Source organism: Boleophthalmus pectinirostris, unplaced genomic scaffold (assembly GCF_026225935.1).
Source record: "Boleophthalmus pectinirostris isolate CB_2022bp ecotype Guang Dong unplaced genomic scaffold, ASM2622593v1 HiC_scaffold_17, whole genome shotgun sequence".
NCBI classification, from domain to species: domain Eukaryota; kingdom Metazoa; phylum Chordata; class Actinopteri; order Gobiiformes; family Gobiidae; genus Boleophthalmus; species Boleophthalmus pectinirostris.
Window position 1 is genome coordinate 36,269,542 of NW_026571115.1, and position 72,089 is coordinate 36,341,630.

Sequence of the window (72,089 nt, forward strand, 5' to 3'; positions counted from 1 at the left end):
TGTGACTCACACGAGTCACAGTGACACTGGCTCCTACAGATGTGACTCACACGAGTCACAGTGACACTGGCTCCTACAGATGTGACTCACACGAGCCACAGTGACACTGGCTCCTACAGATGTGACTCACACGAGTCACAGTGACACTGGCTCCTACAGATGTGACTCACACGAGTCACAGTGACACTGGCTCCTACAGATGTGACTCACACGAGCCACAGTGACACTGGCTCCTACAGATGTGACTCACACGAGTCACAGTGACACTGGCTCCTACAGATGTGACTCACACGAGTCACAGTGACACTGGCTCCTACAGATGTGACTCACACGAGTCACAGTGACACTGGCTCCTACAGATGTGACTCACACACGAGTCACAGTGACACTGGCTCCTACAGATGTGACTCACACACACGAGTCACAGTGACACTGGCTCCTACAGATGTGACCACACACGAGTCACAGTGACACTGGCTCCTACAGATGTGACTCACACTCACACGAGTCACAGTGACACTGGCTCCTACAGATGTGACTCACACGAGCCACAGTGACACTGGCTCCTACAGATGTGACTCACACGAGCCACAGTGACACTGGCTCCTACAGATGTGACTCACACGAGTCACAGCGACAGGCTCACTACAGATGTGACTCACACGAGTCACAGTGACACTGGCTCCTACAGATGTGACTCACACGAGCCACAGTGACACTGGCTCCTACAGATGTGTCACACAGTCACAGTGACACTCCTACAGATGTGACTCACAGTGACACTGGCTCCTACAGATGTGACTCACAGTGACACTGGCTCCTACAGTGCCACAGTGACACACGATGGCTCCTACAGATGTGACTCACACGAGTGACACTGGCTCCTACAGATGTGACTCACACGAGCCACAGTGACACTGGCTCCTACAGATGTGACTCACACGAGTCACAGTGACACTGGCTCCTACAGATGTGACTCACACGAGTCACAGTGACACTGGCTCCTACAGATGTGACTCACACGAGTCACAGTGACACTGGCTCCTACAGATGTGACTCACACGAGCCACAGTGACACTGGCTCCTACAGATGTGACTCACACGAGTCACAGTGACACTGGCTCCTACAGATGTGACTCACACGAGTCACAGTGTGGGAGGATTCTCTGGTCTGTGTCTGTGTGATGGATTCATACGTTTATAAATCTGATTTGTGATCAAATATAAACCCTAAGTTTTCTTTTCTAAAAAGAGTTTTTTACATTTTGTTCACAAATTTTTCAAACGTTCTGAATTGTTTTGTGTATGTTTTAAATACTTTTGTAAAGTGCTCAAAATGTTTGTCAGATTTATAAAAGTTTTCAGAAAAATTGGCAAAGTGACTGAACAAAACCTGAGTCACAGAGTCTGAGCTGCGGTCATGAGCAGATGAAACATCAGTGAGTGGGAGACTGCCCTCTGCTGGACACTCAGTGGAACTACAGGATGTGGACTCTTGGGAGTCGCTCTCTGAAGAACGAAAGAGCACAAAAAACACACGACCAAAGTCTGAGAGTCTGGATGAAAAAACTGCCTTTTACTGAAATGAAATTTAGCTTTGAAATTTTTTTTATAATTCTGTGTTTTACAAATTATTTCAATTTTCTAAAGCGAAATGCGTCTTTGCCTGGAATGTTCCACAGCATGGCATTAAATGTACATCTCCATGGAGACGAGCAGGTAGTGAACCGGAAAAGCTCCATAAAGCAGCTTCAGGACCTGGAGCTGTCCGTGGTGCTGAAACCTCATCGGACTGAAACTGAAGAAAGGACGTTACTTCAAAACAATATTACACAGGCAGAAGTACAAAGTATGAGTAAGAGTATTTAAGGAAAGTACTTACACTTAAGTAAAAGTAACTTCAAGAGTAACTGTGTGGACAAAACATCTGTTACTGTGAAACATACAAAAACATGAAATAAACTCACACCAATCCAGTCCAACTTTATTTGTACAGCACATTTTATAAACAAAACAGTTTCCAAAGTGCTTCTCATAGCACCGGAAAACATTTTACTAAAAAAAAAAAAATAATCCACAGAATTGTTTCAACCACAAAGAAACTAATATAAATAAATTAAACATTAATAATAAAATCAACGAACAAAAATAATAAGATCAATACATAAAAGCAGTCTAAATAAATAAATAAATGAAAATTTAATTAAATTTAAAAATAAAAAAAATTAAATTAAATTTTATCAAATAAAAAAAGTTTTTTTTTATTTTTTATTAAATAAATAAAATAAAATAAGACACAGAGGACTACACAACTCACGCGGTATTAAAAGTCAGAATATTAACTCACTCACCGAGGGAAGAGGAACCACAACTTTTACTCAAGTAAGAGTACTGTTACAGTGTACAATACAGTACTCAAGTAAAAGTACAGCCAGAGCTACTCACACTCCTGAGGACCTTCTTACAGGAGACAGGAGGTTGTTCTCTGGACACTGGACGGTGTGGAGGACGTGGGGTGAAAACAACAACAGGTTTTCACTCTGCAAATTCAGTACAAAAATACAGGAAGTAAGAGAATCCCTCTGCGTCTGTCATCAACACGGAAAACATGTTTTAGTTTAATCCAAACTATTGTGCAGATTTTTACTGTACAGTTTGTAGGTAACAGTTCAGGAATTACCTTTGTCAAAACTTACACTGAACTAAACTTAAGCCAATTCTGTGCTGTGCTTTTATGCACTTTGAAAACATTTTTATTTCCACATTATTCAAGCTTTAAACAGTAAAAATGAAAGCGCTTGTGTGTGTTTGTGTTGGAGGAGCAGCTCCATCTAGTGGCCAAACAGGAAAAGTCACACCAAGTATCACCAAAGAAACTGATGAGATTTGGATTTCTGTGAACCACCAGATCTAAAAAAGGTCCGTAACAGGACTAATCCAGGTCTAAAAATTGACTACATGTCCCTCAAAGTAAGAAACGATCTAAAGGACAAAAAGTGGAGAACATTAATTCCCACTGAAGAAACTCACGTAAAACACTTTGAGAAACAGACGAATTTTACTGTAACCTGCACGTCATTTCAAATCTGTGACCAAATATAAGTAAAAAATATGTTTAAATCAAACCTGTAGTGCTTGTGTGTAGCTGTTGTATGTATGTTGCACAGTATTCTTCTAAAGCAACTTAAGAAACGAGTGCTCTGACTTCTGTTTTAGAAAACTGTGGTGCCCAGTACGAGCCGACGTCACCGTAAAACGTCCTCACAGCGAGCAGCCCAATCCTACGTGGGTCAGTCCATATCAAATCAGCAGTTTTCAATGAATCTCCCCTATGAGACATATCAGATTTGGCTGAAAAAATTTTGAAAAATTTCAAAAAATCACAAAATGAAAGAATCTCAAGTTTCAGCTCCATCCCTTGAGTCGTTCCTGAGTTTTGGCCTGTTGAAATTTTGGGGCCATGTTCACTTTTTCAGAAGCCTTAAATTATAAACATGTTTGAGAGACCAGAACTTCATCAAAAATAGAGCGAGGAAGATGAACATTTGTGTTATTGTAGATTCTTGGTCATAGATTCTGAATCTGTTGTCAAATATTGTGTATCTTTATTAAGTATCTTTATCACATTTGGTTGCCACTCAATTTTTTTTTTTTCAGTTTTTGAGGTCCAAGATCCATTTACTCCAAGCAGATATTTACAAACTAACTGTTGGACCTGAATATTTGAGAGAACGACCGTTTCTGACACAAATCTCACACTTTTCTGAGTTTTCATGTGGACGGTGTCGAGTCTCAAATATGTTCACAGACCAAATGTGATCTTTTTGGCCCCTTCTTTGGAGACTCTGTTCTCCATGTGTCAGGGTTAGATGTTGATCAAATTTTTAACAGACTTTGACAGATTCTAATTAGTTTAAAGTAATAAAAACATCTATTAACTTCATTTCAAACGGAATTTTTGAAAATGAGTCTCACGGGTCATTTTTGGTGGAGCTTTGGTACTTTTCCACCTGCAGAAAGGTTCAGTTACCTTTAGTAGACTTAAACACTAATTGCAAGATTCAGAATCTATGACCAAGAATCTACAATTATACAAATTTTCATTTTCCTCGCTCTATTTTTGATGAAGTTCTGGTCTCTCAAACATTATTATAAATTAAGGCTTCAGAAAAAGTGAACATGAACCAAAATTTCAACGAGCCAAAACTCAGGAACGACTCAGGGGATTGAGCTAAAACTTGAGATTCTTTAATTTTGTGATTTCATATGGACTGACCCACGTGCATCACAAATAAAATAAAAAAAAAATTAGAAAACGAGGTGAGTAGAGAGCGGTGTGTGCAGCGGTGAAAACGAATCACTCCAAGTACATCTTCACAGGGTCAAGAAGCTCTTTTCCTGCACTTTTTTTAACGTTATGTTGTATAAGTGAGTGACAAAGACGACGGCCTTTGTCGCCATTTTTTCACTTTTCATTTCCTTTACATCCATCTCAAGTCAATTAAACAGCTAAATAACACTATCCCGGGTTTGTTTTATTTAGTCTTGTTTGGTTAATTTAATCACTATTCACACATTTACTTTAAATTCATTTTATTTGGTTACATCTATTAATTTAGTTTTATAACTCACCACCTGGTCTGGAGACAAACGACACACACATAAGTCCTGGTCTCAGGTCTCTGCTCTGGCTCCTGTGGCTCAGAGACTTTAAAGCAGCTCTGTTTGTACAAGTGTCTCCATGGCCGAGCACCAAAGTCCATCTGTGACATGTTAGTGTCATATGAACATCTCACACTCTGAGGAGCTCAGGGACCAACTCCTGCTGGTGCCCAGAGTCACGACTAAACAAGGGGAGTCAGAGTTTCAGGTTCATGCAGCTAAAACCTGGAACAGTCTGAACATGTGAGACAGACTCTTCTGTGACGCTGTTTAAATCCAGACTCAAAACATTTCTGTTTAACTGTGCAAATAACTGAAAGGTTTTCATTCCGCACTCTTCTCTCCAATTTATGTCTCTCTTTTTTAAAATGTTAATCTTCATGATTATTTATGTTTTGATTTGTTTTTATTATGATTTTAATGTATTTCTTATTCTGTAAAGCACTTTGAATTACTTTGTGTATGAATTGTGCTGTACAAATAAACTTGCCTTACAAAGAGGGGGCGTGACCATTGTCAGTCATATTTAAAGGCTCTGGGGCAGGTTTTGGGCCAGACCATGTGGAGGGAAAACTCACATTCACTTCTTTTTGTGTTATGGATTTGTTTTGTAGGATTTTGTTTCAGTGTTTCTAGTTTATTTGGAGCACTGTTTAATTTAAAGGGGAATTTGGCCCTCAGACAAGAATATAATATAGCACAACTAAAAACAGGAAAGTTAAGTCCAACTAACCTGTGAGTTGGTGCCAACCCAGGGGGAAGTACTTCCTGTCTGGGTGGTATAAAAGTGGGAGCAGTTTAGATCATCAGTGCAGCTGTGTGCACGTGGGGTATTTTTGTTTGTCTTGTTATTCATTTCTATTGCTTTTGCTTTATTTAAGCACAGTTTTTGTTTTTTTGTTTTGTTTTTTTGTAAGTATGTGTTTTCATTTTGCCCACAACTTGATGAAGGATGAAATAAATTTGGTAAAGGGACATTTTTTTTGTCTACCACTTTGGCCAGCTTCCCCACAGTGAGACATTAAAATAAATAAATTGTTAAATAAATAATAAGAGGAAACTAAAACTTGATTAAAAGTTCTGAAAAATCCATTGGAGAACGAGCGTAAGAAACACCAGAACGATCCAGAAGGTTGTACAGACTTTATTGCTTTACAAACACATCATCATGCAGTTTTACATCGTCACAGAAACGCTCGTACAAATCCTTGCATTGTCGTGTAAACAGGCCACAGGCTCAGTCGTCGGTCGAGAAGAATCATTTTCATATTAAATAAAATCTAAAACCTAAATCTAAAAAAAGGTCTGCGGAGCTGGAGGTTCGGTTTCCGCGAAGGCACGAGACGAGCGGTTTCAAAATATATCAAATATTTCTTTTAAAGGTGATGGTTTATCTGTGGATTTTTAGACATTTCAGTATCGGCTCCACAACGAAAAGTTCATCTGTAAACGTCATTATAATTTAAAGGTCCCACGTTACGTTATTTTCTGATCTCTGCTGTATTTTTGTCGTTTCCTCGTCACAAACAGACCTGGAGTTTTATGTTTTGTCTCATTCGCATGTTTAAACACACAAACCCTGAAGATTTAGGCTGAGTTCTTCTCTCAAACTAAAAAAAAAACAAAAAAAAGTCATGCGGTGATACAGGAAGTGCTCCACTACGTTTTGACATCGTGTTTGGTCAAAAATGAGTTGTGTCACGGTGTTTGTACTTTGGAGCTCTGCAAACTGTTTTACAATCAACTCGTTCTGTTTTTCACCGTTTTAAAGACAAAATAAAGGTACGGCGTCTTCTTTAAATCCGCATTTTTTCATTTTTCAGTTCCGTTTTGACCTAAATTCAATCGTAAATAATGACTTTTCATGTAGTTTTCCTCACACAAAAACCGAAAGAATCAACTGAACACAGCTCGGAACAGGGGAGTCCAGTTACACGAGCAAACTGGAATTAGATTTTTAAATAAATGTCATATAAATGTCATATAAATTTCATATAAAATATAGCCCCGCCCCCCCAAAAAAACTAAACTAAACTAAACAAAAAACTTTCTCAATACTATGCCCAGAAATCACAGTTTTAAATTTGGATTTGGATCGATGTTTCGCACGTTACATTTCAGATTTTTTTTTTAAACAATAATGACACTGACATTCTTATGACAAAGTTTTAGGCTGTGCTTCGTACCTGAGAGACTGGTCAAGTGTCCCGCAAGTCCCTCCTCCCTGAGCCCTACTCCCTAACTCCTAACCCCTAACTCCTAACCCCTCCTCCTTCCCTTTAATCCCTCCTCCCTGAGCCCTACTCCCTAACTCCTAACCCCTAACTCCTTCCCTTTAATCCCTCCTCCCTGAGCCCTACTCCCTAACTCCTAACCCCTAACTCCTTCCCTTTTATCCCTCCCCTCCTACTCCTAACCCCTTATCTCCTCCTCCCTAATCACAGACCCGGTGTTTTGTTGAAATGAGCTCCCGCAGCTTAAATCGACAGTGACGTCTATCGATTCACGCTGCTCCGTCGAAATAAGTTACGTTACTTCACTTACGTTTTTCCATTTACAGTTGAATACACAGTGTTGGGGAGTAACAGATTACATGTACCGGAGTTAAGTAATCAGAGTACAAATGATGAGTAACTGTATTCAGTTACAGTTACTGTTTCAGTGAGTGGTAATTGGATTACAGTTACTTTGTTGAAATAAATGGATTACACAGAGATATGGTTCTGTTTTCACATTTTGGGCCATATCCATTTTTTGTTTTTGGTAATTCCACTCATTGCAGGACACTAAACCAGGTCTAAAACCAGGTCTAAACCAGGTCTAAACCAGGTCTAAACCAGGTCTAAAACAAACCAGGTCTAAACCAGGTCCAAACCAAGTCTAAAAACCAGGACTAAAACCAGGTCTAAAACCTAGGTCCAAACCTAAACCAGGTCTAAAACCAGGTCTAAACCAGGTCTAAACCAGGTCTAAAACCAGGTCTAAACTAGGACTAAACAGTCTAAACCAGGTCTAAAACCAGGTCTAAAACCAGGTCTAAACCCAGGTAACCAGGTCAAACCTAAACCAGTCTAAAACCAGGTCTAAACTAGGACTAAACCAGGTCTAAAACCAGGTGTCTAAACCAGGTCTAAACCATCCAGGATCTAAACCTAAACCAGGTCTAAAAAAACCAGGTCTAAACCAGGTCTAAAAACCAGGTCTAAACTAAGACTAAACCAGGACTAAACCAAAACAGGTCTAAACCAGGTCTAAACTAGGACTAAACCAGGTCTAAAACAGGTCTAAAACCAGGTCTAAAACAACAGGATTTAACAGGACTAAATCCTGCTGTGTGGACGTGTTTCTTCTTCTTCTATCAATAATATTTTTAATTTGGTTCAGTAAAATCTGGACTTTTTATTTTCTTTTATCAGACAAAACTTCTTATGTGAAGATTTCCTCGTCTTTGCTTCTTAACGGCAAATCAAGTAATCCAAAGTATTCAGATTACATTACTCACTTTAAGTAATTTAATGGATTATGTTACAAACTACATTTTGGTGAATGTAATCTGTAATCTGTAGGGGATTACATTTTAAAAGTAAACTTCCCAACACTGTGTATAGATCCAATAAAACCAAACCTCTCCAGTTTTACAAAGTATTTGTTTGGATGAGAGACGCAGGTTTGATGCTGTTTGCACACGATGATCAGACTTTATACTTTAGTTATGTCAAATTTCAACTCATTTATTTGAATCTGTGCAGTTCATTTGGACAATCGACAAAGCCACAGGACAATTAATTCGTCGAATAATGTCCCATTGCAGAATCAACATTATTCACTCATTTAGATGAATTTGCGTAGAGGTAGCTCATTTAGACAGGACGATATCTTCTGTCAAATAAAGCTCCCACTATAGAAAAGAACAGGAAACACTCAAATCTTTATATTAAATAAATATCATCAGCTACAGTGTGAATTTCCTGTTATAATATAGTGATATTTTATTTATACTGCGACTTTTTAAACGAAGTTACAACCTTTTCTACACACATCCATCCATCCATCCATCCTTTTCTTCAGCTTATCCAGGGTCGGGTCGTGGGGGCATCAGTCTGAGCAGGGACTCCCAGACGTCCCTCTCCACACACACGTCCTCCAGCTCCTCCAGGGGGACCCCGAGGTGTTCCCAGGCCAGTCCAGAGACTCAGGCTACGTTCAGACTGCAGGGCTTAACGCTCAATTCCGATTTTTTGTGAAATCCGATGTTTTTTCAGGGTCGTTCACATTTCCAGTTAAATGTGACTTGTGTGTGACTCCAGTGTGAACATTAAACGGCCCAAAAGTGTCCCACATGTGACACTGGAGACACGACGACGTCAACCGCAGCGAGCGTCTCTGTGTTTACAGAAGTTGTCCAAACATGGACGCAGCATCGAGCACCTGGAGATTTTAAAGTTCCTCTCGTACCGGAGCCACAACATGAACAACTGACTTGTTTTAAGGAGGAGATTGAGAAGGAGAAGGACGAGGTTTTTGGCCGTGGTGTTTTGTGGTGAGTGGAGATGTGCTTCACTTCAGTGACACAGAGTTCATTAACAATTTTCTCCTACTTCAGTGCAGAATAGTGACGTTTGTGTCTTGTTGATAACGTGTAGGTGGATGAATGCACTTTGACCGTTCAGACTGAAGTCACATGTTAAAGATCAGATATGTATCAGTTTCAGGAGCACAGATCCAAGTGTCCTGCGTCACATTTGAAAAAAATCGGATCTGTGCTGTTCAGATTGTCAATAAAAGATCAGATACAGGAACATAGAGACAAAAAATCGGATTTGGGTCACTTCAGGTGCAGACTGAACGCAGCCATAGTCCCTCCAGCGTGTCCTGGGTCTTCCCCGGGACAGAACAGATGCTCCTCACCACGTGGAGGAGCAGCGGCTCTACTCTGAGCTCCTCCCTTGTGACTGAGCTCCTCACTCTATCTGTAAGACAGACCCAGACACCCTGCGGAGGAAACTCGTTTGTGCCGCTCGTATCGTCGATCTCGTTCTTTCGGTCACTACCCAGAGCTCATGACCAGAGGTGAGTGGAGGAACGGAGACTGACGGTAAATCGCTCCCTCTTTCCCATTTTCTACACACGGAAACAAAATAAAACACGATGTAATGAAAATGATCAGGATAAAATCAAATCTTAAATCCAAACTGTTCAATCATCTAACGCGCCGCAAAACTAACACGCACATGTCGATGTTTAACTGAACCAAACAGACAATAAAACCCTAAAATACACTTTCAAAATGTGACTTGTTCCTCCACGTCTGCGTCGGGAGCTCAGATCGACGGCGTTTAAACAGTAACAGCGCTTGGGGGTCGTGCACATGTGCAGCAGAGCCCTGGAGCTCAAATCAGAAAATATCACTGTATTATAAAAGGAAATTCACACTGTAGCCGAAGATATTTATTTAATATAAAGATTTCAGTGTTTCCCGTTCTTTTCTATAGTGGGAGTTTGATTTGATAGAAGATATCGGCCTGTGGAAATGAACTCTACCTAGATTCATATAAATGAGTAAATATACCGAATGCAGTATTAGTCGCTCTGGATTATAAGACGCACTGTCATTAAATGGTCTATTTTCAAACTTTTTTCACAAATAAACCGCGTGGGACTTTAAAGGAAACACAACAGTGCGATGGGTGAGTGGTTTTGTTTGTTTGTTCGTTCGCGGTGACTCGGTTGTTCAGTCGTGTCTAGAAGCGGCACGTCGCGCTCGTCGCTTTTTCGGTTCGTTCCTCCGTTCCGTTCCTCGTCGGCGTGGAGTGACGATCGTGTCTGCGGGTGTTTTTCGCCGTGCGGTCGCTGTCTGCTCCGTGTGTGTTTGCGTGCGCTGCGGCTTTGTAGTTTGGGACACCTGAGTGGATTCGTGTATGGGGCGCTCTGGATTGTGGCGCGCGGTCGTTTTTTGATGGGGTCGGAGGCTTAAGAGCGCGTCCTGTGGTGCGGAAAATACAGTAATTCTACAGCGGGACCTTATTCGATGGTTAAATTGTCCTGTGGATTTGTGCTCCCTTTAGTCGGAGTCTATTTGAGCAGAATATGACTGACCAAATGAACTACTACGCAGATTCAGATAAATGAATTGAAACTTGAAAGAACTAAGATCTAAACTAAGAACTAAGATCCTGTAGAGGTTTGGTTTTATTGGATCTATACAACTGTACACGGAAAAGGTCTCTTATTTCGACGGGGTTGCGTGAATCGAAAACAACGTCACCGTCGATTTAGGCGGCTGGGAGCTCATTTCGACAGAACACTCAGTACGGAGCCCCACTCACACACACGTGCCCCGGGTCAGTGGTGGTTCAGGTCCGTTCACACCTAACGCTCTGCTGCGTCATTTAAACTGAATTAGAACAGAACCGAACCTCGCTGAGTGACCAGGAAACTCACAGAAATCACCGAAGCGACGCTGAAGCCTCGTCAGACTCGACTTGAGCGACAGAAACTGACGCGGTCCTAAAACGGCCTTTACTTTACGTCTTTGTGGTCATTTTATTTCTATAAACAACAAAGCAGGAAAAATGGATAATCCTTTCACAAATAAAGTTCAGCGACAGAGCGAGGAGTCTGGAAACGTAAATGCGACTGTTAAATATGGAAGATAATTTGTTCCATTAGATTTAGAATTTTAAATCCTGTCGAATTTCTCACTTAGAATTTTTTCACACTGAAAAAACATGTTTGAATTATTTTTATTCTGAATGTCAGTTGAAATTTTAAGTGGAAATTTGGTGTCTGAAGCGTTTGAAATTCAATTAAAACTGTAAAAAATAAAAATAAGTCACCTTTTAAATATTCAGCACAACTATTGTCAAGTCCTCAGATTCAACAGTCAAAATTCAAAGGGAGAAATTCAATGGTATTTAAAATTCTAAATGTAATGGAGCAAATTATCTTTCATAGTTAAAACACAGTCACAACGTTTATATTGGTGATAAAAGTTTTTAAGTGACCGTAACTATCATGATTTCAGTCTTCGTCATTCATAAATTAATCGATAAAAAACAAAAATGAAAAGTGCAGTAAACGTTAATGGCCACTTGAGGGAGCACTGCAGCTGCTTTATGTATTTAATACAGTGAAACTTAATGCTCTAAAAACTTATTCCTTAACTTAAAAAATCCAAACCAACTCGATTCAATTAAAGATAAACATAAAGTCTGTACATACAAAATCTAAAATCTGCGGAAAAGTCAAATCTGAGCGTCTGAACGGGCTCCTCAGTCTCAGAACACTGACGCCGCTTCTGTGACTAAACAACAAACCAAGCGGTGATACTGGCATTTTGTTCACACAGACACACAATCCCTGCATGTTTCTCATAATTTACCGGAAATGTTTTTGCTCAAGGGCGTCGGTTTGCACAGGGACGGTGGGGAAGATATTTGGGGAAGACAAAATAGTCCCTACTGATATTTGCCGTTTTAATTTAATAAACAAAAATATAGATTTATTCCGATATTTTTCCAACCTGAACCTGTTTTAGTTCACATTTTGTTTATTAGACGTTCGGAGATGTATTCACCCTGCATTCGATTTTCCCTCCGAATCGGTTTTCCGAGGAAGTTGCCGAGCGACACGTGTGACACGCTCCTTTTCCTGGGACCTCGGTGGCGGAAAAACTAGACCGAGCAAGATTCAGAGTCAGAATCTGAGATGTCTCCGCCGACTATGACGTGTAAATATGAAGTGTTTTCATTACGTTTGGACATTTTGGTGTTTAAATGACTCGTATCACTGCAGAACTTTACTGCATCTGTATCACTGCAGTACTTTTACCGCGTCCGTATCACTGCCTGTAGGTTTGGGAGTCGGTGTGTTTAACGGGCATCGCTCTCCTCGGGGTCACATAGACCTGAAGAAAAATCTTTTTTCCTTCCCGCTCTCTTATTTTTACATAAATTCTTGCCAGGTGAGAAAATACATTTTTGGGTCTGATTGACCCGCCCCAAGAGAGCGGGAAGGAAAACTATTTTTTCTTTGGGTCAAGGAGAGCGTGAGGGTTAACGTCCCTAAAGTTGTAACAGAAGATAAATCAAAGTCAAGGTCAAAATGAACTTTCATCAGTGCTTCCATGATGGAGGCATCAACAAACTGAAACCCTCTGGACTTCTCACTGTTCCTTCACCTCAGATCTGAACCACGTGGATGTTTTGCTCAGATATGTTTCACTTAATAGAACGAAGCGCAAAATTTCAAAAATGTAATGAATTAAAGTGGCAGCGTTTTCATAAGACGAGGGGACGGTCATGATCTTAATCCACGTGTCCGACACGCCAAACAGAATAATACGCTTCAAGCTCGGACGTGACGTCAAATCCGAGGTCCAGGTCGGAGTCGGAAGATAATCGAACGCAGAGTCAGTGATATGACGACAGGGTTACGCCTGCCGCTATTTCACTGCAACAGAGTGACGTCAGGAGCCTAAACGGGGGGAAGCGGCAGGACAGTGCAGCGCCTGAAGATGTTCTCCGCTAAACAATCATCTTAGAAGGACAACGGACACAAACTGAAACCACCTCTCACTTATTTTGGAAAGAATTCATAAACACATGGCGGGTGGAGGGGTGAGCTGAGAATGTCCCCACCAGAGCTGAGACCAAACCTACGCCCTTGTTTCTCCTACTAATTACCGGATCAAAAATGCAGGGAAATCAGTTCTGCTTCGTTCACACGTGACCCTGATGAGGCAAAGTGCAGGTCCGTTCGGTCTGTGTGTGTGACCGGGGCTCAGGTCGACGCTCTGAGAACACGCGGAACGTCTCGCTCCGCTATTCCACATGATTTAAAAGAACTGTTCATCCATCTTTACAAAAACTTTCACTGAGTACAGTCACAGTCCCCCCCCCCCATGTTTCTCCAAACCGGACACAGACACAGTACACGGAGCATTATCGCTGGTTGGTGAGACGTGAGAAAACATGATATTAAGAAAATAGATATGTAGAAAAAGTAGAAAAAGTTCAAGTTTTGGATTTGTGCTGAGTCAGATCGTCTGAGGTGAGGGTCAGAGGTCAGGGTCGGAGGTCAGGGTCAGAGACTGCATATATAAGTGGACACAGCGAACCGTCCAGCTGCCTCTTTCTGAGCAGGAAGTGAACACGGGCATCACGTTTCTATCAGACTCATCATTTTTGTCGTAAAACGTTCAGTTGAACCCGTTCTACGTGGTCCGGGTGTTTTCATTCTGCTGCCCTCACTCCTGATTGGCTCTTTGGTTGCTATGATACACGCACTCGGGATCTGGCTCCAAACAAACTGCGCCAAACAGCCGGGCCTCAATGAGCTTCGTTTGACTGGAGCCAAATGCCGTGGGTGACGCGAGGCTCCGCTTTTATACGCAGGCCGCGGTGAGGGAGGGGCGGGGTGTGTGACTCTCTGACTGAGGGTCTCTGGGGTTGGGTCAGTGGGCGAGGGTCTCTGGTTTTGGTCAGTGGGTCTGGGTCAGTGGGTGAGGGTCTCTGGGGTTGGGTCAGTGGGTGAGGGTCTGGGTCAGTGGGTGAGGGTCTCTGGTTTTGGGTCAGTGGGTGAGGGTCTCTGGAATTGGGTCAGTGGGTGAGGGTCTCTGGAATTGGGTCAGTGGGTGAGGGTCTGGGTCAGTGGGTGAGGGGTTGGGTCAGTGGGGTGAGGGTCTGGGTCAGTGGGTGAGGGTCTCTGGTTTGGGTCGGTGGGTGAGGGTCTCTGGTTTTGGGTCAGTGGGTCTGGGTCAGTGGGTGAGGGTCTGGGTCAGTGGGTGAGGGTCTCTGGTTTTGGGTCAGTGGGTGAGGGTCTCTGGGGTTGGGTCAGTGGGCGAGGGTCTGGGTCAGTGGGTGAGGGTCTCTGGTTTTGGGTCGGTGGGTGGGGGTCACTGGTGATGCATGAGTCTGAGTGTGACCAAACTGCCGAGGGCCAGTCCTGCCACAAAGATGAGCAGGACGCCGTAGATCTGGTACCCGCTGACTGTGCGCATGGAGGCGGCCGCCAACTCCGAGAAACTGCTGATCTACGCACACAAACACACACACACACAAATACACACACAAACACACACAAATACACACACAAACACACACAAATACACACAAACACAGAGTAAAACAAATGTAGGCATGAGTTCCAAAGCCCTGTGACATTTATACTCACAAAACTGTTTGTAAATGAAACTCTGAACCACGTGTGAGGAGATACAGACCCATCCTCCGTGCTCCCGGATCCAGCCCAGCAGGTTGGTCCTGAAGAAGTCCACGGTCCACTGCACCACCTCCCGCACCGACTGAGGGAGATGAGCCTCCACCAGCTGCACACACACACCAGCAGAACCGTCTAACTAAACCTACAACTAAAAACTCATGATTTTTTTATCTGAACTTTAAACCAGTAATAAAGGATTCACGTCGTGGGACCTGATCACCCGGGCATCGACACACACACTGTCTTAAAACAAAATTCCACAACAAATGGTTCTACAAATCAGAGACTTGCACAAGGCCGGGTGCAGATAGGTGCTAAAACGGGCGGGTTTTAACATTCTGGAATTTTACAGGCAGGGATGTGGGAGGGTAGTGATTACACACGGGCAGGTCAGGACTAAATCAGGACTAAACCAGGATTACGCCAGGACTAAACGAGGTTTAAGGGCCTGTTTACATGAGAACACCTGCAGGTAAAACCGAAAAAAATATTTGATCAGATGTGTCTTTTGTTTAGACGGTGACGGCGTTTTTGGGACTTAAAAATGCAAAACTCTGAAACCACCGTCCAGAGTGGAAAAGTTGAATATGCTCCACCGTAGGGTTCCGTCTACAGTGCCCAAGACGTAAAACTCTGGTAAGATTTACGTCACATACATCACCACCTCGCCGCTTGGCATGCATACACAATCAATTTCCACACACGTTTGTCTCACCGTATGCACGTAGATTTCCTCCTGACAACGCTCGTCTAAACGCAGAATAAAAAGTGAAGACGCAATGCCATTTTTGTGTCTTCTGTTTAGACCATCATCATCTAAACCAGGTCTAGACCAGGGCTAACCTTGGACTTGAGAGAGAGAACCCCAAGCCTGTGGAGCAGGGTGTCCTCAAAGTGCGATGGGACGATGGCTGGGCGCAGCTCCGTGGGGCGCAGAGCTCTGCACTGGTCCTTTCGCCCAAGGTCACCCGACAGTCTACGTGGGCGAACCTCCAGGCCCGTCCCGACACTCAGTCCTGGTTCAGTTATAGTTTAGTCCTGGATTAATATTGTTTTAGTCCTAGTTCAGTCCTGGTTCAGTGCTGGTTCAGTCCATGGTGTATGCCACTCAAAAGTCCGGCATCTCAACAGATGTTTCACATGTTCAATAAATAATGTCTGTGAAGTGATGACGTATTTTTGACAGTCGAGTCGCGTCTGTGACTCATGTTCATGTTCGTGCTGAAGAAAGTGAAACCGTTTCATTTCGTGATTGTAATTCTTGAAGTCGTAACTTTTCAATTCGTATTCTGATGGATGCTTCACTCAGAATGATTTTAATTTGTGTGTTATTGTATCACAGGCACGTACGGGTAACGGGTGGAATGTTAACGGGTCCGGGCGGGTGCAGATTTAACTTAGATATAATGTGCGTTTGCGGTGCTGGACTGTGAAGGTTGGGCGGGTGCGGGTCTGCAAAAATGGACCCGTGCAGGACTCTGGATTCAGGTGCTGGGGTTCAGAGCGTGAGGATTCAGGTCAGGGAGAGGCATTTTAGGTCTAAACCAACTGGACGGGACCCAAATGAGAGACTCGCGTGGGGCTCATTCTGCTTTCTGACTGGACGATCATCTTGAATTAACAACTTCAATATCGTGTCCAATGTTTTTGTAGTTCAGAATAAATCAGCATTAAAATGACAAACACTCAGAATCGTATATTTAGTTTTTTTGTATGTGTGTGTCATAGAATCCTTATTTGATGCATGTTTCTACAGTTTGAGACCTCAGAGTCAGACTGACCTTGACCGCGAGGCGTCCGGCCACGTAGAAGAGCACGGCGATCCTCTCCCACGTGATGCCCTGCGCGAACACTTTGTCTGCCACCTGTTTGAAGAGGTCCCACTTTGAGCCCGGGGCCCGCCGTATCCCGTCGATGGCACTGCACAAGGACACACAACACAGGAGGAGTTACACCACATTTAGACCGATCCACAGGAGAGGCCCACAGCACCAACTGGACACCACAATAATAACACAGAAGGTCAACCTGGGAACTAAGGCTACGCTCACACTGCAGCCTGAAGTGACCCACATCTGATTTTTTGGCCCCTATGCTCCTGTATTTTAATGACAGTCTGAACCACACAGATCAGATTTTTTCAAGTGCGACCCAGGACACTTGGGCTACGTTCAGACTGCAGGGTTTAACGCTCAAATTGACGAGAACAAACATGAATTTTCAGGATGTGGTTGGTACATCCATGTAATTTTAAAAAGCACGACAATATCAAGTAATCCAAAGTATTCAGATTACGTTACTCACTTAAAGTAATTTAATGGATTATGTTACAAACTACATTTTGGGGTATGTAATCTGTAATCTGTAGGGGATTACATTTTAAAAGTCACCTTCCCAACACTGTTCATTGTTCACTCGCTCCACATTCAGAGTGTCAGTGTCATAACTGTTTTTACTAACGTACATTCCCCATTCTCACCTGCTCGGAGGGAAAATAACGTGAATAGTTTCTGTGACCTGCACGTAGATAAGACATCAGCAGTCGTATTTAATTTGGTTGCTAAACATTTGCATATGTGCAAAACAAACAGCGCGCGCTCGTCGTTACTGTCGCACTTCAAATAATACACGAGTCGAGTTTGTCCCGACTGCTCGGCTCATCAGACCGACCCGAGCGCGGCGCACACTGGGTCTGTGGGGCGGAGAGGAGTTTGTGCCTCATCACACACTCAGCTCTTTAAATAAACCTGTAGATCTGTGTGTGTGACCTGAAAAAGTTTAACATGAACCATCTCCAACGTGACACACCCACACAGAACAGACTCACCATCAGCAGAACACCCCTCTGTCACAGAAAGAACACTCACATTACACTGAGTCGTGCCCTTCAGACCCTGTTTACACTAAAACGAATCTTGATAATTAATGCTTTGGTCTCAGGGTGGATCTTAGGCATGTTGTCAGAGGTCAAGTTGCAGTTGATGTGAAGGTCTGGTGTGCTGGGGTTCTTTTTATACACACCCACTAATTGATTGATCAGTAACTGATCACAGGTGAGGCTGTAATCTAGGATTGGGTGCATCATATGACAAGGCCACAAAACTTTTGTCTTGCCAAAATCTGACCTTTCTGTGTTCATGAAATGATCAATCTTTCTTCAGTGAAGCAAATTTATTTTAGTATATTGAGCATAATTTGGGAGGGTTTTAGCTTCATATGAGACATTTCTAAAACCAATCGATTAATTTAAAGTCGGTTATAAGCTTTTGTTTCTACAAAATGCATAAGCGACAAGACTTTTGTCAGGGACTGTATGTTGATGCTCGTCAATAGGGAGTTTAATGGTGGGGGGGTGGGGGGGTTTAAAAGGGAGAAAAATGCAACGCTAACTGGAATATGTATAACTGCAAATAATAACACTTGAATAAAAATTTGATCACAATAAACATGTATTCCTTGTTGCTTGCCAAAAAACTGGAAAATAAATCTTGGAAAATCATCTCTGGTCATGGACATTGATTTGTACTGTGTAAACCACATGCCCAAAGGTGATTATTTGAGTTATGTTTAGTTCTGAGTTTGCTCACCGCTTTTGTTTGTTACTTTTCTTTGACAAATCGTCACTTCACCGATGGAATGATGTCGCTCAAATGTTGCACCACAATAATAATACATAAAAACTCATGTTGCCTGCTTTGCTTATGTGTCGATTCAAACAAAGACTCAGTTCTTTTTTTAAATGAGATCCAGTGCCAGTTGTTCATGCAGGAGCTGTTTAAAAGAGCCGTCACATCATCAGTATTCACACTGTTCACTCTGAGCTGTTTCCAGTAGTGAACGATGTGCAACACGTCCACAAACTGCACCTGTTTTCAGTTTGCACACGCAGTTTTGCACCTGGACTGATCTGGATCTGGATCTGGATCTGAAATGGAAGTGACTGTAACGCGGCGGTCAGACTCACTCCTCCAGCAGCTGGTTGTTCTTCACGTTGTCCCCGATGATGCGGATCATTTTGGCCAGCTCCGTCACCACCTTCTGCTCCTGCTGCGACTGCACCTGATTGGTCAGCAGCGGCGTGAGGGGCGGGACGGCCTCTGCGGGCACCTCCTCCCTCAGCTCCTCCTCGATCACCCTGCACGAGGCACAAACCAACAAACGCCGTCAGGACTGGAGTGGGTTTATGGAAGAACATTTGGTTCATCAGATTTTGACTTCTAAATCCTGTTAAATTTTTTAACCCTGAAAAAACATGAGTGAATTATTTTTATTCTGCCTGACAGCACCAGTCACAGAGAGAGGGGCCACGTTTTTTCTATAGAAAGTGAACTGGTGCCAGAGTCGATGGAGCCAGAAGGGCGCTCATTAGGGATATAGGCGGTATCTCGATATTTTAAATATATCAAGATATTTTTTAAACAGGAAATGGATTCTGACATCATATATATCAATATATCGATATTAGGGATGGGCATGATTAGTTGATTAATCGATAATTGATCATTAAGAATTTCATCGGATTACGTTAATTTTAATCGACAAACCGAATGTAGGTTTCTGTGTGTGTCGTGACCAAACAGGTGTGTACATGTGTCTCTGCATCAGAAGGAGCGAGACACAAACAGTGGGTCAGTCTGTAACGAACCGAAGCACAAATGTGGATTTAACCAGGATTTGTACAAGAAATTCCACACTTTCCGTTGCGTTGGGACAAGTGTGAGTCCATGTGCACAGTGGATAAAGCAGCACATATGTTTCTGTGTCCAGTGGGAAAAAGTTTTTACAGGTGAGAGTCGCTCAATGTGGATGACGAGGCCCCGCCCCCCTCCCCCCGTACGCTGTCCTGGTTTTGACAAACGCAAATCTGGTCACACTGACCTGTATTCACCTGAGTCATGTCTTTTAATCTGACACAAGTTGAACCACATCCTTCTTCCTTAGTTTATGCAAATTAGTGATGTGGTTTTAAGTTTTGTTTCTGTGAGATTTGAACAAAACTGAATTAAACACATTATAATGTCAAACAGCTGATGTGGCTCTAGAGTCGTTATGTTTATATGTCGTAAAGTTGAATTTATTTATGCAGATTAGTGCAGATAGTAATAATAATGATGATAATTTTAATATAAAAACGTTAATGAATAATCGATCGTTAATTCTTCCGACGATCGATTAAGAAAATTTCATCGAATGCCCGTCCCTAATCGATATAATGTTTATATATGCGCTCGTTCACCCTGTGCGCCCCCATCCCCTCGAGTTTGTGATCCGTCCCCTCGCGTGTCTCATTTACTCCTCACTCCCGCCGCGAATGCCCAAAGTCAGGACATTCAACAACCACACAAAATGACGATGTCCGAATCCCAAAACTAAAATATGACAATATCAGAACCAGAAACAAAAGCGATACGGTTCAAAAGACTTGAAAAGATCGACTTTGACAATAGACGCGTCCCACTGGGAAAACAAACATGACGGTTTGATGCTCACTTTTTCAGAAAATCCATCCCAGTATGAATTGCGCAATGACAGGAAGTCCGAAATTCGTGATGCGTGCGTAGCTCTGGTCTAAATGCGCTGATGTAGGATTTAATCGACGCTGATGTTTTGGGCTGGACTCCGTTCAAAAAGAGCAGTAGTAATAGTAGTAATCTCAGTGCGACTTCCTTAAATAAAAACTTGACTTAAACACGACTTATTTTGTTTGGCCACATTAAAGTTTATGGGTAAATCGTTTTATTGTGTAATTGCCTGAGTCATCATGGGCATGACGCAGATCAGGCGGTGCGTCACGTCTGCTTTACGATGCCTCATTTACTGGAAAAGCTTTGTCTGTTTTACAATAGAAAATGAAAGTGAAACCGAAGCTTGTTTATGGTGTAAATGACAATACAGATTCTCTTTGTCGCAATACTGAAATTAAACTCAATTTTGATATGAAAGAATAAATCTGACACTGGCTCTGACACGACAATGATAATTAAAAACACTATTAATAGATTGTGATTTTAACATTAAATGGTAGTTCTTTCTTTTACATTAGTTTCTAGTTTCAGTATAATTTTAGTATTGATTAGTGGTTGATTTTACTTTGTTTTTTAATGTTTTAATCAAATAATATTACTAGGCTATAGATTTTACTACAACCTGTTACTATAATTTTTATTTTTTATTTTTTTTTATTTATAATTTGTCAAGTTTGAGGGATTGGATACCCAGCACATCCACAACAAGACAGACTTAACTAAATATAAAATGAACACGAATACAAAAAAAATAAATAAATAAATAAATAATAATAATAATATAAAAAAAATAATAAGAAATATAATAAATAAAATAAAAATAAATAAATTAAATAAAATAAATAAAATAATAATAATAATAATAATAATAATAATAAACTATACTATAATTTACTTACTTACTCTAATTTAATTTGCCTACCTACAGTGGGTGCAAGAAGGCAATACTTAAGTTAAAAAAAAATAAATATCCTCCTGGGACCCAAAGGAAAAAAGTGTATTGCAATATATATTTTTTTTGTGATTTTTCTATCTATTTGGAGGTAAATTAACACCTTATTTACATTTTGTTAATTGTATTTTTGTTTCTAATTTTGTAGCATGTCCTCAGTAATGGACGCCGGGGACGTTTTGGTCTTAAATCCAACTTAACAAAACAAACTTATTGATGAGAAACACCTCTGACAACTTCTACAGTCACCTCAGAACATTTTTAGACTCCCTTTTAATTTATTTTTTTTAACCATAGTGAAGCCACAAACTTTTTTTTTATTTTAATTTTTTATCCTAGACATGATAGTACCTATAATCCCCCAACCCTATTTAGGCAGAGGAACCCAGTCCCCCCATTAAGAGTCCGTCTCAAAACACTTAGAATATAAACTGGTTTAACTCAACGTCCACTCTGATGGACACAAATGAATGGACCGGGTCACAGGAGGAGGATATATAAAATGCAGATTGATCACACTGAATCTATGTTTTTTAAGGCCTGGTTGGTTATACAAGTACGTTTCTCAATAGTTAAGTAGAATTTTAAAAGTTAGAGTCATTTAAATTTAAAAGTTACTAAGTCATAAAAGTTAGTAAGTCATAAAAACGTTGTATCTACAAGTAAAACATTTGAACTCATTACAATGAGTTCAAAAATGTTTAATCAAATAATATTATTAGACTATATATTTTACTACAACATGTTACTATAATTTTATTACTATACTTTAACCTACAGTGTGTACAAGTAGTCTATACTTAAGTAAAAAAAAATATATATATATATATATATATATATATATATATATAAAATGCAGTTTGATAGAAGGACAGATAATACTCCCTACAACTGTACAACAACTCACCCTTATGTAACAGATAATACTCCCTACAACTGTACAACAACTCGCCCTTATGTAACAGATAATACTCCCTACAACTGTACAACAACTCGCCCTTATGTAACAGATAATACTCCCTACAACTGTAAAACAACTCGCCCTTATGTAACAGATAATACTCCCTATTTTATTACTTGTCTATTTTATTTTTATTTTTACTTGTACATTTACATTTAAATAGTTATGTCTCTTTCTATCTTTTTTTTTTTTTTGCTACTTATTTAGAATTTTATTTAACCTTTTATATATATTTTTTCTCTTTGATATTATATTATGTTAATAAATTAATAAATTTGTGGATCAATAAAGTTTGTCTACGTCTAAGTCTATACGAGTACGTTTTTCAGTAGTAAATTAGACACGTAATAAGTCATAAAAAGTTGTACGTGCAAGGAAAAACATTTGAACTCGTTAAAATATTTACTTGAGTACTTAATACGCAATAAACAACAGCGTAATAAAGTGGTACTTACTCTTTAATCAGCGCCTCTCCAATTCTCTCATCTGTGCAAACACAACGCAGACATCGTAACAACGTAAAAAATAAATAAATAAATAAAGTATTATTGTAAGTTTATGATTAAAACAAACCTGACATCCCGTTACCCTCACACGCCATGGCTCAGGGAAAAAAAAAAAAGTGCACTTATAGAAAACGCGATGTTCTTATTGTTAAAACATCCGTCCACAAAATCCCTCCACGAACTTATCTTTACGACGACAATCCGCGTTACGTGCACTTACGTCCCATTCAAAGTAAAAAACATCCACGCCTCGGTCAAAAGTGAGAAAAGTTCGTCAGGAAACACCGCATAGTACGGTACGGTAAAGGAGGAGCGCTCGAAAGCATGCACGGTACGGTTTGGAGGGGCGGGTTTCGCTACTATAAACACCGCACTGTAAACCCCCGCCTTTGCAAAACCGTAAAACCGAACGTACCAACCCGCGGACGTGGATGATGAATTGAATCGTCGCCGGTCGATGACGTTCGTGAGTTGTTGAAGTTACGTTAGCGAAATGCGAGCGTTTGAAGAGCACGTTTCGGGTTTTAAAATGATAAAAAACAGACTAAACTCGACTGAACAGCTTCGCGTGTGGCTCGAAGACGCTTGTTTGGAACTTTTTTTCTTGTGTCCTCCGTGAGTCAAATGCGGCAGCGCAGATCGGGCAGAGACACGCGCAGCTCAGCCAATGAGAGTCGAGCTACAGAGCAGGGGGCGGGGCTTGCGTATGACAGCGATCAGAATGTTTTAAATGCCCTACGTAATCAGTGTTGGGGAGTAACAGATTACATGTACCGGGATTACGTAATCAGAGTACAAATTATAAGTATCTGTATTCAGTTACAGTTACTGTTTCAGTCAGTGGTAATTGGATTACAGTTACTTTGTTGAAATAAATGGATTACAGGGTGGGATTTTCCTGTTTTCACATTTTGGGCTAAACCAGGACTAAACCAGGACTAAACCAGGATTAAACCAGGTCTAAAAACAGGACTAAACTAGGACTAAAACCAGATCTAAAAGCAGGACTAAACCAAGTCTAAAACCAGGACTAAACCAAGAGTAAACCAGGATTAAACCAGGTCTAAAACCAGGACTAAACCAGGACTATTCCAGGATTAAACCAGGTCTAAAAACAGGACTAAACGAGGACTAAAACCAGGTCTAAAAGCAGGACTAAAGCAGGACTAAACTAAGACTAAACTAGGACTAAAACCAGGTCTAAAAGCAGGACTAAACCAGGATTAAACCAGGTCTAAAAACAGGACTAAACTAGGACTAAAACCAGGTCTAAAAACAGGACTAAACTAGGACTAAAACCAGGTCTAAAAGCAGGACTAAAGCAGGACTAAACTAAGATTAACTAGGACTAAAACCAGGACTAAACCAAGTCTAAAACCAGGACTAAACCAAGACTAAACCAGGACTAAACCAAGTCTAAAACCAGGACTAAACCAAGACTAAACCAGGATTAAACCAGGTCTAAAACCAGGACTAAACCAAGACTAAAACCAGGACTAAACCAGGACTAAACCAGGTCTAACACTAATGACACTTAACAGTGGTGTGGACATAATTGAAGGCAGCAGTGTCTCATATAAAAATCATTTCTCTATCAGGATGTGGTCGCTACATTCATGTCGTTTTAAAAAGCATGACAATAATATCAAGTAATCCAAAGTATTCAGATTACATTACTCACTTTAAGTAATTTAATGGATTACGTTACAAACTACAGTCTGGTGTATGTAATCTGTAATCTGTAGGGGATTACATTTTAAAAGTCACCTTCCCAACACTGCACATAATAGAACAATTTTCGAACTTGGGTCAAATTTAGAAACGCTTATCCACAAAAAAAAAAAAAAAAAAAACTTGGACTGTTCAAGTAAAATAACCCATTTCCATCGTATTTAGTAAACGTCTTCATTCTGTTGGGAAAATTTCACATCCATAAATCCAAATTCTCCAATTAATCTTCATTATACTCGACATGAAGAATGATCTTCAAACACTGAAAACGATTTCTAACATTAAAATCTATTAATACACAAACAAAACAAGAATTTGAATTTTATTTTTAACCACTTCCTCAATTTCTTGTATCGATTTTTATTTTATTTTATTTTATTTTTTGGACGCATTATCTGCCTCAGTTTAAGTTTACATGTATATCAACTTTGTTTTTTATTTGTTTTGGATTAAAATTATGTATGTGTAACATAGTTAATATGAACGCTGTTAAATCCTGCTAAATTGTGAACTAGCGCCATCTCCTGGTGCCCGTCGCACCTGCACTTACTAAACTCGTGCAGACTCTGAGTTCTCCTCGTTGTTCTGGAGAACTCGAGACGAGGTCACGTGACTGTGAAATTGTGTGGACAAAAATGATTGATTCACTCATGTGTAGATATTTTATTGTTCATCTGACAGTTGTGTGTTGTACTGGACGTGTTTTATGTTTGTTTGGCCACAATCTGCTGAAGTTTATTTACAGTATATTTGATTTGACCCTGTTTTTCTTAGTTTTACTAGAGGATAATAAATGTCTGTTTTCTACAGATGAAACATGATGAATGTTCACTACAAATCAACTCACAACAACTGTTTTCTTTGTTCTGTGCAGGTACGTGAGGTACACATGTTTGATGTTAATGTACATCTGGTTATATTCTAAGTGCGTTGCACATTACAGATAAAAATTAGAAAAACGTAACAGACAGGCAAAATACATTTAAAAGTACCAATATATATTGCCCATTGAAAAAAAATGTGCATTTTATTTTATATTATTGTCTTATGGAAATCCACTATACGGCCACAGGAACTATTATTACTATTACTATACAGAGTATTGAGTAATGCTGCTGTTCTATTTTTGTTATTACAATATTGTAAGAGACTTAAATGTTGTAATAACCTGAATATTATTACATTTACTACTCGTTGTTCTGGAGAACTCGAGACGAGATGAAACATGATGAATGTTCACTACAAATCAACTCACAGCAACTGTTTTCTATGTTCTGTGCAGAATAAACTTCTGTCACACCAAACTGCAGCAGCTTCTGTGAGTCATTGAAATAAAAAGAGACACACCGGTCACACATGTATGTGCCATAACTGTGAACTGGACTTTGCACTGATGCAACAATAATCCTGTCTGCACTTTATACTTTAGCTGTTTTGTCTTGTTCTTAAAAAAATAAAATAAAAAAAAACGAGGGCAATCCGTGTATCATTCAATGTTTTTTTCAATATAAAACAAAAAATAAGAAATTGAAAACTATTTTCTTCATTATTTGTCTCCAAAACCAAAATGAAAAAAAAAAAAAATAATAATTCGTTTGTTTCACTTCGATTTTGTGTTTAAATGAAAAATGGAAAAACGGAGTAACTGTTATTTTAATAAATCTGTTAGTGTAACGTAGTTAAAATGAGCGTTGTTAAATCCTGCTAAATTGTGAACTAGCGCCATCTTCTGGTGCCCGCCTGTTAAATCCTGTTTTAGTCCTGGTTTAGACCTGGTTTAGTCCTGGTTTAGTCCTGGTTTAGTCCTGGTTTAGCCCAAAATGTGAAAACAGTAAAATCCCACTGTGTAATCCATTTATTTCAACAAAGTAACTGTAATCCAATTACCACTCACTGAAACAGTAACTGTAACTGAATACAGTTACTCATAATTTGTACTCTGATTACATAACTCCGGTACATGTAATCTGTTACTCCCCAACACTGGGAGGAGGATCAACGATCTCTCTCCGTCTTCTTGGTTGAACAGTTTGGACGAGCACAAGGCCCTGACCTGAGAAAAGACACAGAATGAGTAGAAAAGTACAATAGACCTGGAGCAGAGGTGCTCAATACGTCGATCCCGATCTACCAGTCGATCACCAAGGTCGTGTGGGTAGATCGCCGTGTCTCGTCTCGGACTCGTGTTTGGACTCGGTCTTGTCTCTCACTCGAGGTCTGACACTCAACAAGTGTGATCATATTTCATTCCGGCCGCTGCTGTTGGTAATAAACTTGTAGCGGGTGCAGGAGCGTGTGGGGCGTCTCAGTGCAGCCTGTGCGCTCATTTGAAACCCGCGGAGACTCTACGGCGCATCACAAACACACACGCTCCCTATGCACGGCTCGTCTGCGACAGCGTGTGCCCTCGTGTACCAGCGTGCATCACAGGGCAGGTTCAACTTCCTAAACATCCTACCTGTCCACCTGCCTCACGTCAGCACGCCGCCCCTCGCCTTTTCACGCTCTCGCTCCTTCCTGCGTACAGCCAACACAAGCCCCTCCCACAGTGCGGCTGATTAGAAGAACAAGACCAAACGTGAAGCAAAAACCAGTCTAAATTTGTGTTCCAGTGTTGGCACAAAGCAGGTCTACAGCATAGAGCGGATCTACAGAACAGACCTACTGCCACATTTGGCTGAAGTTTGTCTAACAAAAGTGACAAATGCATCTGTGTTTGTCACGATGTGCGTTTGGTTTGGTAAACGTGCAGAGGCTGGTAAATATCACTGCAAAACCAGAAAAGAATGAAACTCCAGTTTGGAACTTTAAAAAACAGGTTTAAAAATCTTCCTTCACTTTTTTCACAGTTTTGTGTAAAGTGCCAGAGGAAGTTCTCTTAAAGAAGAGGTTCTCAAACTGTGGGGGAGGGTCCAAAAAAGGGGCACAGAGTGTTTCAGTGCAGTTTGTTTGGCTTTGTATTAGGTCGATCATTATGACTTGGTCATTTTGTAAGTAGCTCACATGATGAAAAAGTGTGAACACCCCTGATCTAGAGAATAAACCAAAACTGTAAAAAAAATCGGCCTCGGTGTGAGTCTCAGTGCAGCTCCTTCCTCCAGACAGATTGAAGGCACCAGTACCAGTGACCAGAACACTGCGAAATGTCTTCACCTTTGTTGACAGGATTTAATTTCTTTTGTTATAAAAAATAAAACTTTAGCGGCTCGGCCTCTTTCTCGTGGCACAGTTGGAGTTCGCCTGTTTGGTGTAGTTACGCTCTGCTGCTGGTCTTCACCTCCACTCCTCACTCCTCACCTCTTTCACCTCTCCTCTCTGACCAGTAGATGGCGCCAAAAATACAGGTAAGTTGCGTCTGCTGCTCTCGTTCAGTTCAGCTCAGGTGCACAGGTACAAACCAAACTCAGGAACGCAAAAGGAAATACAGAGACGATACCGGTGAGTAAATCTACCTGTAAATGTTGTTTTCAAGTATAAAGTTAAACTACTGGATCTAGTGTTAAGATCCTAAGGACAAAACGTCAAAATGATCTGGATTAATTCCTGTGAAGTGAATATTCTGTTTAATTTGAGTAACACAATGGAAAGCCTCAGTTGTGTTGTAAATGCAAACGGTTGATTTATTTAACTGGATTAATGTAAAAATGTAAATTAACAGTAAATTAATAAATAAATAAAATTACTATTTAATTATGTAATTGAATATTTTAATATAATTGGCAAAATTTAATATTTAATATTTAAACATTGACAATTGCAAATATTTATGTTTAAATATTTATTTAAATTTTTGTTTAAATATATACCAATTTATTGTAATTGTTGTAAAAGGTGTAGAAGTCTCAACAAGTTCAAGGAGCACTCATTTAAACTGTACATTATTTAGCAATTAAAAGATATTTATTAATTCATAAAAAAATTTACATACAATAATTAAATATTCGATTTGTTTCATATATGTACAAATTTAGTAAATATTATTATCATTAAAATACATTAATTCAAATGCAAATAGATTAAAATACAAAGAGATGAAAATACGAACATAAATGTAAAATATAAATATGAATATTTCATTATTCCACATATTTGTTTAATTAAAGGTTTTTGACTGAAAAAAATCAATGAAAGTCTTGAATACGACGGAGTATAAGGGTCAGATAAAAAAAATAAAATACTGGCGCTACGAGAATAAAGTCGTAACATTTCGACATTAAAGTCGTAATATTATGAGAATAAAGTCGAAGCCAGAAAAAGTAATAATTTTAAGAGAATAAAGTCGTAATTTTACAAGAATAAAGTAATATTTTTATGAGAATAAAGTCATAAATTTACGAGAATAAAGTTGAAATTTTATGAGAATAAAGTCGTAGTCAAAATAAAGTCGTAATATTAGGAGAATATCAGCTGCTCAGAAAGTCTGACCGAGTGGAGAATGGAGAATTTGGAGCATTTTGTAAAGGAGAAGAATCCGTGTTTCATTCGTTCATTCGACTGAACAAGGACTTAAATCAGTTCCGGAACCAAACCAGAAAGACCAGGACTGAGACCGGGGCCAGACCAGGACTGAAAACGGTTTAGTCCTAGTTTAGACCTGGTTTAAGTCACGGAAATGGGAAATGGCGTTTCTGTGAGTTTAAAATGCGATGCGGGACTAATGCGCCACATACGGATACGGACTGAACCAGGACTGAACCAGGACTGAACCAGGACTGAACCAGGACTAAGCCAAAGATGTTCATTTTGTCTTCTTTATATACTTTAACTTCTTGGGTTCTTTTTAAAGACAATGCAGTAAAGTGTGTTGACCTTGTTGACATGTTTCGGCTGCTGCTGCAAGGAGAGGAAAGCCATTAATCACATGAGAAAAGACAACACAATCACTATTCTACCCGCAGATAAAGGCAGGACAACAGTCATATTGGACACAAAAACATACCAACAAAAAAAATGCAAACACTACTCGCAGACACCGACACCTACGAAATTATCACAAAGAACCCGACAGAAGAAAAGAAACGAGCCCTGAAAACATTACTCAAATCGCTATTAGAACAGAAAAAAAATCACCCGAGAAGCAAACAACGACTTAAAGGTTGTATGGAGGATTTTTTTTTATTTCAAATTGTCAATGATAGATTATAGATGCAGTCGCCTTGTAATTATGATGACCAAAAAAAAAGAGAATAAAAATTCATCAACTCTGGACGTGGTGGGGCTAAACATTTGCCAATAGATAACGACACTGCCTCGTTATCTGTGAGCTGACAGGCTGTCAATCAAACTCCCTACGTTTCTAGTGTAACTGACTTGCCTGCGCCGCCGGTACGTGGTTTACGTACGACTGTCACACAGTCCACAGACGCAAGACGCACAGACGCTGTTTACTCCACCAACGCAACAGTTCTTAGCGGCTTTTTTTGACCTATATCTTCCTCGCAGTTCGCGCACAAAGTTTGTTGCGATGGCGACAAGAATCCAGGAGCAGTTCACCGCAAAAGAAAGTCTGTTTTTGAGGTCGCTGAAAGAAGAAGACAAGGGGAAAAAGCAGCGAAGCCAAACTAAGGTGATTCTTGAAGATTCATTCCAGCGATGGCGCGACTGAAGCAGACGAAGGGTCTAAAGACTGAACCACTGGTCCACAAATTACTCCTGGACAGGAAACTTCTGCTTATTATGAAAACTTACTTTATTTCCAAGAGTTAGACAAACGTTTTTCAGGACACGAAAGCGATATCCTATGTCTGAAAACGTCATTTTCAATGCAAAGAAAGAGTCCGCTTGCTGCTGCGTGTTGTAGCTAGTTCATTCGCACGGAATCTCCACGCAACCTTCTCTGCACCCCTTTCCTGCTCCTGTCCCCGCTGCCCGTTCCGCTCTTCCCCCTGCTCCTCACTTTTCCGGGCACGGAATCTCCGCGCACCGCTCCCTCCCCTCTCTCCTCCTCTCCCTGCTCCCTGCTCCGCTCTTCTCCCTGCTCCTCACTTCTCGTCCGCGCACGAAATGTCCGCGCACCCGCTCCCCCCGCTCCTCACTTCTCCGTCTTGTCTAACCAACACTGTAGTTAGTTGTTTACAAGTCATGTGCAGCACCGGCTGTAAACAAACCTGTTTCTGGCGTAAAGAGGAGGCGGGAGGAGGTGTTTCTACGTAGGAGCTGTGGGGGAGGGGAGGTGGTTTCACGCATGCGCAACATTTGAAAAAGGACAAACAGTTGCTGGATTTCTCGTTCCTTGGAAAATCCTCCATACAACCTTTAATCCCTACAGCCAGCATCACCCCGCGCATTTACGGAACCCCGAAAATCCACAAAAAGACACGCCGCTCCGCCCGATAGTCGATAGCATAGGTTCAGTCACATACAATTTATCCAAAGCCCTGGTCGAAATAATAAAACCACTCATTGGTCAAACAAAATTCCACTGCAAGAACGCAAAACAATTGGCACAGGATCTAAAAAACATCACAGTAGCACCGGACGAAATACTCATCTCACACGACGTCATGTCACTGTTCACTAAAACACCCGTGGATGTCACACTACGCATAGTACAGGAAAAACTAAAAAAGGACAGAACTCTCAAAAAACGCACAAATCTCACAGTCGATGACGATGACATTTCACAATTATTAAGTTTCGTGGCCAAATCAACATACTTCCAATACAATAGCACCGTTTACCGACAGAAAGAGGAAACTTACACCCTGATCAAAACACACCACAGATATTTTTATTTCCTGATGTCCTGGAGCTCAGTTCAGCTGCTCCAGTACCAGTTGTTCAGACTACGCAGACTTTGGTACCGGTTCATTGTTTGGAGGTAATAACACGTCCTGCACGCGTGCTCATGTCCGAACCACGTCGACACCACCTTAAAACTGTTCCTCCACTCAAAGTAGTCCATGTACTCCTCCGGGTGTTGGTCCAGGTGCTGCAGCCTCTCCGCCAGCTCCTTGGGGGAGGCGAAGTCGTCCACGTGGATGAAGGATTGTGCGGGCGCGTGGATTTCGTAGTTTTCTCTCGGAGGTCCCAGAACCACCGGCACTGCCCCGAGCTCCAGCGGCCTGTAGAACTTCTCCGTGATGTAATCTTTGTGAATAGAGTTTTCAAACGACAGGTAAAACTTGCAGCTGCTCATGATCTGAACGTACATTTCCTTGCTGATGCGTTGTCCGAATGCGAGGCCGTACGTACGTCTTGATTTCCAAGTGTTTTTTGAGCTCCTTGAAGTATTCGACTCGTTTGTGGCGTATGTTCCAGTTGCTCACGATCCAACAGACCAGTTTGTCTTTTATCGGGATTTGGGTGAAAGGTTCGTCATTGTTTGTCACTGGCACCAGGCTCCCGTACGGCGTGAGTGAAGATATCTGAGTCACGGCGGTAGTTACACGTCAGGTTGAAAAGGCTGTCGAGAGCTTCCACTCGGGATGAGTGTGTAGGTGATTCCATGTTCCACCACACCCACTTCTGAAAAGAGGGGCGTGGCTCTTTGGGCAGGTCATTTACCTGGATGTTTCGGTGGTGGAACATGACAGCATGTGCTTTGGAGTACAGAGACCTATCGTCCGTCAATTTGCACCCGGTGATGGTGAACGGGTCACAGTTCATGTCAAACTTTGTGCCAAATGGCCACATCCAGATGAGGATGATCACATCTTCAGTCTTTCTTTCTGCCTTCTTCTCAGTTGAACAGTTTGTGGGGGACTTTTGAAAAAGTACTGAATTGCCAAACGTAGAGAGGTTTTTTGAGTTATAATCCAAAAACACAAGTGTGAGAGTCAGAGCGACTGAGAGGATGAGCACAAGGATCCGGAGGGGGCCCGAGAACCACACGGACGACGACATGACCTGAGAAAAGACAAAATGAGTGTTGTTCAATAGACCAAGATAAAAAACAAAACTGTAAACAAACAGACCTGGTGTGTTAGACTCAGTGTGGCTAACGACTTCCTTTAGACAGATTTAAGGCAGTGTCCCATCAGTAACCTGACCCGAATGCCACTTGGAGTGTTCGACTCCAGTCAAATGAAGCTCATCGAGGCTCACAATTTCCAGTTCCATATTTGGAATCTTGACAGCGAGCGAGTACCAACCAAAGAGTGAATTCGACACAAGACTGTTGAAGGGAACTCCCCTTCTCACTTGCACCGTCGGTTTTAACGGGGAGCGAGAGCAACGGTGTCAGTCAGTGTGCAAGAGGCTCACTAAGGAGCTAACGATGGACACTTAAGATGTTAAAGGCTTTTTCTGGCAGCAAATGAGGAAGACCTTCCAGAGGAAATACTTTGAGAGAATGAACGATTTCATCACCAAACGAAACACCAGAGCGAAGTAAGAACGAGGCCTTTCCTGTTGTGTTCACCTGGCGCCCCCTGGAGGAGAAAAGACACTACTGCACATGCTCGGTCGGCCCAGAGCCACCGGAAGAACCTCGCCGGGCTAAAGAGGAATCAGGCATCATGAGACATTGAGCTCGACCCACTGATTTGAATGGGTGGACATTTTACGGGCAGTTAGTAATTACACACGGTTGGGTCAGGACTAAACCAGGACTAAACCAGGACTACAACCAGGACTAAACCAGGACTAAAACCAGGACTAAACCAGGACTACAGCAGGACTAAACCAGGACTAAACCAGGACTAAAACCAGGACTAAACCAGGACTAAACCAGGACTACAGCAGGACTAAACCAGGACTACAGCAGGACTAAACCAGGACTACAGCAGGATAAACCCGTCCAAACTCTGAGTCGTCCTCCTGTGGTGGAAAACTCGAGACGAGGTCACATGGCTGTGAAACTGTGTGGACAAAAATATGAATTCACTCGTGTGTATGGAATAAATTTTGAGTCAAATAGTTCAAAGAACTCAAGCAAAAAATTATAAACCAAATTACTGAATTTTAAAAAATCAAACTAAATAAATGTACTTAAATAATATAAGTACATTTGTAATCAAATTATTTGTGTAATCATGTAAAATATCTGTCTTTGCCTCTTCGGAAACATTCAATTTTTGTTCCGTGTCTTTTTTGCTCGGACTTTTCTACACATGTGTAGATATTTTAAAGTTAAGCTGGTCGTTGTGTGTTGTGATATTGTGTTTGTTTGGCCCTGATCTGCTGAAGTTAGTTTGTATTATATTTGATCTGACCCGTGTTTGTTTTTGTTTTTTTTAGCTTTGCTGGCAGCTGACAAAAGTCTCCTACAGATGAGACATGGTGAATGTTCACAAATCCATTCACAACAAATGTTTTCTACATTATTCTGTGCAGGTTTGTAAGCTACAAATGTGAAAAAGGTTTTATGTAAATGTACATCTGGTTATATTGTTTTAAGTCTGTTGCTCATTACAGAGAAATATAAAAATGTGACACAAGGACAAATGACATTTAAAGATACTTTTGATAAAAAAGTTATATTTTATTTGATATTGTCCCACTAAAATCCACCATACGATCACAAGAAATATTTACTGAGCTGCTGCCAATTCACAACAACATGTTTTCTCTGTGACTCTGTGCAGAATAAACTGTTGTCAGACCAAACCCCAGCAGCTTCTGTGAGTCACTGAAATAAATGAGAAGCCAAGACACAAATCAATCAAGAGGAAACGGCTGATGATAAGTCTGTCTTTGTTTTGCAACACAGATCAGCTTCACATATAAGTTTGTGAGTCTGTGTTTTCTCTTGTTTAATCAGCTCGTCCCTGTGCAGTCGGGCCTTTAGCTGAAGCGTCCGTCCTGCGCTGGACCCTCTGGGAGCTCGTAGCCTCCAGGGTCAGACCCTCCCAGACTGATGCTCCCACAGCTCCAGGGTCATGGATTTACACTCTTAAATATCTTTTCAAAGTGAGAAAACAGGTCTCTGCACTTTTATAACCCCCAATTATATTCATAAAAGGGTCCAGTCAAGTGTTAACGGAGGGAAACAGGCAGATTTTTGACATTCAAATGTCTCTTATTCAGAAACTAGAGGAACTATTGAAATAAGTAAAGTATCAGAATGTAGGAAAGAGTTACACTCCAACAGGGTCAAGTTAAACCTGTGAGATTCTTTCAAGTTGTTGACAAAAAATTTAAAAACTCATGTCAGTAACAGAGGGAATGAAATATGCAGCACTTTTTGGTCAATAAATCCAAACAGTGATAACTCTTGGTTCTCACTTCCATATCCTTAACAAACTGGTTTGAATATTTGCTTCATATAGTTTTCTACCATATGGAACAAGATTAGGTTGAAAAACCTCTGACTTTTTGACTCATGAGATTTTTTATTAACAAAGGTCATGGTAACGGAGGGAAAAGTAACGGAGGGAAAATTGTACAAACAAGTAGAAGGTGCAGGATTTTACATCATTTGTCGCTTTTTTCTTCTGAATAGTTTAATATTACTTCAAAATGAAAGGAAATTATTTCTATAAAATATGTCAGTCCTTCCAAGAACATTTTTTATCATTTTAAATACTTTTTTTTTTTTTTTTTAATCATTTATTTACATGATTTGCAGGTTTTTGAAATTTGGGAAATAATTTTTGTTCCATGTTTCATACATGGTCTGTTTAAAACAGATGGAACTTTAGAACCAAAAATGGAACTGAAAAAAGGTCAACAGTTTCATAAACTAGAGACATATGTATCTGTTCAATACATTTTTACAGTTTTTTTTTTTGACGACTAGAATGTCGTCATTGTTAAAACATGTTTGTGGTGTTTTATTTGAAATTAGAGTTAATGTCAGGACTGTTTCCATGAGACAAATTGTATTTGACTGTCCATCTACAAGAGTGTGACAGTTGTACTCAGAGTTGAATGTGTTTGTTCCAGAGTCGTCTACAAACACAGAGACGTCCAGGTTCTGCTGAGCTGTGGGGAAGTTCATCAATGTTACAGCTGATGTTTCAGAAAAAAGGAAGATGTTTGAAAACCAACAAAACACAGACCACAGATGAACAAAGTAAGTAACTCAACTAAAATGATTTTAAAATAATTTTTCAAAATGAACTTCCTATTGAAACAGTTATTGTGTTTCTACAGGGTGATGTGGCACTAGGAGACTTTATACCAGATGCCCTCCCTGTTACTGCATTTAGAGGAAGAAAAGCAGCACACGGTGAGTTTAGTTTCTGCAGATACAAGTTCTAATGTTCTTGTGATTCTGTTCTGGTCCATTATAGGTACTTTGAATGTATTTAAACATGTACAACAGAGTAGATCATCATAATGTGATCATCATGTGTTATTCTGTGTCCACAGAGACCAGAGCTTCTTCACTGGAATAAATCTTCACACTGTCCAGCTCCAAACTGTGTCTCTGTGTGTTTGATTCTGTTTAAAACAGAACTGTGGAAAACTAAAGACTGTTTTTGTATTATTTTACAGAATTAGATCAATTAAATTAAATTATACATATTTATACATTTCATGATAAGGTAACATAAGATAAATCTGCATATTCAACATGATTTGATCAAATTTCATCAACATGAAAAAGTGACGTTCATGTTCTGAGAAAAACATGTGTAGAGGAGATCGAAATAAGTTTCAAAGCCTAAACATAATTTTATCACATGCAACCGCTTTCCATAACTTTTTATGCAAATCCAGCGACCTTTTTTTATGAGTGTACCTTTAATGGTGTTCGAGCAGAATTCACAGCATCAGGGCGATAAAAATGTTGTTTTTTAGTTGACACATAATCCTGGGAAAATCAAAGAGCACCTCCAGTTTGCGTCAAGGCCACAGAACAGAACATTTTGCACTTTAAATGTAGCGAGCGGCACATCACAAACACACAGGAGAACAGCGCGTACCACAGGCAGGTTCAACTTTGAGGCAGGTTTGGTAAAATGTGCAGAGGCTCAAAACCAGTAAGAGAATGTACCTCCAGTTTGGAATTTGGCAAACAGATTAAAAAATCCTACCCAGTTTATTCACTGTGAAGTAGTTTTGTGTAAAGTTGCAGAGGAAGTGGGATGAATGAAAGTCGGGGTGTCAAATTATCGCGGTAATTGCGATTAATTAATTACAGTCATATTTAGCGCGTTATGTTTTTTAATCGCGTTAATCTCATTTTTAATCTCTAACTTTAGTGTTTCTGTATGTGAGTTGCTTTATTATAAAATCTGTTTTTATGTGTTGTTGGGACAACAACACACACACAAACACAACACACAAACACACACCTTCATCATCGTCATTAACCTGAGAACAAGTGGACCACGTTTCCTTCTGTAGTTACTGCGTGGACACCGACCTGCTCCCATGAGCCGCGTGTGGATCGTGTTTTCTCGCGTACGCGGCGTAAATCGCACTTCCTCCTGTGAGCCTCTAAACCAGAACTAACACCAAGACTAAAACCGGGACTAAACCGGGACTAAACCAGGACTAAACCAGGACTAAACCAGGACTAAACCAGGACTAAACCAGGTCTAAACCAGCACTAAACCAGAACTAAAACCAGGTCTAAAACCAGTGATCTCATATATAAAGCATTTCTCTATCAATAATATTTTTAATCTGGTTAAGGAAAGACTGGACTTTTTATTGTCTTTAAGTTGACAAAAGTTATTATGTTCAGATTTCCTCGTCTTTGCTACTTTACAACAAACAGTTTCTTATTCATGGAGACTTGGGCTCAACAGACAATTTGGAGAGATTTGTTAAACAATAAATGACTTTATAAAGTCACTTTTTTTTGTTCTATATCAGTTTTTTGATCTGCCACAATAATGTAATAATGAATTTAAATAAAAATACCTCAAATTGAAGCTTTTCTCAGCAATTTTTAGGTGAGATTAAAATGAGATTAATTAGATTAATTAATTACAGATCATAATTAATTAATCTCTCAATTTTTTTTAATCACATGACAGCACTAAATGAAAGCTTCTCAAACTGTGGGTGAGGGTCCATAAAGTCCCCCAGACTGTTTAAGTGTATTTTAAGATTAAATTAACATTAATCAGATAGAATAGAGACAGATTTATAAAAAACATTGATAAAAATGTGCCAACATAACAAAAATAAAAACCGCAGTGGGCGCTTTTGTTTATATTGTTTATGGACCTGTTGGACATGATTCTTATCTGTGTAACCAAATGTCCCAAGGCCTCTGGGTGTGTCTGACAAAAATGTAAAGATGTTCCTTCCTTATTCCTTATTCCTTATTCCTTATTGTCCTGTCTGAAACAGAAATGTGGATTCTCTCATTTGCACCAAAGGAGTTTCTGGTCAAGCAGACAGCGGACATTTGTGACATTTCATTCTGTTCACACGGTACATTTGTAACCTGATTTTACTATGACCCACACAGATGAACACATTTTCACCTCTTTGTAATAAAATGAATGTATTGATAATTAATACAAATTGATAAAGCCAAACCTACACGTCTGATAGAAAAGTAAATGTCGACTGTAATGTGCCAACATACAAAGACATTCTAACTTCATACGATTATTAATCTGCCTTAAAAGACAAACTGCCTTTTCTGTTCATTCTTAAATGTTTGTGTTCCAGGTTTGACTGAACTTCTGATCAGAACAAAAGCCCCGGAGAAGATGGAAAATAACAGGTAAAGGAAGAAAAAACACATCTTACACGAAACAGGAGACAGTGAAGAGAAGCAGCAGCATCCAGGAAAACTATTTAAATAAATAAATTAAATTAAATTAAATTAAATTAAATTAAATTAAATTAAATTAAATCAAATCAAATTAAAATAAATTAAATCAAATTAAATTAAATTAAATTAAATCAAGTCTTCCAGTTCCCCATTAGAATAACTTAAAAAACTAAGCAAAAGTGTTCAAGTAAAATGATCAGTTGGAACCCGACTTAAAAAAAAGAACAGAAGTGTTTTTGTGAAGTAAAAGTGTTCACTGACCTGAGATGCCGTGGGTCCAGTGTTCCACAGGAGACTGTCACGAGCAGACGCATGCGGCAGGACAGGTGAGATAAGGACAGGTGAAACAGGGACAGGTGAGAGGGCAGGTGAGATAGGGGCAGGTGAGACAGGGACAGGTGTCAGAGGAGGACAGGAGGTGTGACCAAAGGTGGATAGTACTCACATTTACTTTAGTAACTTTGAGGAACTGTTAAAATCACCTTATATTTGTGTTGTTTTGATGAGCCTGTACAGACAGAATGACCCACATGTAAATTTATTTATTTTCATTTTCATTTAGGGCAGGTAAAAAACACATTAAAGAAACTTTCATTTACATTAAACCAACTGTAACAACAACATTTCATCATGAACAGTGTCTCCTTAAAAGAACCACGATACAATTCATCATTAATCATTTAAAACTAAAAATTATTCATTCTAATCTCCATAAATACAAGATTTTAAATGCATTATCTTCTAAAAATGGGGCCGGTCAAACAGACGTAAACAACAAGGCCAAATATTCAAGTTAATTCATCTGATATAAAAATGTATTGAACAGATACATATGTACTCGAGTTTATGAAACTGTTGACCTTTTTTCAGTTCCATTTTTGGTTCTAAAGTTCCATCTGTTTTAAACAGACCATGAATGAAACATGGAACAAAAATTATTTCCCAAATTTCAAAGACACAAAAATCATGTTAATAAATGTTTGTATTTCATCATATCTTGTGTTATTCCATCTTTGAACTGTTGATGAAGGTACATGATAAAAAAAAAAAAAGGATTTAAAATGATAAAAATGTTCTTGGAAGGACTGATATATTTTATAGAAATTGTTTCCTTTCATTTTGAAGTAATATTAAAGTATTCAGAAGAAAAAAATGACAAATGATGTAAAATCCTGCACCTTCTACTTGTTTGTACAATTTTCCCTCCGTTACTTTTCCCTCCGTTACCATGACCTTTATTAATAAAAAATCTCATGAGTCAAAATGTAAGGCTACGTTCAGACTGCAGGGCTTAACGCTCAATTCAGATTTTTTTGTGAAATCCGATGTTTTTTCGAGGTCGTTCACATTTCCAATTAAATGTGACTTGTGTGTGACTCCAGTGTGAACATTAAACGGTCCAAAAGTGTCCCACATGTGACACTGGAGACACGACGACGTCAACCGCAGCGAGCGTCTCTGTGTTTACAGAAGTTGTCCAAACATGGACGCAGCATCGAGCACCTGGAGATTTTAAAGTTCCTCTCGTACCGGAGCCAGAACATGAACAACTGACTTGTTTTAAGGAGGAGATTGAGAAGGAGAAGGACGAGGTTTTTGGTCGTGGTGTTTTGTGGGACAGAACGTTGAAAGGAACGTGTGGATGTGGAGACGGAGCCAAGAGTGGTGAGTGGAGATGTGCTTCACTTCAGTGACACAGAGTTCATTAACAGTTTTGACGTTTGTGTCTTGTTGATAACGTGTAGGTGGATGAATGCACTTTGACCGTTCACACTGAAGTCACATGTTAAAGATCAAATATGTATCAGTTTCAGGAGCACATATCCAAGTGTCCTGCACCACATTTGAAAAAATCGGATCTGTGTGGTTCAGACTGACATTAAAAGATCAGATACAGGAACATAGAAGCCAAAAAACATTGGATTTGGGTCACTTCAGGTGCAGACTGAACACAGACTAAGAGGTTTTTCAACCTAATCTTGTACCATATGGTAGAAAACTATATGAAGTAAATATTCAAACCAGTTTGTTAAGGATATGTAAGTGAGAACCAAGAGTTATCACTGTTTGGATTTATTGACCAAAAAGTGCTGCATATTTCATTCCCTCTGTTACCGACATGAGTTTTTAAATTTTTTGTCAACAACTTGAAAGAATCTGACAGGTTTAACTTGACCCTGTTGGAGTGTAACTCTTTCCTACATTCTGATACTTTACTTATTTCAATAGTTCCTCTAGTTTCTGAATAAGAGACATTTGAATGTCAAAAATCTGCTCCTGTTTCCCTCCGTTAACACTTGACCGAACCCAAATACTAAAAAAAAAAAAAAAAAAAAACATTGTTATTCTCAAATTCATCAGTCTTACTCTCCTCTAAACCTGAACCCAAAACAAGAAACACACTCCAGACCAGTGTTTCCCAGATTTTAACTCTCGAGTTTTCCCTGAGTTTTCCCTGTCACTCCAAGTCGCCCCTGAATTTTCTCCTGTCCTGTCCTGCTCTTGTACTTTAGTGTAAGTGCGTCCGTGGGTGTGTGATTGGTTCATTTTCAACCAGTCGACTCTGAATGATGAAAAACAGCCATTAAAAAAAAAAAAAAAAGGGCACAGAGCTTTGAGAACAGTGTCCTCGTTCTGGGCTCAACATGAACAGATTTGTCCAGACAAGTGCAAGTTTATAATCAGTTTTGGGAAGGTGAGTATTAAAATGTAATCCCCTACAGATTACAGATTACAGATTACACACACCAGAATGTAGTTTGTAACATAATCCATTAAATTACTTAAAGTGAGTAATGTAATCTGAGTACTTTGGATTACTTGATTTTCTGTAGAGAAACAAAGACCAGGATATAGTAACATCAGATGTTTTATCTGCTAAAAGAAAATAAAAAGTCCAGATTTTACTGAACCAAATAAAAAATATTATTGATAGAAGAAGAAGAAACACGTCCACACAGCAGGATTTAGTCCTGTTAAATCCTGTTTTAGACCTGGTTTAGTCCTGGTTTTAGACCTGGTTTTAGACCTGGTTTTAGACCTGGTTTAAACCTGGTTTAGACCTGGTTTAGATCTAGTTTAGATCTAGTTTAGACCTGGTTTAGACCTGGTTTAGACCTGGTTTAGATCTAGTTTAGATCTAGTTTAGACCTGGTTTTAGTCCTGGTTTTAGACCTGGTTTAGACCTGGTTTTAGACCTGGTTTAAACCTGGTTTAGACCTGGTTTAGATCTAGTTTAGATCTAGTTTAGACCTGGTTTTAGACCTGGTTTAGATCTAGTTTAGATCTAGTTTAGACCTGGTTTAGACCTGGTTTAGACCTGGTTTAGATCTAGTTTAGATCTAGTTTAGACCTGGTTTTAGTCCTGGTTTTAGACCTGGTTTAGACCTGGTTTTAGACCTGGTTTAAACCTGGTTTAGACCTGGTTTAGATCTAGTTTAGATCTAGTTTAGACCTGGTTTAGACCTGGTTTAGACCTGGTTTAGATCTGGTTTAGATCTAGTTTAGACTTGATTTAGTTTCTGGCAATGAGTGGAATAACTGAAAAAAAAGGAAAAAAAAGTGGGGGATTTAGCCCAAAATGTGAAAACAGGAAAATCCCTCTGTGTAATCCATTTATTTCAACAAAGTAACTGTAATCCAATTCCCACTCACTGAAACAGTAACTGTAACTGAATACAGTTACTCATCATTTGTACTCTGATTACATAACTCCAGTACATGTAATCTGTTACTCCCCAACACTGCTCATAAATGCACAGTCAGCAGATTCAGGTGAAACGTGCTTGTGCTGCTTGTGGACATGTTGCTCTGGCTCCACTGCAGGCGTTGTTTAAGTTTACGTGTGTAACGTCGCGAAACCACAGCCTCCTGTTCAAACAAACCAAACACTATCAAACTGTCCTGGTTACAGACAATAGGTTATACAAGAGTTCTCACGAACTTGCAAATCCATCCACGACACAGTGACGTTATATTCACCAGTAAATATACATGAGCCCAGTCAAGCAGAAGTAAACAACAAGGCCAAAAATTGAAGTTAATTCATCTGATATAAAAATGTATTGAACAGATACATATGTCTCTAGTTTATCAAACTGTTGACCTTTTTTCTGTTCCATTTTTGGTTCTAAAGTTCCATATGTTTTAAACAGACCATGAATGAAACATGGAACAAAAATTATTTCCCAAATTTCAAAGACACAAAAATCATGTAAATAAATGGATGTATTTCATCATATCTTGTGTTATTCCATCTTTGAACTGTTGATGAAGGGACAGGATTTTTTTTTTTTTTTTAATGTATTTAAAATGATAAAAATGTTCTTGGAAGGACTGACATATTTTATAGAAATAGTTTCCTTTTATTTTGAAGTAATATTAAAATATTCGGAAGAAAAAAGCGACAAATGATGTAAAATCCTGCACCTTCTACTTGTTTGTACAATTTTCCCTCCGTTACTTTTCCCTCCGTTACCATGACCTTTCTTAATAAAAAAATCTCATGAGTCAAAAAGTAAGAGGTTTTTCAACCTAATCTTGTACCATATGGTAGAAAACTATATGAAGCAAATATTCAAACCAGTTTGTTAAGGATATGTAAGTGAGAACCAAGAGTTATCACTGTTTGGATTTATTGACCAAAAAGTGCTGCATATTTCATTCCCTCCGTTACCAACATGAGTTTTTTTTATTTTTTGTCTTGAACTTGAAAGAATCTCACAGGTTTAACTTGACCCTGTTGGAGTGTAACTCTTTCCTACATTCTGATACTTTACTTATTTCAATAGTTCCTCTAGTTTAGAGACATTTGAATGTCAAAAATCTGCCCCTGTTTCCCTCCGTTACCACGTGACCAGACCCAGAACAAGGTGTTGCCTGTAAACACGAACATTAATTGATGCTGGAAGCTGCATTAAAGTGTAATGTGTAACATTTCATTGGCTGTGACGTCTGTAACCAGGACAGTTTGGTCGTGTTTGGTGCTTTTGGAACTTTTGGTCAGCCCACTTCAGTGACCTGCGTCTGATGACACTCGCGAGAAATGCAGCTGAGATGAAGGTTAAGACCGACTGACGCTCGCTGTGGCTGTAGCCGTCAATGTTTTAAAGGTTGTATAGAGGATTTTTTAAAGGGAAAAGAAATACAGTGACAGAACTTTTTCAAATGTTGTGCCTGTGTAGAAACATCTCCTCCCACCTCCGTGTCCTGGTTTAGAACTGGTTTTAGTCCTGCTTTAGTCCTGGTTTAGACCTGGTTTAGACCTGGTTTAGACCTGGTTTAGACCTGGTTTAGACCTGGTTTAGACCTGGTTTAGACCTGGTTTAGTGTTCAGCAATGAGTGGAGTTGCCAAAGAAAAATTTTCTTTAAAAAGGAATAACCCAAAATGTGAAAACAGGAAAATCCCGCCATGTAATCCATTTATTTCAACACTCACTGAAACAGTAACTATAACTGAATACAGTTACTCATAATTTGTACTCTGATTACTTAACTCCGGTACATGTAATCTGTTACTCCACAACACTGGTTAGGGATGTGCACTGTCTTGCCTTGCCTTGGTGGAATGTTCAGTAGTTACCATGGAGACGCATATTAGTAAACAATCAATCAATCAATCAATCAAACTTTATTTATAAAGCGCTTTTCATACAAAAACGTAACACAAAGTGCTTTACAGTGATTAAAAACAATCCCACATTTCCATCCACCCACCCACTTATCCAACCCCACACCTGCCCAACTCCACACAACCAAACAACCCAGACACACACACCCACTCGCACACATACGCACACACACAAGCACACACACACACACACACACACACACACACACACGCACGCGCGCACACACACACCCTAAGATAGTAAAATACATAAAATCCCCTATAGTAAAATGTGAGGCTGAGTACAGGCGAACCAGTTGAGAAAGCACCATCAGAGGAGCCGTCTACACCAGGAGCAGAGAGACGTCCACCACCACCAGGAACCACCACCGGAGCCAGGGGAGAGATGAAGCCTAAGCACCAACTCTCCACCAGGAGCCCACGGGACAGAACCCGGCAGCCACAGCCGACCTCCGCTCCTGATGCAGAGGGCTCCTACAGAGGAAACACTGGAAATCCTAAAAAAAAATATGCCTAAAATAAATAAATATACTAAAATGTGTAGAATAGAAACAGGTAAAAGTATAAGAATTTAATCAAAAGCTAAGCTAAAAAAGTGGGTCTTGAGCCTGCTCTTAAAAACATGAACGTTCTCTGCAGCCCTGAGCTCCTCCGGCTGCAGTTCCATAGACGAGGGACCATAGTGCTGAAAAGACGCCTCCTCTCCGTGAGTGTGTGTCCTGACTTTGGGAATGAGCAGGAGCCTGCTGCCGGAGGAGCGCAGGGTCCGCGAGGGTTCGTAAGGTAAAAGCAGTTCTGAAAGATAAGAGGGCCCAAGACCATTAAGACATTTAAAAACCAGTAAAAGAACTTTAAAATCGATCCTGAAACTCACAGGGAGCCAATGCAGTGATTTTAAAACCGGTGTAATGTGGTCCCGCCCTCTGGTCCTCGTCAGGACACGTGCTGCTGAATTTTGTAATAATTGCAAACCTGAAATACTCTTTTTGGGAAGACCAGAGAGCAGGGCATTACAGTAGTCTATTCGACTGGTGATAAAGCATGCATCAGCGTCTCGGTGTTGGCCAGAGAGAGAATGGGGCGGACTCTGGCTATGTTTTTTAGGTGATAGAAACCAATTTTTGTAATGTTCTTAATGTGTGGAATAAAAGTCAGCTCAGAGTCAATAATGACGCCCAGGTTTTTCACTTGAGGTGAAGGGTTAAAAGACTGTGCTTGTAGTTTGGGTAAAAGTTTCTCTCTCTGGGCCTCAGGACCAATGACTAAAACCTCAGTTTTGTCCTGGTTAAGCTGGAGAAAGTTTTCTGCCATCCAGGTTTTGATTTGTAGAATGCAGTTAAAAAGAGCATCCATTGGTCTGGTGTCATCAGGAGACATGGAGATGTAAAGCTGCGTATCATCTGCGTAGCTGTGGAAGTTAATTCCATGTCTCCTGATGACACCACCAAGAGGGAGCATGTACAAATTAAAAAGCACAGGGCCTAAAATGGAGCCCTGGGGCACACCACATATGATTTTATGGACCCTGGAGGAGCATGTGTCGACACTCACCATAAATGTTCTGTCTGTGAGGTAGGATGTGAACCATCTGTGAACAGCACCTGAGAGGCCGAGGTCTTTTAGGCGAGTTAAAAGAATAGTGTGGATCTACTGTGTCAAAGGCAGCGCTCAGATCCAGTAGAACCAACACGGTCACCTTCTGTGAATCATAATTTATTCTAAAATCATTTAAAATCTTTGCCAGGGCGGTCTCGGTGCTGTGGTTCACCCTAAAACCAGACTGAAATTTTTCCAAAATATTGTGATCATCTAAGAAATTATTTTGTTGGATAAAAACAAGTTTTTTCTCAAATTTAGTTTAAAAATGGTAAGTTAGACACTGGTCGGTCGTTGTTAAAATCATTAAAATCTAACCACTCACCACTGCAGTTTTGAAGGCAGCGGGAAAGACCCCCGTCTGAAGAGAGCAATTCATCATGGTTAAAAGCTCATCCCTAAAAGATCCATAAAATGACTTAAAAAATGGGGTAGGAATTGGATCTAAAAGACATGTGGTGGGCCTCACTGAGGAGAAAACTTTGTCAAGCATCTCAGCATTAACCAGGACAAAACTGTCCAGTGTTTCCTCTGGTCCAGACAAACACTCAGATGTACTAAAAACAGAGCTTTGACAAGATAAAATATCACATCTGATAGTGTTTATCTTACCCGTGAAGTGGTCTGCAAACTGCTCACAGAGAGAGTCAGTGGGTGTTAAGTAAAACGTGCTAAAATGAGGGTTTAAAATGTTGTCAGTGGTTGAGAAGAGGACCTTAGGATTATTTTTGTGATTGGTGATTATTGTAGAAACAAGAAGGACAAATATGTGTTTAGAAAGCGTCCGAGCATTAAAGGTCCTGTTTGTTGTGAGACTCATTTAACAGTAAAATCAGCTCTCGTGTTGTGGATTCAGCAAAGTCCCTTCTGCCTTATCAAATTCTGTTATTTCCGTGTGGTGACAGTCAAATTCTGTTATTTCCATGTGGTGATATTTATCTCACTGAGCCGTGTAGTGACTCGTCAACGTCACATGTAAATAGTTCAAACGTTCTGATGTAAAATGTCTGAAAAATGCAAAAGAAAAGCTGGTTACGTTGGAGGATGGAAACGTTTTTCCCTGGACATGTCCGTATTTTGCATCCTGTCCAGGGTGTCTGTTTTTTTTTTTTATAAAGTGATGCAAATGTCTGGGTTTTCAGTACTGTTCATTGGGGCATTAAACTGAGCGTCTCTCGTAGCGTCTGTGACTCAGAAGGAGCGAGACACAAACAGTTGGTCAGTCTGAAACATGACGAAACACAAATGCACATTTACAAGAAATTCTCCGTTTTCCGTCCCGGTCGGGACAAGTGTGAGTCCATGTGCACAGGTTGAGGTGAGAGTTCAGTGTCCCTCGTTTATCGTGGGAGTTATGTTCTAAAAATAACCTGCGATAGGTGAAATCCACGAAGTATCAACTTTATATTTTACAATTATTCTATCTGTTTTAAGTCTGTAAAACCTCAGCACAAACTTTATACACTTTTCTCTGACAGGATCGACAGGTGCAAACCTTTTTACTTCCTTCTTTAAACTTATTGCTGTTGTCGTCCTTTTGTTATTTTCCTCCTTCTTTATGTAACGAACTGAAGATTCATTTATTCCATAATGGAGCCGACAGAGCAGAGTCCAGGACAGGACCACACCTGCCAGGACAGGACCGCACCTGCCCGTTAACTAGAGATTATATCAAACTTTTGCACTTCCTACACCACAGACTGAACCAAGACTAAACCAGGACTAAACCAGAACTAAACCAGGACTAAACCAGGACTAAACCAGGACTGAACCAGGACTCAGTCTGGGGTCGGGCTCGGAGATGACGCAGGAGAAAGGAGCGGCTCAGCTCCACACCTCACGGAGGTAAACGTGGCAATTGCCCGATCGCGCTTTGTGGACAAACTGCTCGGCGTTTTCTCTCTTAAGTCCAAGATTAGTCCTGGTTTAGACCTGGTTTAGTCCTGACCCACCCGTGTGTAATTAGCATACTACCTGCCTGTAATACACAATACCCGTTTACGCTGTAAAAAAGAAAGTGTCCGGGTTTTCACAAACGGAAATATGCTCACCCTAGTAATGACGCTTGAACCAACGTGTGCTGTGTTTATCAGCACAGCGGATGCGCGCGCAGTCTGAGTGCAGAAAGTAACAAAACAGATCATCGCCAAAACAAGTCATGACGCCGAATCAACACTGGTGAGAGGGACACGTCTTAACAGCCGCGTGCGTCAAATACAGCGAGCGCAAACGACGAGAAGAAATGTCCTAAACCCCAACAGCCGATAAACCCAAACCTGAGTGACAGAACTAGCCCCGCCCCCAGGAAGAGCCCGAAATCCCGAAACGGAACCGACACGACACCAGACAGGACAGACGCTCCCTCACAGAGAAATAACATCCTGTGTCGTGGGTTCATACGAACACTTCAAGACCAAAACGCCAAGAATATTCTAATGTAAGTCAACGACCAAAATGACTTTTAAGGGCAATTTTGTTACAGAGACTTAATAATCCATTTTATTTATTGCTTTGGTTGAATAGGCGAGTTTCATTGTTATTAAAAGTCCGCGTTGCTGCTGGGAAATATTTTGGTCGGAGGCAAGAAACACGGTAGCGTCAAACACAGTTCGTAACCTCGCGTATTTCTCCCCGATGGTAAATTCCTGCTGCATTATCGGACGCACAAATAGAAGCACGGAAGAAGGAAAATGTCTTTTTCGTATTCTGAGTGAAAAGAACTGCTAACGGTGAATTAAACGACTTTCAAACATCCGCAGAGCAAACGTAGAAGATCCTAACAAACCGTGGACTCCAACAAGTTCAACAACACATCGAGACTCTTGGAGGTTTTCATCTTTTCTGCTGTGAATGGCCCAGGAGTTTCCACCAAGTCATTGTGGATGTCGCCCAAGTGAATATTTGTCCAGGTAGTTGGAGATTCTGACCAGAAATTTGGTTTGTTCCACCTTTTGTCGGGGTTGAAAAGGGTGATTTGTCGTCCGTCGATGTTTATGACCAATTTCTGGTCAAATGGTCTTGGGTCCTCTGCCGTTAGACTGGATAAATAACCAGGATCAATAACCTTTAGTGCTTTCTCGCACCGTCCGTCATGTTGAATTAGTGTTTCTTGCCGCCGACCAAAATAATTCCCAGCATGCAACGCGCGCTTTTGTCAACAATGAAACTGGCCTATTTGGTTCAACAGTGGTTTATTCAAGAGCTTTTTTGTCCTCGCTGTGACCAGACACATTAGACTAGTCCTGTGTTAAGTCTGTTGTTTTTGTTTGTCTTACACTTCCTGTGTTAAATGTTGTTTAGAAAGTAAAGTTTATTGATCATTGAGAGGATGTATTTGCATTTTTATTCCACGGTCATTATTATAACAGTTGAAATTGGTCTCAAAATGTCAATATTATCGTTTATCGCAATAAATTCTTGGGCAATTAATCGTCCAGTAAACTTTGTTATCGTTACAGGCCTAAGGATGGGCTTTAATACATTTTCTTCCCACTCTTTTTGGGCAAATTTTTGTTTTTCTTTTGTCTCTGTTGCCCTCATGTCTACATGGATATACATAAAAAATACATTTAAAAAAAGCAATATATGTCAGAAATATTCATTTTAGCTGCGCTCCGTGTGTACTGTTTGACGTTGGTGAAATGTTAGATGAGAACAAAGCTTCACATCAGATTGAAATGTTCTGGCCCTAAGGAGGTGTTTGCTCCTCTGCTTCCGTTCGGTCGATTTGTCAAAGGTTATTGATTACAAGTTACTGTTTACACAAGGAAGTGAAAGATTTCATGATGATTAACTCCACTTCCAAAATATACTGCAATTGTACTTGAAACTTCACCTCACTTTAAAACTTTCAAAAAAAATAATAAAATTTCAATTCCACTTCCTTTTTTTTAATTTATTATTTTTGACCTTTTTTTACAAAGTGCTGTGTAAATAAAAACTTGAAAGCGTTGTTTCTCTGCGTGGGATCCAGAACACAAACTTCTTTTTAACAGTGACTAGTATTATTTTAGTAGTTTATTTTATCATCTTATTATTATTGTTGTTATTATTATGTATTTGTGCAGCACTTCGGAAACTTTTGGGCTAGGGAGCCAAAACCCTTTTTAATGTGGCATCAGTTTCAACATTGTGTGGGTAGAAAAAGCTGGTATTGTCAAGTCATTCCAAGTTCACAATACAAACGGCCATGAACACACAACGTCACTTAACGGACGAGCAGCGCCACCGAGCCATACCGCGCCTTCAGGGTCGGTGGCAGGCGGTCAGATGTTGCTCGTGAACTTGGTGTGTCTCAAAGTGTCATCAGCAGACTTGCATCAAGACGCAGAACTACTGGACCAGGAGTGGAGCCTCGTGACTGACAGACCACAACAATGACAGTAACTAAGGACCTGTGCGCTCAGACATCGTGATGCAACTGCCACACAGCTGCAGGCTCGTGTACGAGATGTGAGGGGCACTAGGGTTTCCAGACAAACCATTTGAAACTGACTCCACCGCTTTGGTTTGACGCCAGACGACCGTTGCAGGTGACTCCACTGACACCAAGGCTACGTTCAGTCTGCAGGGCTTAACGCTCAATTCCGATTTTTTTGTGAAATCCGATGTTTTTTCGAGGTCGTTCACATTTCCAGTTAAATGTGACTTGTATGCGATCCCCTGTGTGAACGTTAAACGGCCCAAAAGTGTCCCACATGTGACACTGGAGACACGACGACGTCAACCGCAGCGAGCGTCTCTGTGTTTACAGAAGTTGTCCAAACATGGACGCAGCATCGAGCACCTGGAGATTTTAAAGTTCCTCTCGTACCGGAGCCACAACATGAACAACTGACTTGTTTTAAGGAGGAGATTGAGAAGGAGAAGGACCAGGTTTTTGGTCGTGGTGTTTTGTGGTTCAGTCCGTTGAAAGGAACGTGTGGATGTGGAGACGGAGCCAAGAGTGGTGAGTGGAGATGTGCTTCACTTCAGTCACACAGAGTTTATTAACAATTTTCACCTACTTCATCGCAGAATAGTGACGTTTGTGTCTTGTTGATAACGTGTAGGTGGATGAATGCACTTTGGCCGTTCACACTGAAGTCACATGTCAAAAGATCAGATATGTATCAGTTTCAGGAGCACAGATCCAAGTGTCCTGGGTCACATTTGAAAAAATCGGATCTGTGTCGTTCAGACTGACATTAAAAGATCAGATACAGGAACAGAGAGACAAAAAAAATCAGATTTGGGTCACTTCAGGCTGCAGTGTGAACACAGCCCAAGACAAAGCTGTGAACGTTTGCAGTGGGCACAAGACCATGAGACCTGGACAATGCAGCAGTGTCCACCGCCCTGTTCACTGATGAGTGTCGGGTCACTTAGCACAGAAATGATGATCGTCAGCGTCGCTGGAGAAGGCGAGGTGAGCGATACGCCGAGGTCAACATGGTCCTCAGGGTTCACTTTGGTGGAGGAGGTGCAACAGTCTGGGCAGGCATCACCACTCAGCGCAAAACAGATGTGGTTACTGTCGATGGCTCAGTCGCCGCATGTTCTTACCTCAGAGACTTCAGTGAACCCATCATCCCCCAATTCCACCAGCACATCCCCAACTTTCTGTTCATGGATAATAATGCTCCACCACATCTTGCCAAAATTGTCACAGCTCCACTTCAGGAAGTGGGATTGCCTCACGTGGTACGACCAGCACTGTCCCCTGAGCTGAACCCCAGAGAGCAGGTCTGGGACCAGCTGAAGCAGAGGCTGGACGATCGTAGCCCACACCCACGTGACCTGGTGGAACTGCATGTCGCACTGGTGGAAGAGTGGAACACACTGCCTCAGAACAACATCATGAGGCTCGTGAGGAGCATGAGACGTCGCTGTCAAGATGACATTGACACAGCAAAAAGTGGAAACACCCACTACAGACAGCGGCACGGTCGACCTGAAGATCGAAGGTCCCACAGCGAGTCTTGGTATTTTTAAAAGGCGAGGAGAATATTCAGTTTGTCGACGGGACAAAAGTTAGTTTGGTTGAACACGTTTCTCAGCTCATCCAAGTCGCTTCTTCAGTTCTGGTCAGACGCTGGTGAACACTTCCTTATATCCAGTGTTGGAAAGTAACAGATTACAAGTACTGGAGTTATGTAATCAGAGTAGAAATTATGAGTAACTGTATTCAGTTACAGTTACTGTTTAAGTGATTGGTAATCGGATTACAGTTACTTTGTTGAAATAAATGGATTACACCGCAGTATTTTCCTGTTTTCACATTTTGGGCGATTCCCCTTTTTTTTTCAGCAATTCCATGCATTGCCGGACACTAAACCAGGACTAAACCAGGTCTAAACCAGGTCTAAAACCAGGACTAAAACAGGTCTAAACCAGGTCTAAAACCAGGTCTAAACCAGGACTAAAACAGGTCTAAACCAGGTCTAAACCAGGTCTAAACCAGGACTAAAACAGGTCTAAACCAGGTCTAAACCAGGACTAAAACAGGATTTAACAGGTCTAAATCCTGCTGTGTGGACGTGTTTCTTCGTTTTCTATCAATAATATTTTTAATTTGGTTCAGTAAAGTCTGAGCTTTTTATTTTCTTTTATCAGACAAAACTTCTTATGTGAAGATTTCCTCGTCTTTGCTTCTTAACGGCAAATCAAGTAATCCAAAGTAATCAGATTACATCACTCACTTTAAGTAATTTAATGGATTACGTTACAAACTACATTTTGGGGTGGGTAATCTGTAATCTGTGGGGGATTACATTTTAAAAGTCACCCTTCCCAACACTGTTGATAATTGATCATTAAGAATTTCATCGATTACGTTCATTTTAATCGACAAACCGAATGTATGTTTGTGTGTCGTGACCAAACAGGTGTGTACATGTGTCTCTGCATCAGAAGGAGCGAGACACAAACAGTGGGTCAGTCTGTAACGAACCGAAGCACAAATGTGGATTTAACCAGGATTTGTAGAAGAAATTCCACACTTTCCGTTGCGTTGGGACAAGTGTGAGTCCATGTGCACAGTGGATAAAGCAGCACATATGTTTCTGTGTCCAGTGGGAAAAAGTTTTTCCAGGTGAGAGTCGCTCAATGTGGATGACGAGGCCCCGGCCCCCTTCCCCCGTACGGTGTCCTGGTTTTGACAAACACAAATCTGGTCACACTGACCTGTATTCACCTGAGTCATGTCTTTTAAAACCACTTACCATCCACCCGCCCGCCGGCGGGCGATTTTCAAATAAAAAATGTTCACTCTGTATATTCACCTTCATTATTGTTTTCACTACTGGCCATACATCGTTTGAAAGCTTAATTTATCAATAAAACAACCATATCATTCATTTTATGTCGTACAACGAGCCCGAATTTATGTGAATTTAAAATTCACATCATAAACAAAGAATAAGATACGCGTTTCTTACCTTTGAGCGGTTCTGTCGGTCCAAAACGCGTTCAATCCATGAAAAGTTGTACTCAATAAATCCGTAATAATCCACAGAAAAAGAATATCAAGTTGTTTTTTCCAAAAAATAATTCCATGTGGGGGAATAATCCAGAAAATCGTCGTCCGTATGAGTGGATGAATCCGTGAATGAAAATATTCTGTCTCTTCTCCGCCTCTTCTCCCGCTCTCACTTCCCTTTCTCTCCCGCTCTTGGGTGCGCTTGTTTTCCTCACACTCTTAGCTTCAAAATGAGACCCTCCGCCGCTGTTGTCGGTGGCGGGGTTTAGGTGGGACAAGCCGCTGAAGAAGCTAACGCACTCACGTACTTCCTGGCTTTACGCACGCGTCATCATTTGTTTACGGGAAATCTCTTCAGTCATTGGATCGTCCAGAAAGTGATTGACATATTGTTTTAGCCAATCACCAGAGCTTTCAAACGGTGGGTGGGACATTCAGATTGTATTGGAAACGGACCCTGTGTTTATACGCGCAGCCGAGAGAGACACAGAGAGCAGTAGAAGTAGTAGCAGAACTGCCACTGGCTACTTTTAGTTTTTTTCTTGAGAAAACATGCCTAAAGCTCAGAAGAATTAGTATTATAATAATAACAATTATTATTATTATTATATTATTATTATTATTTTGGCAATCTTGTGCCGAATTGTCATTTTGTTTACACAAAGGCTCACAGCATCAAAACCCTTTGTCCTAGAGATCTGAAATTCTACACAGTTGTTGCCAACAACTTGAACAATGAGTCTGTAGAAGTAAGCTTTAAAATGGTGTCACAAATGCCTAGCATGAAGTATGACTAAGCTAGAGGCCTTTACTTTTTTCAATTGTTTTTTCGAAGCAAAAAAAATGAGCAAGGAGGAAGACGAGGAGGAGGAGGAGGAGGAGGAGGAGGAGGAGGAGCAGAGGAGAGGAGGAGGAGGAGGAGGAGGAGGAGGAGGAGGAGGAGGAGGAGGAGGAGGAGGAGGAGGAGGAGGAGGAGGAGGAGGGAGGAGGAGGAGGAGGAGGAGGAGGAGGAGGAGGAGGAGGAGGAGGAGGAGGAGGAGGAGGAGGAGGAGGAGGAGGAGGGAGGAGGAGGAGGAGGAGGAGGAGGAGGAGGAGGAGGAGGAGGAGGGAGGAGAGGAGGAGGAGGAGGAGGAGGGAGGAGGAGGAGGAGGAGGAGGAGGAGGAGGAGGAGGAGGAGGAGGAGGAGGAGGAGGAGGAGGAGGAGGAGGAGGAGGAGGAGGAGGAGGAGGAGGAGGAGGAGGAGGAGGAGGAGGAGGAGGAGGAGGAGGGAGGAGGAGGAGGAGGAGGAGGAGGAGGAGGAGGAGGAGGAGGAGGAAGCGGGAGGAGGAGGAGGAGGGAGGAGGAGGAGGAGGAGGAGGAGGAGGAGGAGGGAGGAGGAGGAGGGAGAGAGGAGGAGGAGGAGGAGGAGGAGGAGGAGGAGGAGGAGGAGGAGGAGGAGGAGGAGGAGGAGGAGGAGGGAGGAGGAGGAGGAGGAGGAGGAGGAGGAGGAGGAGGAGGAGGAGGAGGAGGAGGAGGAGGAGGAGGAGGAGGAGGAGGAGGAGGAGGAGGAGGAGGAGGAGGGAGGAGGAGGAGGAGGAGGAGGAGGAGGAGGAGGAGGAGGAGGAGGAGGAGGAGGAGGAGGAGGAGGAGGAGGAGGAGGAGGAGGAGGAGGAGGAGGAGGAGGAGGAGGAGGAGGAGGAGGAGGAGGAGGAGAGGAGGAGGAGGAGGAGGAGGAGGAGGGAGGAGGAGGAGGAGGAGGAGGAGGAGGAGGAGGAGGAGGAGGAGGAGGAGGAGGAGGAGGAGGAGGAGGAGGAGGAGGAGGAGGAGGAGGAGGAGGAAGAGGAGGAGGGAGGAGGAGGAGGAGGAGGAGGAGGAGGAGGAGGAGGAGGAGGAGGAGGAGGAGGAGGAGGAGGAGGAAGACTTAATCATTTATCGAGGTGTTTCAATGTCATTTGAACGACTAACATCACTCACACAATGAATCACTGTTGTTGTGTCGTTGGACAATACACCTCGTCGCGGAGCAATAATAACAACTGGATAAAACACTGCCTCCTCCGACCCCGTGTGAGGTCGACTCAGGTCGACTCAGGTCGACTCAGGTCAAACTGCTCTGGTCTGACCGTAGACTGTAGATACAGTGGACGCAGTTGACAAGGCAAGTTTATTTGTACAGCACAACTCGTACACAAAGTCATTCAAAGTGTTTTACAGAAGAAGAAATACATTCAAATCATAATAAAAACAAATCAAAACAAAACATTTCTACAATATTTTTTTTTGTCTTTTGTCTTCTGTTTTTTTTTTTTTTTTTTCTTGTGGGTTTTTTTATTTTTTTTTTTTTCTCCACCGTTGATGTGGCTGATGAAGGGAAAAAAAAAAAAAAAAAAGGAACAGGTGAGTTTTGAACCCCAGCCTCCCATGTCCTGACCCAGCGCCAAAAACCAGGAGAAAATGTTCCACCACCAGTGCTGAAGTTTGGTGTCTACAGGAATATACTAGGAAAGTATCAGCTACGACGGAGTATAAGGGTCAGATTAAAAAAAAAAAAAAACATGCTGGTGCTACGAGAATAAAGTCGTAACATTTTGACATTAAAGTCGTAATATTATGAGAATAAAGTCGAAGCCAGAAAAAGTCGTAATTTTACGAGAATAAAGTAGTAATTTTACGAGAATAAAGTCGTAAACTTACAAGGATAAGGTAGTAATTTTACGAGAATAAAGTCGTAAACTTACAAGAATAAAGTAGTAATTTTCCGAGAATAAAGTCGTAAACTTACAAGAATAAAGTAGTAATTTTCCGAGAATAAAGTCGTAAACTTACAAGAATAAAGTAGTAATTTTCCGAGAATAAAGTCGTAAACTTACAAGGATAAAGTAGTAATTTTATGAGAATAAAGTCGTAGTCAAAATAAAGTCATAATATTAGGAGAAAATCAGCTGCTCAGAAAGTCAGACCGAGTGGAGAATGGAGAATTTGGAGCATTTTGTAAAGGAGAAAAATCCATGTATCATTCGTTCATTCAACTGAACCAGGACTGAATCAGGACTAAATCAAGTCTGGAACCAAACCAGAAAGACCAGGATTGAGACCGGGACCAGACCAGGACTGAAAACTGTTTAATCCTAGTTTAGTCCTGGTTTAAGTCACGGAAATGGGAAATGGCGTTTACGTGACTTTAAAATGCGATGCGGGACTAATGCGCCGCATACGGACTGAACCAGGACTGAACCAGGACTGAACCAGGACTGAACCAGGACTGAACCAGGACTAAACCATTTTCAGTTTTGTCTGATCCCGGTCTCAGTCTTGGTCCCTGATTCAGTCCTTGTCTAAGTTCTGGTCTCAGTCCCGGTCTGGTCTCGGACCTCGTTTAGTCCTGGTTTAGTCCTGGTTCAGTCCGGAAGCTCAAATAATGAAGAAAATTGTTGTTCATTTTCTTATTTTTGGTTTTATATTGAAAAACAAGGTTCTTCTTCTGCCGCATTTTTCACTCTGACTTTGATTTTATTCCGACTTCATTCTCATAATATTATAACTTTATTCTCATAATATTACGACTTTATTTTAACTTCGACTTTATTCTCGTAAAATTACGACTTTATTCTCGTAAAATTACGACTTTTATTCTCGTAAAATTACGACTTTATTTGCGTAAAATTATTACTTTTTCTGGCTGCGACTTTATTCTCTTAATATTATGACTTTAATGTTGAAAAGTTACGACTTTATTCTCGTAGCACCAGCATTTTTTATTATTTTTTATCTGACCCTTTTACTCCGTCGTAATCAGCCACATCAACAGTGACAAAAAAAATAAATAAAAAAGTTGAATTTTTTTGTAGAAAAAAATTGTAGAAAAAAAAAATTTGTAGATTTTATTTATTTTTTTTTAGAAACTTTTTTTTGTAGAAAATTATTTATTTGTTTTTTGAGTTGGTGAAAAAAAAAAAAAAAAACACTTAAAAAATAGAGCCCAAATGACCTACCTCTTTTTTATTTTTCTTTTGCCTCTCAGGGCTTCCGTATATAGTAATAATGATGTAATTAAATAAAAAATGACTAAATACACACATTTGACAACAGTGTTTCCCCCGCTCTAAGATATTTCTTGTAAAAAAATAAATACAAAATCAGGTGAAGTCTTTGGTGTCTCCAATTTGTTCCTACTTTTTCTTTTAACCCGACCGTTATATCATGAACACAGACTCCAGGTTCATAAAATCACAATTTATGTTGAAATCACAAACATTCAAATATTTAATCATTCATTTGTTCAGTATAAATCTTTAATTATCATGTTGATTGTTCTATTTTCACTCTGCCTGTTATACATTTTTTGTCCACTTGTTGGCGCAGTGGAGCAAATGAAACACCTTGAAGCGTCGGCTCAAGAGTCGAGTAAATAGACTGAACGCTTCAGAGTTTTGTGGGGCTTCATCTCGCCGTCACTAATGACAACGTGTACGTAGAATAAGACAATTAAGGCATTTTTAGGTTTTATTTCTGAAAACTCATACAAAAATATATAAAAAAAAACACACAAAACTGTTTTAATCACAGTTTGTAAAGTCCAAAAAGGTTGAACAGCAAAAAGAATAAAACATGACACATACAAATACTGAAAATTTAATCCAGAATAACATTTAACATTTATTTTAAAGGCGCACTATGCAACTTTTCTGATGGGAGTTTACCGCCTGCTTGTCTCCATGGTGATTTCTTTGCCTGGAATGTTCCGCAGTGTGGCTTTGAACACATCTACCGTTCATTTCATCCAGGTTCGTGTTATTACTGTTTTTACCGTGAGCAGCGAGTCTCCACAGATCCGACCTGTTCATCGGAGGTATAAGTGTTTAATACTCTACTGCGGGCAGTGTTGTGGAGTAACAGATTACAAGTACTGGAGTTATGTAATCAGAGTACAAATGATGAGTAACTGTATTCAGTTACAGTTACTGTTTCAGTGAGTGGTAATTGGATTACAGTTACTTTGTTGAAATAAATGGATTACACAGAGGTACTTTCCTGTTTTCACATTTTGGGCTATATCCCTTTTTTTTAATTTTTTAATTTTTTTTCAGGAATTCCACTCATTGCTGGAAACTAAACCAGGTCGAAACTAGATCTAAACCAGGTCTAAACAAGATCTAAACCAGGTCTAAACCGGGTCTAAACCAGGTCTAAACAAGGACTAAACCAGGACTAAACCAGGCCTAAAGCAGATCTAAACCAGGTCTAAACGAGATCTTAACCAGGTCTAAAACCAAGTCTAAACTAGATCTAAACCAGGTCTAAACCAGGTCTAAACCAGATCTAAAACCAGATCTAAAACCAGGTCTAAAACCAGGACTAAACCAGGTCTAAACCAGGTCTAAACCAGGACTAAACCAGGTCTAAACCAGGTCTAAAACAGGATTTAACAGGACTAAATCCTGCTGTGTGGACGTGTTTCTTCTTCTTTTATCAATAATATTTTTAATTTGGTTCAGTAAAGTTTTGGGGCTTTTTATTTTCTTTTATCAGACAAAACTTCTTATGTGAAGATTTCCTCGTCTTTGTTTCTCTACAGCAAATCAAGTAATCCAAAGTAATCAGATTACATTACTCACTTTAAGTAATTTAATGGATTCCGTTACAAACTACATTTTGGTGTATGTAATCTGTAATCTGTAATCTGTAGGGGATTACATTTTAAAAGTCACCCTCCCAACACTGACTGCGGGATATTCCAAGCAAAGCGGTAACATCTCCGTGGAAACAAGCAGGCGCTCCCAAGAGAAAAGTTACGCAGTGCGGCATTAAACGACAGGAATATTGTGAACACTTTGATGTTTCAGTGTTTTTCCGGAGCCGAGCGAAAGTCCAGAGGAAACATCAGATTCACGTGACAAAAAGACAAAAACCCTGCACCTTTTTCACAAATCACCAAATCACAGGCCAAAAATCTGGAGCCAAGGTTTTAAAAGACTCTAAACGGCTTTTGTCTGGTGTGTGGGACCTAAAAAGAATCATAACTAAACTGTTTTTATACAGGAAGGAAAAACTGGGAAAATGATGAGTCGATGTTACGATGTACGACTCAAGAAAATCTACGGCTTAAATTAAATATTTACAACCGTAAACTCAAGTGTCGTAAACCCGGTCTTGGTCTCGAGATCAGCCCCAGCACCACTTTTTAACAGTCTTGGTCTCGTCTCCGGACTTGAGCAGGTTTGGACTCGGTCTTGTCTCGGTCTTGGCCTCCTTCCTTCCCTCATGTTTCCTTCCTTCCCTCAGCTTTCCTCTTTCCTTCCCTCATGTTTCCTCCTCTCTTCCCTCACGTTTCCTCCTCTCTTCCCTCATGTTTCCTTCCTTCCTTCCCTCAGATTTCCTCCTTCCTTCCCTCACATTTCCTCCTTCCTTCCCTCACGTTTTCTCCTTCTTCCCTCACGTTTCCTCCTTCCTTCCCTCACGTTTCCTCCTCTCTTCCCTCATGTTTCCTCCTCTCTTCCCTCATGTTTCCTTCCTTCCCTCAGCTTTCCTCTTTCCTTCCCTCATGTTTCCTCGTCTCTTCCCTCATGTTTCCTCCTCTCTTCCCTCATGTTTCCTTCCTTCCTTCCCTCAGCTTTCCTCTTTCCTTCCCTCATGTTTCCTCCTCTCTTCCCTCACGTTTCCTCCTCTCTTCCCTCATGTTTCCTTCCTTCCTTCCCTCAGATTTCCTCCTTCCTTCCCTCACATTTCCTCCTTCCTTCCCTCACGTTTTCTCCTTCTTCCCTCACGTTTCCTCCTTCCTTCCCTCACGTTTCCTCCTCTCTTCCCTCATGTTTCCTACTCTTTCCCTCATGTTTCCTCCTCTCTTCCCTCATGTTTCCTCCTCTCTTCCCTCACGTTTCCTCCTCGCTTCCCTCAGATTTCCTCCTTCCTTCCCTCACGTTTCCTCCTCTCTTCCCTCACGTTTCCTCCTCTCTTCCCTCATGTTTCCTTCCTTCCCTCAGATTTCCTCCTCTCTTCCCTCATGTTTCCTCCTTCCTTCCCTCACGTTTCCTCCTCTCTTCCCTCATGTTTCCTCCTTCCTTCCCTCACGTTTCCTCCTCTCTTCCCTCATGTTTCCTCCTTCCTTCCCTCACGTTTCCTCCTCGCTTCCCTCACGTTTCCTCCTCCCTTCCCTCATGTTTCCTTCCTTCCCTCAGCTTTCCTCTTTCTTTCCCTCATGTTTCCTAATTCCTTCCCTCACGTTTCCTCCTCCCTTCCCTCACGTTTCCTCCTCTCTTCCCTCATGTTTCCTCCTCTCTTCCCTCAGCTTTCCTCTTTCCTTCCCTCATGTTTCCTTCCTTCCCTCAGCTTTCCTCTTTCCTTCCCTCATGTTTCCTTCTTCCCTCAGCTTTCCTCTTTCTTTCCCTCATGTTTCCTCCTCCCTTCCCTCACGTTTCCTCCTCTCTTCCCTCATGTTTCCTCCTCCCTTCCCTCAGCTTTTCTCTTTCCTTCCCTCATGTTTCCTTCCTTCCCTCAGCTTTTCTCTTTCCTTCCCTCATGTTTCCTTCCTTCCCTCAGCTTTCCTCTTTCTTTCCCTCATGTTTCCTCCTCTCTTCCCTCACATTTCCTCCTTCCTTCCCTCACATTTCCTCCTTCCTTCCCTCACGTTTCCTCCTCTCTTCCCTCACATTTCCTCCTTCCTTCCCTCACATTTCCTCCTTCCTTCCCTCACATTTCCTCCTCTCTTCCCTCACATTTCCTCCTCCCTTCCCTCATGTTTCCTCTTTACTTCCCTGAGGTTTTCTCCTTCTTCCCTCAGGGGTTTTCTCTGGGACACCACTTAATATGGCACATTTGATTGACAGCGGAAAAATGTTGGCTCGAGGAGAGGAATCAAGGAGAAGGAAGCGAGGAAAGAGACATGAGACGCGGCCTGTACCTCTGTGTATCTGACTACACCTGCAAAAAAAACCAACTACTATTTATGCAGAAAAAAATACTAAGAAACAATGTGATGTGTTTATATAAATGAATATAAATGAGCTTGTGAATCTTGAGCTGAATCTGACTTTTTACACAGAAATACCCCAAAAAATTACAACATTTTCAGCTCGCTCGTGTTTTTCTGCTCTCGTCCCAGTGAAATTCTCTTATCCAAATAATAAAACGAATACAGACATAGAATGTAAAACATGAAAATGCTGTTTCGAGTGCGGTCCTGTGTCCGCGGGTGCTGTGTCCGCGGGTCCTGTGTCCGCGGGTCCCGTGTCCGCGGGTCGCGGGTCCTGTGTCGTCCCGTGTCCGCGGGTCCCGTGTCCGCGGGTCCCGTGTCCGCGGGTCCCGTGTCCCCGGGTCCCGTGTCCGCGGGTCCCGTGTCCGCGGGTTCTGTGTCCGTGTGGCGCTGGTTCACTTGATTCTGATCTCGAAGCAGAGGCAGTTGCAGGTGTCGCACTCCGGCGGCTGACAGGTGCAGGCGCAGTCCAGGTTAGAACACTGTCGACACAACAACAACAAAATCAAACTTATGATTTTAAAGTGGTCCGTGCATACACACACATGTGTATTCTAAAATGTACTGTGTGAATGTGTAACCCGACTGCCTCCCTTTTATTTTTTTTTAAAGTTACTAACTTATTATTTATTTATTTTATCTATTTGTATGTATGAGTATGTATATGTGTATATATACATATATAAAATGTGGTGTATGTATATATGGTGTACATATTGTATGTATGTGTATGTATGTATATATCATCATTATTATTGCTATTATGTTATTTATTTTATTATTATTATTTTTATTATTTTATTTTATTATTATTATTTTTTTTTTTAGAAATCTACTTTCTACATTTATATTGAGTTAATGTGTGGGGGGAAAAATAAATAAATAAACAGGGCATGTATATTATGATTTATGTGGACAAAAAAGCACTGAATAAATTTCTAATAAAAAAAAATAAAAATTGGTCCATGCACCGTTGGTTCCTTTGAATTTCAATTAAGAACGAAAAACAATAAAATGTGAAAACAGTTTGTTATGTAATTTTTCCGTTTTAGTCACAAACAAAAAAAAAACTAACTTCAATCTCTATTTACAATATTTTATTTAATTAAAAAAAAAAAAAAAAAAAACAGTCACCGTGCAGGGTTCCCACAGTCATGGAAATTCTGGAAAAGTCATGAAAATTGAAAATGTAATGAAAGTTTTGGAAAAATCATGGAATTTTAGTGTCTCTTTCCTGCAACTCCATCGTTCTGTTAAATTCTCAATAGACTTTTATGTTTATTTCTGAACGTCTGAGCCTTTTGTTTAAAAGAGACGACAATAAATGCACTGACAGGATTTTAAACGTTCAAAAGCTATAATTCCAAAGTGGAAAGATTTAACATTTCAGATTTAGTCCTAAAAGTTTGATCAGTTCTACACATGTAGGTGCTGTAAAGTCATGGAAAATTCATTTTAGGTCATGAAAAGGAAAGTTTTGAAAGTTTTTTGTCAGTGAAAAAGAGTGAGAACCCTGATCGTGCCTGATTCAGTTTTGATATTTTATTCTATTTGTTCTGCTGCTCAGCGCTGCGTGTGAATTAGAGGTCTGCGCGGCACAGAATTTTGAATCCCGCTCCCACCCGCTCCCGCAAAGAATTGTAATTTTCAGTCCCGCTCCCGCCCGCACCTGTGATATTTTGTCCCGCAGGATGGGAACCTTTGCTTTCTTAAACTCTATCAAACACGGAGAATCGAAAGGAAAGCTGTACGGAAGGATGGACTGTCTGCGCGGCGTAAGTGACGGGTGGGTTAGTCTGCGCGGCGTATGGGAAGGGGGACGGTCTGCTGCTTAACATTACATTCATCTTTTTTATATTTTACGTTATACTCATATTTAGTTTGGGGGACTGCAGTTTATCATCCCTCCCGTCCGCTCCCGCAGCGAGCTTTCAAAATGTGTCCCGCGTCGCAGTGGTTTGCGTTGCGCCCGCGGGACTGCAGGGCTCTAGTGTGAATGTCAACTGAACAAAGGAGAGTTTATTGCTGCTTCCTGTTTCTCGTCAAAGAGTTCAACAATTCTTTCATAGCGACATGTTTAGTTTCGCGTCTTAGAAAGTAGTTTAGTAAAAGTTTGTCCACAAAATTGCAACCATTTTTCAGCTGAGTCCTTCTGGCAGTAGAACTTCTTGCTAGGGGCCGATCATTGCTAGCGGCAATGATCGGCCCTCGCTCGTGCTTGCGCCGCGCCCCGCAAACGCCGCACCTCACACTGACCCTAATAAGCCTAAGCTTAAACCTTACCCTAATCGTAATCCTAACCATAGCCCCAACCCTAGCCCTAAAAATCTTAATTTAACCCTGCAATTTTCAAAATTTGGCAAAAGAAAATATCCAAGATGGCGGACTTCCGGTTTGTAAAGGGGCGTGGTCACAATATACATTTTTATTCTTATTGCCATGATGCATGTGGATACCAAATTTGGTTTGGCTACGCCAACGTTTGTGTAAGGACGTCCCATTGGCAAGGATACAATTTTGGCTTGTTGCCATGGCAACACAATGTAAATGGGATGTGAGCATCATTGAGTTTTTTAATCGAGACCATGTCACAAATGTGGGTGCCAAATGTTGTATAACTGTGACAAATAAAACCGTATTTTTATATACAAATTTTCTAGGGGGCGCTATTGCACCCATTTTTGTATTTTTTTACATCAATCTGTTCAGGGTCGGGGTGTGAACCTACGATTAAAATATGAGTGAAATTGGCCAAAGTTTGTGCAAATTATCAGGCTTCGAAGTTTGATGGTCACACCGTTTGACCTTTTAAAAAGCTTTTAACAAATTTTAATGTCCCACTTGTCTAGATGAAACAGAATGATTCTGTCTGGGTCAAACGCCCGAGGACGAGTTCGTTCAAATATGAGGACAGGAATTTGTCCCTTTGTCGCCAGGTCGCCCGATCAATCCAATATGGCCGACTTCCTGTTGGTTGCCTAGCAACCACGTAATATACTTTTTTGTTCCTATTTCCATGATGCATCTGTGTACCAAATTTGGTTTGGCTAGACCAAAGTTTTTGTCGGGCCTATTGGCGAGGTCAGATGTTTAGCCTGTCGCCATGGCAACACGATGGGGAAATGGCATGGGGTCGTCCTACACTTTTTTGATCGAGACTATGTCATGAATCTGTGTACCAAATTTTATATGTCTACAACAAAGTAAATTTTGGCACTACCGTGCAATTTCCCTAGGGGGCGCTATTGCGCCCACCTGAGATTCTCTTATATAAATGTGTTCAGGGTCGAGGTGTGAATTTGAATGAAATCAGCCAAAGTTTGTGCCAGAATTAGTAGATTTTACCAATGGAGAGTTTATGTCATCGCTATGGCAACGCCATAAAAAATATGACATGGGTGTCATGGACTTTTGGATCAGGATGCCAAAATGGAATTTTGTGCAAAATTTCAGAAATTTTTGAACGACTATTTGGGAACAAATGATATTCTCACATATTCAAATTTGTTTCAATCTATAGGGGGCGCTAATGCGCCAAATTAATAATTTTCACATGAAGTAGCTTCAGGGCAGAGAGTTTAACAAATGTTTCAAATTTCATTGAAATCGGAGTTCGTTTGAGCAAATGGGAGCAATTTGTAAATCTCCAAAATTGTGTGCATTTTTGTTGCTTCACTGCTCAGAGATCGTAAGACGTGTGTGAACAATTTGAATAACTTTTGATGTTCTACGTCTTGAGATGATGTGGACCAAATTTGAGCTCGTTCGGGTGAACGCCCTCGGAGGAGTTCGTAACAGCTTAGCAAACTTTAAGCCAATATTGCTGCCCCCTAGTGGAGCGCACGGTGTTGGCGTAATAATATTTTTCCTTGTCTTGACATGATCGACTTCTGTGTCAAATTTTATGATTGTACATGCAAATTTTTTTGTGTGTCATTCGTATTCCCTAATGCATTTTTGAGTCATTTGGTGGCGCTGACGAGCCATTTTATTTATTTTTGTAAAATAAAAATAGCCAAAAGTTAGAGAAGCGCGAGTTTTACCAGATGGCAAAATTTCAGGACTTTTCGTCATTGTTCAGTGGGTGAAAAATGGGTGAGTTGGTTAGGAGAATAACCAACCGATACCAGAACAATGTTCTGCTTTTTTTTGGCCGACAAACTATACATTTTTGGAAACCTCAGGTGCATTGCTACGTGATGGCGAGGGTCCCTGGTCACTACGGGCCAGTCACGTCGCGCCATTCCATTTTTCGGCCACTTGGAGCATCGCCTTGCGATACTAATAGGCCCTTTGCCAGCCTCTGGCGCTCGGGCCTAACTATTTAATGAGAAGACCAACGATAGTCGTTTTCATCTCGTATACATACAAATTTGGACACACTTTTTCATTTGCCAAAATCTGTCTGGGACCTCAGGGTCCCGAGATCAGGACTAGACCAAAACCTCTGAGGGTCGAGACAGAGACAAGACTGAGACCATGTCCCATCAAGACCAAATCAAGACCATCTTTGTAATTTTTGACATTTATTTGTATTTTACAGTTATTTTAGCACATATATATCAATATTTGTTTGAAATCCATCTCCATTTTATCTGATAAATGTGAATTTAAGAATAAATTAATCCAAGCAAACTGTACTGCACTGAACACCGCCTTTTTTTGTTTTTGGACTCTCATCCACAGTTTGAGAAGGCCTTCTTTAAGAGAACTTCCACTGGCATTTTACACAAAACTGCTTCAAAGTGAATAAAGCTGGTAGGATTTTCAAACCTGTTTTGTCAAGTTTCTAACTGGAGTTACATTCTCTTACTGGTTTTTCAGTGGGATTCAAGCCTCTGCACATTAATCAAACGCACGTTGTTACAAACACAGATGCATTTTAGCACTTTTATTAGGCAAACTTCAACCACATGTAGCAGTAGTCCTGCTTTGTGCCAACAATGTAACATAAATTTGGATTAGTTTTTGCTTCGCATTTTGTATTACTCTTCTAATCTGTGGACATTGAGGAGGAAGCCCGTTTGCGTTATATGCAGGGAGGAGTGAGAGGTGAAAAGGTAAGGAGCAGTGACGTGAGGCAGGTGGACAGGCAGGATGTTTTAAAGAGAGACGAGACCAAGACCGTAAAAAAACGGTCTAGAGTCTAAAGGGTCTAGAGTACTACGACACTAGCCTGTGCATATATTTAAAAATATATAATGAACTGAGCACTGTTTTGTTTTTCCAGGAAAGTAGATCTGGGTGTCGGGCAAGTAAAAAATTATAGCCACTTGCCCGGGCAAGTACTTGTAAATGCTTAATTTCAAGCCCTGCTTAGTATCACAGCCATGATTTAGCCTTTGTTTTTCACTGAACTGTATCATATTGATTTGAAATATATCGTATTGAATCATATCGAATTGAAAGTGCACTGTATCAAAAGCGTATCGTATCATGGCCTGTGTATCGAGGTATGTGTATCATATCAACAACCCAGCTCTGTTCTTGTGTCAGCCATAATCTTAGGGGCATCTGTTGCTTTATGGTCATTTGTAAATACAGTTTTTATTTTTGCTAAACAAATGATAATTTATGCTCTTTAATGTTGGCAGGGATCAGATTAGTCAAGAACTATGATAGTCCTGTTTTAGTCCTGGTTTAGTCCTGATGTAGTCCTGGTTTAGTCCTGATGTAGTCCTGGTGTAGTCCTGATGTAGTCCTGGTTTAGTCCTGATGTAGTCCTGGTTTAGTCCTGATGTAGTCCTGGTTTAGTCTTAGCTTAGACATAGTTTAGATCAGATTGGGCAAAACTAGGGACGCGTGGTACATTTCTTGTATAAAACTGGGTCAAATCACGGGTTTTCTGCTGGGACAGGGGACACACTAGGTTATTACAATCAGTGCTGCAGGTGTTAGCCGAACTCGCAAAACAAGCTTCATCGCAGTGATCAACAAACTAAAGAATATGATCCCTACCTTTTGCTGATACATTTTCCATTGTTTGTAATGTTTATCTTGGAACCCGTGATAAAATAAAGCTCCAGAAGAGTATTTTATGCATAAAGTTTGTTTCGGTTTTTGTTTTTGGCGGCTCTCCTCTTCTCAATGCATCAGAACTTCCTCCACTGCCCAAAACCTCATCACGCACGCACAACCCCGGAAGAAAGTTCAGAACGTTCGCAGGGATCACATGGAAGATTGATGCGAGCGCCACTGTTCAGCGCTAAACTGCGGCTCAAGCAGGATCCACAAGGGAATGACGAGACAAATGACAAACTCACCGCATCAGTTCTGAGTTCGGGTAACAGCAGCAGCCAACAGCGTTCAGCGTAGCGCGCAGCTCCTCAGGACGGGGCTGGAGTCTGGTCCTTGGTCTTCTGTCGTCCTACAAGCGCGTTGGTCAGATGGTCCGGAGGCTCTGTCCTCCATGTGCTGGTTCCAGACGGTGGCGAGCAAGACCAGTGCGCAATGACTGGGTCTGAGCGGGTACGTTCCGCCGTCTGCGCGCTGGTTCCGTGTTCCGTGCGGGGAAAGTGAGAATGTTCTGTGGACTATACCTACAGGTCTGTGCTGCTCCTGTCCTCCGCGCTCAAGAACCGCGGCTGGTTCCGAGGTGGTGCAAAGCATCCGGACAGAACGTGAATCCAGTTTAGTTGGTGTCCGCATTTGGTTCTTCCCGGGAAAAGCGCTTTTCACTCCCCGCTCCACGTCATCTGAGCCCGGACAGAACCGGAGCTGCTCCTGCTGGTTCGGGACTCTGGTTTGGATCTAGTCCGACTGTATTTCTCACACTAGGCTAAAAGCAGGACATTTTTTAAAGGTGAATCAATTGAATGGGCGATTGCCTATTGCCATAAAATTATTTGGTTAATTAAAGCCTAAAATAACAAATGCTGGTTCCTACATGATCACGGGGAACACGGGGACCTCTGTGCAGGTCCTGAACAGAAGTACACACCCTCCATTTTTGACATTCTCTTTATTGGCCATTGTTGGTAAAATATTTCGAAAATGAATCGCGTCTGCGTCTGGACAACAATCTGTTACTGCGCTGGAGTCGTACAGCGCGTCATTACAGGCAGGAGACGCAGGAGGCAGAAGGTTCGCGTTCACACCAGAGGAACCGCACCAAAGTTGGTCATTTGGTGCGGATTCAAGCGAACCGAGACCACCTCTTTTTTGAGATGTCGGTCCGCCTGATTTGGTTCGGGTCAGAGTCCGATTGACGCTTTCACACCAACGCAAACGAACCAAACTAACCACTTCTGGTTCGAATGGATCGTTTGGTGCAACAAATACTGTTGGTGTGAAAGCACCATACAGGTCAAGGCTCACTGATGAGAATCTTCAATCTATCCTGAGGATCTGCTTCCTCCTGCAAGCCAAATATCTCTCAGCTGTACAAGATGAATCGTAGCCAGGTTTCAACCAGCAAGGAGTAGGCAAAAGAAGAAGAGTAGACGTATCAGTTTAAACTTACGTTCTGAATACATTTTCATGTTCTGAACTGTTATTAAAGATTAAGAAAGTGTGTTGCGTGTTGTTCTTTCTCTCTCCTTTTTTCCCGTGCAACAGCTATTTATCGAATACTCAATGCGGCCCAGCCTCACTCAGACTTTATCTAATGTGGCCCCCAGGTAATTTGAGTTTGAGACCCCTGCTCTAGACCCTCTGCACCCTCTGTACCCGCTGTACCCACTCTACACTCACACAGATCTGGCATTCGCAGAGAGGGTCCCCTGGTGCTCTCACACAGTCAGACCAGCTGAGTGAAGGACATCTGCTGCTTATGACCTCACAGGAGACTGGAGGACAAGAGACTGAGGGGCAGGTGACTGAGGGGCAGGTGCAGAGTGGAGTCTGGTGGATCGACTGGTGCAGATCTGTCTCTGTCTTGTTCCTGCCTCCTGAAGTTGGGCGTCTACACGGACACTGGTCCCAAAGCTCCTGCTCTCAAACATTGTCACATGTTCACACTGGTCACACTGGTCACACTGCAGAGCTCAGGACGCGACGCCAAAGAGCCGCCGTTACCACTGAAACGTGCCATGTTTGTATGTTCAGTGGTGAGAAAGACACGGAGCGATAAACCTGGTACAGGGTCCGTACTGTACATTCATGTACCTGTATACATGTACCACAGTGTACGTGTACCACTGTGTACGTGTACCACAGTGTACGTGTACCACTGTGTACGTGTACCTCTGTGTACGTGTACCACAGTGTCTTGTCTGAATACTTCAGAATAAACAGTATCTTTAGTTTAAGCCTCTCAAATTTCAAATTAGACTCACTGAACGTTCTGAGATTTGACGTCACAATCCTGAGCTCTACACTTTACACTCAACTGCACTGAACACTCAACACTCAACTCTGTCTGTGTGTCAGAGAACTGATACTTTCCCTGTGGGTGTGACGCTAACTGGAGGCACTGCTCTGTCTGAAGCTCTGTTCCTCAAGTTACTCGCTCACTCTCAACTTCTAGATGAAAATAAAACTCCTAAAACAAACTCCTCGAATCAGGTTTGACACTGTCTAAAAAAGCATCAGGCCGTGTTTGCTAATGTGTGCGTTGTGTTACTATGGTAACAGGAACTGGGTCTAAACCAGGTCTAAACCAGGTCTAAACCAGGACATAATGACTTTTGGCAGAGTTTAAACCTGTCGTGGTCGTACTGGAGTGTGGTTTTGTAGATTCTACAGTGGAGACGTTTCTCTGAGGACAGGACACGTGTGTGTGGGTTTGTGTTTTTGTGTGTGTGTGTGGGTTTGCAGACTTACAGAAGGGGAGGGGCAGGTGGAGCCGAGGCAGGTGCAGCCGGGGCAGGTGGAGCCGAGGCAGGAGCAGCGGAGGCAGGTGCGCACAGACGGGAGCTGACAGTCGCACATTTCCGCCATTTTGAAACAGTTTTCACACAGAGAGACTCCAGAGCAGCAGTCGGAGCAGGACACGGAACAACGGTCCTGACCAGGGACAAAAAAAAAAAGTAAAGTAACTTTTTATTTCTTTAGTGCTTTTCACAGACATTTGTCACAGAGAATTTACAGATCAATCACTCCACACCCGGCGGCAAACTGATGGAAGTGCAGCTGCCAATCTGTGCCATCGGTCCCACTGATCACCATCACACACACACACCACGTTCATACTAGGCAATGTGGGTGAAGTGTCTTGCACAACGACATTTTGTGACTGTCGCCTTCTGTGGCTCCTGATTTTTCCAGAGTCTCCATCCAAATATGAACAGGTCTGACGCCGAGCTGACAGGATCAGGCTTTGACAAACCCGTGTGTGTTTCATGTGTGTTTTGTGCGTTTTTTTTGCGTGTTTCATGTGTGTTTTGTGTGTTTCGTGTGTGTTTCGTGCGTGTTTCGTGTGTGTTTCATGTGTGTTTCATGTGTGTTTTGTGTGTGTTTTGTGTGTGTTTCGTGTGTGTTTCGTGTGTGTTTCGTGTGTGTGTTTCGTGTGTGTTTCGTGTGTGTTTTCGTGTGTGTTTCGTGTGTGTTTCATGTGTGTTTTGTGCATGTTTTGTGCGTGTTTCATGTGTGTTTCGTGCGTGTTTCGTGTGTGTTTCGTGTGTGTTTCATGTGTGTTTTGTGTGTGTTTCGTGCGTGTTTCGTGTGTGTTTTGTGCGTGTGTTTCGTGCGTGTTTCGTGTGTGTTTTGTGCGTGTGTTTCGTGTGTGTTTCGTGTGTGTTTTTGTGCGTGTGTTTCGTGTGTGTTTCATGTGTGTTTTGTGTGTTTCGTGTGTGTTTCGTGTGTGTTTCGTGTGTGTTTCGTGCGTGTTTCGTGTGTGTTTCGTGTGTGTTTCATGTGTGTTTTGTGCATGTTTTGTGCGTGTTTCATGTGTGTTTCGTGCGTGTTTCGTGTGTGTTTCGTGTGTGTTTCATGTGTGTTTTGTGTGTGTTTCGTGCGTGTTTCGTGTGTGTTTTGTGCGTGTGTTTTGTGCGTGTTTCGTGTGTGTTTCGTGCGTGTGTTTCGTGCGTGTTTTGTGCATGTTTCCTGCATGTTTCGTGCATGTTTTTGTGTGTGTACTTCGTGTGTGTTTCGTGCATGTTTTTGTGTGTGTTTCGTGTGTGTTTTTTGTGTGTGTTTCGTGTATGTGTTTTGTGCGTGTGTTTCGTGCGTGTTTTGTGCATGTTTCCTGCATGTTTTGTGTGTGTGTTTCGTGCGTGTTTTGTGCATGTTTCGTGCATGTTTTGTGTGTGTACTTCGTGCATGTTTCGTGCATGTTTCGTGCGTGTTTCGTGTGTGTTTTTGCGCATGTTTTGTGTGTGTGTTTCGTGCGTGTTTTGTGCATGTTTCGTGCATGTTTTGTGTGTGTACTTCGTGCATGTTTCGTGCATGTTTCGTGCGTGTTTCGTGTGTGTTTTGCGCATGTTTTGTGTGTGTACTTCGTGTGTGTTTCGTGCATGTTTTTGTGTGTGTTTCGTGTGTGTTTTTGTGTGTTGTTTCGTGTATGTTTTGTGCGTGTGTTTCGTGCGTGTTTTGTGCATGTTTCCTGCATGTTTTGTGTGTGTGTTTTCGTGCGTGTTTTGTGCATGTTTCGTGCATGTTTCGTGTGTGTACTTCGTGCATGTTTCGTGCATGTTTCGTGCGTGTTTCGTGTGTGTTTTGCGCATGTTTTGTGTGTGTACTTCGTGCATGTTTCGTGCATGTTCGTGCATGTTTCGTGCATGTTTCGTGCATGTTTCGTGTGTGTTTTGCATGTTTGTGTGTGTACTTCGTGCATGTTTCGTGCGTGTTTCGTGCGTGTTTCGTGCGTGTTTCGTGTGTGTTTCGTGTGTGTACTTCGTGTGTGTTTCGTGCATGTTTTGTGTGTGTTTCGTGTGTGTTTTTGTGTGTGTTTCGTGCATGTTTTGTGTGTGTATTTCATGTGTGTGTGTGTTTCGTGTGTGTTGTGTGTATATTTCGTGTGTGTCTCTGTTTCATGTGTATATTTTGTGTGTGTTGTGTTGTGTGTTTCTGTGTTGTGTGTGTATTTTGTGTGTTGTTTGTGTATTTCATGTGTTGTGTTGTGTGTGTATTTCTGTGTTGTGTTATACTGTGTATTTCGTGTGTTGTGTGTTGTGTGTGTATTTTGTGTGTGTTGTTTGTGTATTTCATGTGTTGTGTTGTGTTGTGTGTGTATTTCGTGTGTTGTGTTGTGTGTGTATTTCTGTGTTGTGTTGTGTTGTGTTATACTGTGTATTTCGTGTGTTGTGTGTGTATTTTGTGTGTGTTGTTTGTGTTGTGTTATACTGTGTATTTCGTGTGTTGTGTGTATTTTGTGTGTTGTTTGTGTATTTC

The 72,089-nt window shown here is 41.2% G+C and overlaps 2 protein-coding genes and 1 pseudogene across 7 annotated transcripts in view; all 3 read right to left on the reverse strand.

The window, feature by feature from the left end:
- Positions 1-14,164: 14,164 nt before the first annotated feature.
- On the reverse strand, positions 14,165-23,420 carry LOC110164773 (apoptosis regulator BAX-like). 4 transcript variants are annotated; one of them, XM_055152509.1, is made up of 7 exons: positions 22,895-23,420; positions 22,777-22,807; positions 18,848-19,018; positions 16,665-16,803; positions 14,836-14,989; positions 14,505-14,695; positions 14,425-14,448 (listed from the first exon to the last, which is right to left on the reverse strand). In XM_055152509.1, the coding sequence occupies exons 1-7, from the start codon at positions 22,920-22,922 to the stop codon at positions 14,440-14,442; spliced, it is 723 nt and encodes a 240-aa protein (XP_055008484.1). In that variant the 5' UTR covers positions 22,923-23,420; the 3' UTR covers positions 14,425-14,439. The 4 variants fall into 4 exon arrangements, 3 of the variants coding, with proteins under 3 accessions (XP_055008483.1, XP_055008485.1, XP_055008484.1); XR_008632024.1 differs by having other exon boundaries at positions 14,432-14,448; positions 14,885-14,989; positions 22,895-23,412; XM_055152508.1 differs by having other exon boundaries at positions 14,165-14,695; positions 22,895-23,419.
- A 7,781-nt stretch (positions 23,421-31,201) lies between these two features.
- Positions 31,202-38,508, reverse strand: LOC129408588 (4-galactosyl-N-acetylglucosaminide 3-alpha-L-fucosyltransferase 9-like; annotated as a pseudogene).
- Positions 38,509-59,789: 21,281 nt separating this feature from the next.
- The window catches only part of si:ch211-198p11.6 (uncharacterized), a 17,886-nt gene continuing 5,586 nt past the window's right edge, over positions 59,790-72,089 (reverse strand). For all 3 annotated transcript variants that reach the window (XM_055152519.1, XM_055152522.1, XM_055152521.1), the window contains 2 exons: positions 69,582-69,764; positions 59,790-61,300 (listed from right to left, as the gene is read on the reverse strand). In XM_055152519.1, the coding sequence (XP_055008494.1) occupies positions 61,214-61,300; positions 69,582-69,764 (270 nt within the window). In that variant the 3' untranslated portion in view covers positions 59,790-61,213. The remainder of the gene's footprint in view (positions 61,301-69,581; positions 69,765-72,089) is intronic.

Coding starts and splice junctions, on each gene's coding strand:
- LOC110164773 (XM_055152508.1), bottom strand. CDS start 22,922: ATGGCGTGTGAGGGTAACGGGATGTCAG. Junction 19,019..22,776: donor GGAGAGGCGCTGATTAAAGA/GTAAGTACCACT, acceptor TGCCTCGTGCAG/GGTGATCGAGGAGGAGCTGA. Junction 14,990..16,664: donor CCGGACGCCTCGCGGTCAAG/GTCAGTCTGACT, acceptor GTGTGTGTGCAG/CTGGTGGAGGCTCATCTCCC.